The following is a 72,089-nucleotide window of genomic DNA, read 5'->3' as shown; positions in this document are numbered from 1 at the left end:
GGCTATACCAATCCTTAACCTTAGGGCTAAATGTAAACCTAACCCTAAACATAACCCTAAACCTAAACCTAACCCTAACCCACAGCATAACCATATCCCTAACCCTAAACCTAATTCTAACCGTAACCATAATCCAAACTCAAACCCTAACCCTAAGCCTAGGTCTAATATTAACCATAACCCTAACGAAAACCCAAACCCTAATATAAGTTAACCTTAACCTAGGTCTAACCCTAACCCTAAACCTCATCTTAGGTCTAAATTTACACCTAACCCTAACCCTAACCGTTTCCCTAATCCTAAACCTAAACCCAGGTCTAACCCTTACCTTAAGCCTACCTCTAAAACTAGGTCTAACCCAAACACTAAACCTAGGTCTAAAACTAAACCTAAAACTAACCCTAACCCTAAACCTAACCGTAACCCTAACCCTAATCCTAACCCTAGGTCTAAACCTAACACTAACCCTAAACCTAAATCTAGGTCTAACCCTAAACCTAACAGTAACCCTAAATCTCACCTTAACCCTAATCCTAACCCTAACCCTAGGTCTAACCCTAACCCTAGCTCTACCACTAACCATAGACCTAACCATAACCCTAACTCTAACCCTGACCTTCACCCTGACTGTGACCCTGGCTGTTACCCTGACCCTAGATCTAAACCTGAACCTAAACTAAACTTAATCCTAACCCTAACCCTCAACTGAGTTCTAACCCTAACGGTAAACCTAGATCTAAACCGAACCCTAACCCTAAACCTAATCCTAACCATAACCCTTGCTCTAACTCTAACCCTAATCCTAAACGTAACCCTAATCCTAACCCTTGGTCTAACCCTAACCCTAAAACTAACCCTAAAGCTAGCCCTAACCTTAAATCTAACACTAACCCTAACCCTAGGTATAACCCTACACCCAACCCTAACCCTAACCAAAAGTCTAAACCTATCCCTACTGCTACCCCTACTCTTAACCTAATCCTAATCATAACTCTAACCCTAATCCTAACCCTAAACCTACTCCTAGGTCTAACACTAACCCTAAAACTAACCTTAACCTAATCCTAAATCTAACCCTAACCCTAATCCTATACCTAACCCTAGGTCTACGGCTAACACTAACCCTAACACTAATCATAACCCTGATCCTATACCTAAATCTAACCCTAACACTAACGCTAGGTTTAACAGTAACCCTAAAACTAACCCTAACCCTAACCCTAGGTATAACCGTAAACCTACACTTAACCCTAACCCAACCCTAGGGCTAACACTAACCCTAACCTAAACCAAGGTCTAAACCTAACCCTAACCCTAACCTTAACCCTAACCCTAATGCTAACCCTAACCCTAGGTCTAACACTAACCCTAACACTAACCCTAGGTATAACCTTAACAATAACCCTAAACCTAACCCTAACCTAGGTCTAACACTAACCCTAAACCTAAGCCTAGGTCTAACCCTAATCCTAAACCTAACTCTAATCCAAACCCTGACCCAAACCTTATCCCTAACCTAGGTCTAACGCTATCCATAACTCTAACCCTAAACCTAACCCTAGGTCTAAACCTAATCCTAACCATAAATCAAACCGTAACCTTAACTCTAGGTCTAACCCTGACTCTAACCCTAGGTCTAAAACAAACCGTAAACCAAAAACTAACCCTAACACTTAACCTAAACCTAACTCTGGCCCTCACCTTACTCTAACGCTGAACCAGACCCTGACTCTAACTCTAAACCTAACGCTAAGTCTAACCCAAAACCTAACTCTAAACCTAAACCTGAACCTGACCCTAAACCTAATTCTAGATCTCACCCAAACCCTAACCCTAATACTAACCTTAAACCTACACCGAGGTCTAAGCCTAACCCTAAACCTAAATGTAACCTTAACCTAACCCTAACCCTAAACCTAGGTCTTACTCTAAACCTAACCCTAATCCTAACCTTAACTGTAAACCTAGGTGTAAACCTAAACCAAACACTAACCCTAACCATAACAATAAGCCTTGGTCTAACCCTAATCCTAAACCTAGGTCTAACCCTGACCTTAAAGCTAACCCTAAATCTAGGTCTAACCCTAAACATCACCTTAAACCTAAACCTAACCCTAGGTCTAACCCTAAACCTACCCATAACACCAACATTAACCATAAATCTAACCCTAGGTCTCAACCTAACAATATCCCTAAATCTAACCCTAGGTCTAACCCTAACCCTAACACTAAACTTAACCCTAACGCTAACCCTAACCATGACCCTAAACCAAAACCTAACGCTTGGTCAAACACTAACCCTAACCCTCTAAACCTAAAACCAACCCCAAACCTAAAACTGACCATAACCCTGACCCTGACCCGGACCCTAACCCTGGCCATGAACCTGACACTTACCCTGTTCCTATCCCTACCCCTAATCCTACACTTAACTCTAGGTCTTACCCAAACCATAACTCTGACGCTGAGTTCGACCCTAATCCTAACCCTAACTCTATGTCTAACCCTAAACCTAACCTTACCCTAACCCAAACCCTAACCATAAACCTCACCCTAATCCTAAATCTAATCCCAACGCTAAACCCAACCCTAACCCTAACCTAGGTCTAACCATAATGCTAACACTAACCCTAATGCTACACCTAACCCTATGTCTAACCCTAACACTAACCCTAATCCTAACCTTGACCCTAACCTTCACCATAACCCTACCCCTAAACCTAGGTCTTACCCTAAGCCTGAACCTAAACCTAAACCTAGGTCTAACCATAACCTAATTCTATCCCTAACCCTAGGTCTAACCCACACTCTAAACTTAACCCTAGGTCTAAAGCTAACCCTAACCCTAAACCTAACCCTAAACTTAATCCTTACCCTAACTCTAACCTTAACACTAACCCTAAACCTAACCCTAACACTAACCCTAGGTCTAACTTGAACCCTAACCCTAAACCTAACCCTAACACTAACCCTAGGTCTAACTTGAACCCTAACCCTAAACCTAACCCTAACCCCAACTCTAAGTCTAACCCTAACCCTAACCTAGGTCTAAACCCTAACACTAACACTAACCCTAACCCTACGTGTAAACCTAGGTCTAACCCTAACCTTAAACCTAATCCTAATCCAGACCCTAACCTTAATCCTAACCCCACCCCTAAACCTAACCTGAACCCTAACACTAAAACTAAACAACCCTAAACTTAACCCTAAAACAAATGCTAACCCTAATCCTAACCCTAGGTCTAACCCAAACTCTAGGTCTAACCCTAGGTCTAAACCTCACCCTAACACTATACATAAACCTAAACCTACCCTAACTGTAAACCTAACTCTAACCCTAAACCTATTCCTAAACTTAACCCTTACTCTAACATTAAACCTAACTCCAAACTTAACCCTGAACATAAACATCAATCTAACCCTAACCCTAACTCTAACCCTAACCCTAGTTCTAACCATAACCGTAATGCTAACCCTAACCCTAACCTTGATTCTGAGCCTGACCACGACTCTGAACCTGATCCTGGTCATGACCCTGACCCTAACCTTAAACCTAACCCTAGATCTAATGCTAACCCTAACCCTAACACAAACCCTAATCTGAAACCTAACCCTAGGTCTAACCCAAACCCTAACTCTAACCTGAACGTAACCCTATCCCTAACCCTAAACTAAACCTAAACCTAATGCCAACCCTAACCCTAACCTAGGTCTAACCCTAACACTAACCCTAACTCTTGGTCGAAACCTAAACCTAACAACCCTCACCGTAATCCTCACCATGACCCTAAACCTAACCTTAATCTAACCCTAACCGTAAGCCTAAACCTAACCCCAACCCTAACCTTAACCTAGGTCTAACCCTAACCCTAAGTCTAACTCTAGGTCTAACCCTAAACCTAACCCTAACAATAATCATAACCCTTAATGGTAAGGTTAGGGTTAGACCTAGGGTTAGGTTTAGGGTTAGGGTAGGGTTAATTTTAGACCTAGGGTTAGGATTAGGGTTAGACCTAGGTTTAGGGGTAGGGTTATGGTGAAGGTTAGGGTCAAGGTTAGGATTAGGGTTAGTGTTAGGGTTAGACATAGGGTTAGGTGTAGCGTTAGGGTTAGTGTTAGCATTATGGTTAGACCTAGGTTAGGGTTAGGGTTAGGTTTAGCATTGGGGTTAGATTTAGGATTGGGTTAGGGTTAGAGTTAAGTTTAGTGTTAGTATGTGTGTCAGACTTGATTTTAGGATTATTTTAAGATTAGGGATGGGGTTATGGAAAGGGTTAGAGTTAGGTTTAGATTTAGGATTTGTGTTAAACTTAATTTTTGGGTTATGATTAGGATTAGGTTTGGGGTAAAGGTTAAGGTTAGACTTAAGTTTAGTGTTAGAGTTATGGTTATGGTTATGATGTGTGTTGGATTTAATTTTAGTCTTAGGTTAAGGATAGGTTTAGGGTTAGGCTTAGAGTTAGGGTTCGGGTTAGAGGGTTTGTTAGACTTAATTTTAGGGTTAGGCTTGGGTTCATGGTTAGTGTTAAGGATTAGGGATAGGGTTACAGTTAGGGTTAGGTTTAGGATGTGTGTTACACTTAATTTTAAGATTAGGTTTAGTTTTAGGGCTAGGATTAGAGTTAGGATATGTGCTAGACTTAATTTTAGGGTTAGGGTTAGGAATTGGTTTAGGGTTAGATTTAGGGTTAGTTAGCGTTGTAATGTGCGTTGGACCTAATGTTAGGATTAGGGTGATGTTTAGGGTTAAGGTAAAAGTTAGGGTTAGAAAGGGTGTTAGACTTAATTTTTGTGTTAGGGTTAGTGTAGGGTTGGGTGTAGTTTTAGGATTAGGGTGTGTGTTAGACTTAATTTTAAGATTATTGTTAAGGTTAGGGTTCGAGTTGAGGAAAGGCTTAGAGTGAGGTTTAGAGTTTGGAGATAAACTTAGATTTAGGAAGTGTCTTAGATTAATGTTAGGTTTAGTATTAGGGTTAGGGGGAGAGTTAGGGTTAGGATTAGTATTTGTTAGTCTTAATTTTAGTGTTACGGTTAGAATTAAAGTTAGGGTTAGAGTTAATGTCAGGGTTTGGTTATGGGTGTGCGTTGTAGTTAGGGTTAGCGTTAGGTTTACGGTTAGGATTAGGTTTAGGGCTAGGTTTACGGTTCTAATTAGGGTTAGGGTTATTGTGTGTGTTAGACTTAATGTTAGTGTTAGGTTTAGGGTTCAGATAATGTTAGGATTGGAGTTGGACTTAATTTTGGATTTAGGTTTAAGGTTAAGTTCAGTGTTAGGATGTGTGTCAGACTTGATTTTAGGATTATTTTAAGATTAGGGATGGGGTTAGGGAAAGGGTTAGAGTTAGGTTTAGATTTAGGATTTGTGTTAGACTTAATTTTGGGGTTATGATTAGGATTAGGTTTGGGGTAAAGGTTAGGGTTAGACTTAAGTTTAGTGTTAGAGTTATGGTTAGGGTTATGATGTGTGTTGGATTTAATTTTAGTCTTAGGTTAAGGATAGGTTTAGGGTTAGGCTTAGAGTTAGGGTTCGAGTTAAAGTGTTTGTTAGACTTAATTTTAGGGTTTGGCTTGGGTTTATGGTTAGTGTTAAGGATTAGGGATAAGATTAGAGTTAGGTTAAGTTTAAGATGTGTGTTAGACTTAATTTCAGGGTTAGGTTTAGTTTTAGAGCTAGGGTTAGAGTTCAGATAGATCCTAGACTTAATTTTAGAGTTAGGGCTAGGAATAGGTTTAGGGTTAAATTTAGGGTTACAATGTCGTTGGACCTAATGTTAGGATTAGGGTTACGGTTGGGGTTAGAGTTAAGGTTAGGGTTAGAAAGGGTGTTAGACTTAATTTTTGAGTTAATGTTAGGTTGAGGATTTGGGGTAGTTTTAGGATTAGGATGTGTGTTAGACTTAATTTTAGTTTTAGCGTTAGGGTTAGGTGTATAGTTGGGGTTAGATTTATTATGTATGTTACGCTGAATTTTAGATTTAGTATTAGGGTTAGGATTAGAGTTAGGGTTATGATTAGGATGTGTGTTAGACTCAATTTTAGCATTACGGTTAGGATTAGAGTTATGGTTACAGTTAAAGTTAGAGTTAGGTATAAGGTGGATGTTAGGGTTAGGATTAGTTTTAGGCTTAGTTTAGGGTTAGGTTTAGGGCTAGGGATAGGTTTTGGGTTCAAATTAGGGTTAGAGTTATGGTGTGTGTTAGACATAATGTTAGGGTTAGGTTTAGGCTTAAGTTAGAGTTAGGGTTCTTCTAGGATTGGAGTTGAACTTTATTTGGGGAAATAAGATAGGATTAGGTTTAGTGTTAAGATGTGTGTTGGACTTAATTTTAGCATTATTGTTAAGGTTAGGGTTGGAGTTAGGGAAAGGGTTAGAGTTAAGTTTAGATTTAGGGTGTGTGCTAGATTAATTTTAGGGTTCTGATTAGGGTTAGTTTTAGGGTAACCATTAGGGTTAGCATTAAGTTTAGTGTTACAGTTAGGGATAGGATTATGATGGGTACTGGACTTAATTGTAGTCTTAGATTAAGGTTGAGTTCAGGATTCGGCTTAAGAGTTATGGTTAGGCTTAGGGTCAGGATGTGTGTTGGACTTAATTTTAGGGTTAGGTTTAGGGTTAATGTGAGGGTTAGGGTTAGGTTCAGGTTAAGGGTTATGGTTAGGTTTAGCCTTAGGTTTAGGGTTAGGATGTGTGTTTGACTTAATTTTAGGTATAGGATTAGGGCTAGGGTTAGAGTTAGGGTTAGGATTAGGATGTGTGTTAGAATTAATTTTAGCGTTACAGTTAGGGTTACAGTTAATGTTAGGGCTTGGTTTAGGGTAAGCGTTGCAGTTAGGATTAGCCTTAGGTTTAGGTTAGGTTTAGGATTAGGACTAGTGCTAGCTTTATGGTGTGCTAACTGAATGTTAGCGTTAGGTTTAGGGGTAAATTAGGGTTAGTTTTACTGTTCAGAGGTCTGTTACAGTTAATTTAAGATTATTCTCAAGGTTAGGTTTGGGGTAGGGAAAGGGTTAGAGTTAGGTTTAGAGTTAGGATGTCTGTTAGACTTAATATTAGGGTTATGCTTAGGGTCAGGTTTAGGGTAACCATTAGGGTTACAGTTTAGTGTTAGAGTTGCGTTTAGGGTTATGATGTGTGTTGGATTTAATTTTAGTCTTAGGTTAAGGTTAGGCTTAGGGTTAGGCTTCGAGATAGGATTTGAGTTAGGATGTGTGTAAGACTTAATTTTAGGGTTAGGTTTATGGTGAAAGTTAGAATTAGTATGTATGTCACACTGAATTTCAGGTTTACTATATGGTTAGGGTTAGAATTAGGATGTGTGTTAGACTCAATTTTAACGGTATGGTTAGGGTTACAGTTACGGTTACAGTTAATGTTAGTGTTTGGTATAGGGTGGATGTTAGGGTCAGGATTAGCCTTAGGCTTAGTTTAGGGTTAGGTTTAGGGCTAGGGTTGGGGTTTGGGTTCAAATTAGGTTTAGAGTTATGTTGTGTGTTAGATTTAATGTTAGGGTTAGGTTTAGGCTTAGGTTAGAGTAAGGGTTATGCTAGGATTGGAGTTGGACTTTATTTGGGGGATAGAGATAAGGTTAGGTTTAGTGTTAGGATGTGTGATAGACTTAATTTTAGGGATTATTGTTAAGGTTAGGGTTGGAGTTAGGGAAAGGGTTAGAGCTAAGTTTAGATTTGGGATGTGTGTTAGACTTAATTTTAGGGTTATGCTTAGGGTTAGGTTTAGGGTAACCGTTAGGGTTAGCGTTAAGTTTAGTGTTACAGTTAGGGAGGAGTTTATGATGGGTGCTAGACTTAATTGAAGTCTTAGATTAAGGTTGAGTTTAGGATTAGGCTTAGAGTTAGGGTTAGGTTTAGGATCAGGGTGTCAGTTGGACTTAATTTTAGGGTTAGGTTTAGGTTAAGGTAAGCGTTAGGGTTAATATGAGTGTTAGGATTAGGTTGAGTGTTAGACTTAATTGAAGGTTTAGGGTTACAGTTAGATTTAAGGTTAATATGAGTGTTAGGGTTAGGTTCAAGTTAAGGGTTGTGGTTAGGTTTAGCATTAGGGCTGGGGTTAGGATGTGTGTCTGACTTAAATTTAGGTATAGGATTAGGGTTACAATTAATGTTAGGGTTTGGTTTAGGGTGAGCATTACAGTTCGGATTAACCCTAGGTTTAGGTTAGGTTTAGGGCTAGGGTTCGGGTTATGGTTTGTGTTAGGCTTAATGTTTGGGTTAGGTTTAGGGGTAAGTTAGGGTTAGGTTTAGTGTTCGGAGGTGTGTTAGAGTTAATTTAAGATTATTCTTAAGGTTGGTTTTGGGGTTAGGGAAAGGTTTAGAGTTAGGTTTAGAGTTAGGATGTGTGTTAGACTTAATATTAGGGTTATGCTTAGGGTAATCATTAGGATTAGAGTTAAGTTTAGTGTTAGAGCTACGTTTAGGGTTATGATGTGCGTTGGGTTTAATTTTAGTCTTAGGTTAAGGTTAGGTTTAGGATTAGGCTTAGAGTTAGGATTCAGGTTAGGATGTGTGTTAGACTTAATTTTAGGGTTAGGCTTAGGGTTAGGGTTAGAGTTAGGATTAGATTTAGGATGTGTGCTAGACTTAATGTTAGGGTTAGGTTTAGTTTTAGAGGTAGGGTTAGAGTTAGGATATGTGATAGACATAATTTTAGGATTAGTGTTACCGTTAGATTTAGGGTTACGGATAGGGTTATAATGTGCATTGGACCTAATGTTATGATTAGAGTTACAGGTAGGGTTAGAGTTAAGGTTAGCATTAATTAGCAAGGGTGTTAGACTTAATTTTTGAGTTAGGGTTAGGTTTAGGGTTGGGGGTAGTTTTAGGATTAGGATGTGCATTAGACTTAATTATAGGGTTAGCGTTAGGGTTAGATTTATAGTTAGGGTTAGATTTAGTATGTATGTTACACTGAATTTTAGGTTTAGTATTAGGGTTATGGTTAGAGTTAGGGTTAGGATTAGGATGTGTGTTAGACTTAATTTTAGCATTATGGTTAAGCTTAGAGTTAGGGTTACAGTTAATGTTAGAGTTTGGTATAGGGTGGATGTTAGGGTCAGGATTAACCTTAGGCTTAGCTTAGGGCTACGGTTAGGTTTTGGGTTCTAATTAAGGTTAGAGTTATGGTGTATGTTAGACTTAACATCAGGGTTAGGTTTAGGGTTAAGTTTAGGTTTAGGATGTGTGTTAGACTTAATTTTGGGATTAGGTTTAGTTTTAGGGCTAGGGTTAGCATTAGGATATGTGATAAACTAAATTTTATGGTTAGTGTTACGAATAGGTTTAGGTTTAGATTTAGGGTTACCGTTAGGGTTATAATGTACATTGAACCTAATGTTAGGATTAGGGTTACGGTTAGGGTTAGAGTTAGCATTAGGGGTAGAAAGGGTTATTAAGGATTAAGGATTATTGTTAGGGTTAGGATTGGGGTTAGGGAAAGGATTAGAGTTAGGATGTGTGTTAGACCTAATTTTAGGGTTATGGTTAGGGTTAGGTATAGTGTAACCATTAGGGTTATAGTTTAGTGTTACAGTTAGGGTTAGAGTCATCATGTTTTGCACTTAATTTAGTCTTAGGTTAATATTGGCTTAGAGTTAGGGTTAGGGTCAGGATGTGTGTTTGACTTAATTTTAGGATTATTGTTAAGGTTAGGGCTGTAGTTAGGGAAAGCGCTAGTTAGGTATAGATTTAGCATGTGTGTTAAACTTAATTTAAGGGTTATGATTCGGGTTTGGTTTAGGGTAACCATTAGGGTTAGAGTTAAGTTTAGTGTTACAGTTAGGGTTATGATGTGTGTTGGACTTAATGTTAGTCTTAGGTTAAGGTTGAGTTTAGCATTAGGCTTAGAGTTAGGGTTAGGTTTAGGGTCAGGATGTGTGTTAGATTTAATTTTAGGGTTAGGTTTAGGATTAGGTTAGGGTTAAGGTTAGCATTAGGGTTAGGATTAGCATGTGTTTTAGACTTAATTTTAGTGTTACAGTTAGGGTTAGGTTTATGGTACAGTTTGAGTTAGGGTTAGCATTAGGATGTGTGTTCGACTTAATTTTAGGGCTAGGTTTCATTTTAGGGTTAGTGTTACAGCTAGGATATGTGCTAGACTTATTTTAGGGATAGATTTAGGATTAGGTTTAGGGTTAGTTTGAGGGTTACAGTTATGGTTATGATTTGCATTAGACCTAATGTTAGGGTTAGGGTTACTGTTAGGTGTAGAGTTAGGTTTAGGTTTAGAAAGGATGTTAGACTTCATTTGGGGGTTATGGTTAGGTTTAGCGTTGGAGTTAGGTTTAAGGTGAGCGTGTGTGTTAGTCTTAATTTCAGGTTAAGGGTTAGAGTTAGGTTTGGAATTAAGCTTAGATTTAGGAAGTGTTTTAGATTAATTTTAGGTTTAGGTTTAGGGTTAGGAGTAGTTAGGGTTAGGATTAGGATGTGTTAGACTTAATTTTAGCATTACAGTTAGGGTTAGAGTTAGGATTACAGTTCATGCTAGTGTTTGGTTTGGGGTGAGCGTTACAGTTAGGATTAGGTTTAGGCTTACGGTTAGGGTTAGGGCTAGAGTTAAGGTTAGGGTTCTAATTAGGGTTAGGGTTATTGTGTGTGTGACTTAATGTTAAGGTTAGGGTTAGGTTTCAGGTAATATTAGGGTTGGAGTTGGACTTAATTTGGGGGTTAGGTTTATGGTTACTGTTAGGATGTGTGTCAGACTTAAGTTTAGGATTATTGTTAAGATTAGGGTTGGGGTTAGGGAGAGGGTAAGAGTTAGGTTTAGAGTTAGTTTGTGTGTTGGACTTAATTTTAGGGTTATGGTGAGAGTTAGGTTTAAGGTAACGGTTAGGGTTAGAGTTAAGTTTGTGGTTAGATTTTGGGTTAGGTTTATGTGTGTTGGACTTAATTTCCATCTTAGTTGAAGGTTGGGTTTAGGGTTAGTTTTTAGACTTTTGGTTAGGGTAAAGGTGTTTGTAACACTTAATTGTAGAGTTAGGGTTAGGCTTAGAGTTAGGGTTTGGACCTGTGTTAGACTAAATTTTAGGTTTAGGATTAGGGTTATGATTAGGATTAGAATGCGTATTCAACTTAATTGAAGGTTTAGGGTTAAGTTTAGGGTTAACATGAGGGTTAGTTAGGCTTAGGTTCAGGTTAAGGGTTACGGTTAGGTTCAGCATTAGGGCTGGGGTTAGGATGTGTGTTTGACTTAATACATGTATAGGATTAGCGTTAGGGTCAGAGTTAGGGTTAGGATTAGGATGTGTGTTCAATGTAATATTAGCGTTACATTTAGGGTTAGAATTAGTGTTACAGTTAATGTTAGGGTTTGGTTTAGGGTAAGCATTATAGTTAACATTAGCCTTAGGCTTAGGTTAGGGTTAGGGTTCGGTTTAGGGCTAGGGTTTGGGTTATGGTTTCTGTAAGACTTAATATTTGTGTTAGGTTTAGGTGTAAGTTAGGGTTAGGGTTAGTGTTCGGAGGTGTGTTAGACTTAATTTAAGATTATTCTTAAGGTTAGGTTTGGGGTTAGGGAAAGGGTTAGAGTTAGGTTTAGAGTTAGGATGTGTGTTAGACTTAATATTAGGGTTATGCTTAGGGTTAGGTTTAGGGTAACTGTTCGGGTTTGAGTTAAGTTTAGTGTAAGAGTTACTTTTAGGGCTATGATGTGTGTTGGATTTAATTTTAGTCTTAGGTTAAGATTAGGTTTAGGGTTAGGCTAAGGGTAAAGGTTTGGGTTAGGATGTGTGGTACACTTAATTTTAGGGTTATTTTAGGATTAGTGTTAGGGTTAGAATTAAGGTTAGGTTTAGAATGTGTGTAACACTTGATTTTAGGGTTAGTTTTCGTTTTAGGGCTAGGGTTTGAGTTCGGATATGTGCTAGGCTTAATTTTAGGGTTAGGAATAGGTTTAGGGTTAGATTTAGGATTACAGATAGGGTTATGGTGTGTGTTGGACCTAATATTAGGATTGGGATTATGGTTAGGGTTAGAGTTAGGGTTGGAATTAGGTTTGGGGTGTTTGTTAGACTTAAATTTAGGGTTAGGTTTGGAATTAGGTTTAGGGTTAGGATAAAGGTTATGATGTGTGTTAGACCTAATATTAGGTTTAGGTTTAGTAAGGATGTTAGATTTAATTTTTAGGTTAGCATTAGGTTTGGTTTACGATTAGGTTTTGGGTTAGCATGTGTGTTTGACTTAATTTTAGGATAAGGGTTAGGTTTAGAGTTAGGATGTGTGTTAGACTTAATTTTAGGGTTATGGTTATGGTTATGAATAGGGTTGGGATTAAGATCAGGGTTAGGGTTATAGTTAGGTTTAGGGTTACCATTAGGATTACCCTTAGTCTTTGGGTTAGACTTAGGTTTAGGGTTAGGGTTGGAATTAGGGTAAGGGTTATGGTGTGTGTTATATTTAGTGTTAGGGTTAGATTTAGAATGGGAGTTGGACTTAACTTTTGGTTTAAGTTGGGCATTAGGGTTAATGTCAGTATTAGGATGTGTTTTAGATTAATTTTAGGTTTACAGTTAGGGTTATGGTTGGAATTTGGATGTGAATTTAGAATTTTAGGGTTAGGATTCGTGTTAGGCTTAGTGTTAGGGGTAGGTTGTGTTTTAGACTTAATTTTAGGGTTAGGGTTAGAGTTAGGGATGGGGTTAGACTTAATTTGGGGGTTAGGGTTTGGATGTGTGTTAGAGTTAATGTTATGTTTAGGGTGAGGGTTAAGTTAGAGTTAGGGTTAAGATGTTAGACTGAATTAAAGTTAGGGTTAGAGTTATGGTTAGTGTTAGGATGTGTGCTTGACGTAGTTTTACTGTTAGGGTTAGTGTTCGGTTTGGAGTTAGGATTAGGTTTAGGATGTATTAGACTTAATTTTAGGGCTAGTGTTAGAGTTAATTTTAGAGTTATGTCTGTGAGACTTAATTTTATGGTTAGGGTTAAGGTTAGGCTTAGAGTTGGTGTTAGGTTTAGGATGTTTGTTAGGTTTAATTTTAAGATTAAGGTTACAGGTTAGGGTTAGGCTTAGGATTGTTAGACTTAATTTTTGGGTTAGGGTTAGGTTTAGAGTTAGGGTTACAGTTAGGTTTACTGTTGAGGTTAGGCTTAGTGTTGGAATTAGGGTTTGGGTTATGATGTGTGTTAGGGTTAGAATTTGGGTTAGCATAGGAGTTAGACTTAATTTTTGGTTAGGTTTAGAGTTAAGGATAGGTTTAGGATATGTCTTAGACTTAATTTTAGGTTTATTGTTTGGCTTAGAGTTAGAATTAGGATATGTATTACACTTAAATTTCGGATTAGGGTTAGAATTATGGTTAGGTTTAAGTTAGGTTTAGAGTTAGGGTTATGATGTGCCTTGTGTTCTTTTAAAAATTTTTAATATCATTTTATTAGGAGCTCATACAACTCTTATCACAATCCATACATACATCGAAGTATAAAGCACATTTGTACATTCATTGCTGTCATCATTTGCTCTCCACCTAAGCTCCTGCCATCAGTTCATTTTCCCCTCCTTCCCCATTCCCCGCTCCCTCATGAACCCTTGATAATTTATAAATTATTATTTTTTCATATCTTCTCTTGTCTGACATCTCCCTTCACCAACTTTTCTTTTGTCCGTCCCTCAGGGAGGAGGTCATATGTAGATCCTTGTATTCGGTTCCCCCTTTCCAACACACCCTCCCAGTGTTGCTATTCACATCACTGGTCCTGAAGGGAACATCCGCCCTGGATTCCCTGTGTTTCTAGTTCCTCTCTCTACCAGTGTACATCCTCTGATCTAGCCATATTTATAAGGTAAAATTGGGATCTTGATAGTGGGGGTGGTTGTATTTTTTATCATTGCTAAATCACACACTGACTGACTTGTCTCCTCCCCGAGAACCTTCTGTAAGGGGATGTCCAGTGTCCTACAAATGGGCTTTGGGTCTCCACTCTACACTGCCCCCCTCATTCACAATGACATGATTTTTTGTTCTTATGTTACCTGATTCCTGATCCCTTCAATACCTCATGATCACACAGGCTGGTGTGCTTCTCCCATGTGGGCTTTGTTGCTTCTCAGCTAGATGGCCACTTGTTTACCTTCAAGCCTTTAAACCCCCACATGTTATATCTTTTGATAGCCAGGCACCACCAACTTTCTTTGCCACATTTGCTTATGCACCTATTTGTCTTCAGCTATCATATCAGGGAGGTGAGCACACGATATGATTTTTTGTTCTTTGATGCCTTAGAACTGATCCCTTCAGCACCTCGTGATCATGCAGGCTGGAGTGCTTCTTCCATGTGGGCTTTGTTGCTTCTGAGCTAGATGGCCACTTGTTTACCTTCAAGCCTTTAAGACCCCAGATGCTCTATTTTTTTGATAGCTGGGCACGATCAACTTTCTTCACCACATTTGCTTATTCGTGCACTTTGTCTGTAGCAATTGTGTCAGGAATGTGAGCATCGTAGAATGACAATTAAATAGAAGGAAATATTCTTGCATTGAGGGAGTATTTGAATAGAGGCCCAATGTCCTCTGCTACCTAAATACTAAGTATATGCACATTGATCTATTTCCCCATCATCATATATAAATATATTTACATATGTACATGCCTTTATTTAGACCTCTCTAAATGCCCTTTGCCTCCTAACTCTTTTCTCTATTTCCTTTTACTTTTCTCTTTTCCCACTATCATACTCAGTCTTCATTTGGGTTTCAGTAATTCCTCTTGGTTACATTACCCTTGATCATGCCCTACCAAGCCTCCTACACCCTCCTCACCACCGATTTGGACCACTAGTTGTTCTCTTGTCCCTGGGTTTGTTAACACCATTACATTTTCCCCCTCCTCCCCCTCTCCTATGTCCGCCCGGAATTGTCAGTCCCCTTGTTTTTTCCTCCACATTGTTCATCCAGCTTATCTTATTTAGACATACCTGTGGAGATAATAATATGCACAAAAATAAGAGAGCAAAACCAAGCAATAAAATAAAAGAAAATAACAAGAACAACACCAACAAGCCAATGACAAAAACCAAAACACAACAACAAGAAAGACGAGCTTGTAGTTAGGTCAGGGGCTGTTTTTTGGCCTTTAGGAGCGTTTTCCAGTTGATTTTGTTGGGGCACCAAACTCTGGCCCCAAAGTCTATTTTCAGTATTCCCTAGGGACTTCATTGCTCTGTTCCTCTTGCTGTTCTGTTCCATGCCCTCAGTGTTTTGCCTTGGTGTGGTGGGATCAAATCGGGCAAAATTCCCACACTGTGTCTCCTGTAGGACTATGGGTCAGTGAGGGATATCATGTTTCATAGTGGAGCTGGCTATATGGTCTTCTCTGTGGATTGGCTGTTCTGAGTGGGAATATCGTCCCTAAGGCTTGGTGGGCCAGGATGTGCTCCGCTCTCTCTTCCTCCCCCTTCATTTTCTCCCTTGTGCTCTGATCAGATGTGCCCCTCTCCCGGAGCTGAAGCTTCAGTGCTGTCCTCTGAAATAAATTATTCTGGGGGGGGGGACATATTTTACGTTCTTACACTGCTGTGTGGTGGGAAAGAGAATTCATCAGCTTTTACAGGCTGCTCTACTTCCCCAACTATTCTTGCAGCTATTCTTCACTGCAAGGGACACCAACATTCCAATGATCCTATAGCAATAGGAAACAACAAGCAGACACTGAAGCCAAGAAAGCCAACCTACAGACCACATGCAATTTAAAAGTGGTATCCATCCCTCCTATCTGCCCTCAATATTCTTCTGTAGAGAAATAGGCACTCCTTTCTAAAGGGGCTCAATTCAAAGATGAATGGATCATGATGGAAAGCTGATATATTTTATGAGACACATAGGCACTTTCAATACTAACTGATGTGCATAGCACTCTACATGTGGGGTACCGTCTTCTTTTGCAACTAATAAAACCCATCTTTTTTCACTCATGCATATCCACATTGCTCCAGCAGATAACACAAGGATGTACAATTTGTTCCATAATATCATCTCAGGGCGGAACTCATCCCCGCTCATTTCCTGCCCACCAGGCTAGAGGACTTATCCCTGGATAAGATTGGCAATTCAATTTCACACATATGCCTCCTCATAAAAAAATTAAATATCTGCTCACAGCAGTTGACATTTTTTTCTGGATGGATGGAAGCATTTCCTTCTACCTCAGAAGGTCAAAGCAAGTTACCCAGGTGTTCATAGGTGAAATCATTTCTCATTCTGAACTGCCAGACTTCCTACAATCAGACAATGGTCTGGCCTTCATCTCACAAGTAACCCAGCTTGCATACAGTTCAGACTTTCAATATAAAATGAAATCTACACATACCTTACTGTTATCAGGAAAGGTAGAAAAGGCTAACAACATCCTTAAATTTCACTTGTCCAGACTGTCTCTTGAGCTTCACCTGCCCTGGACTCAGTTCTTATCTCTCGCCCCTATGCATATAAGAGCCACACCTCGCAAACCTCTCCTTCTCAGTCTATTTGAGTTAATGTATGGCAGATTCTTCCTTTCAGCACACTTTCCTTCTAAATCACCTCCATTAGGAAAGTATATCCCTACTCTGAACCTCGTCAGACATATTCTCAGGACACAAGCAAACATGAACTTACCTCAACCCTATCTCACTGAAAAGCTTCATTTTTCAGTCTCCTGGGGCAACAAGCATTACTAAAATCAAGACAGCCTGGTCCTCTAGCACCTAAATGGGAAGGGCCATACACAGCCCTTCTAACTACCCTGACTACAGTAAAATTGTCAGAAAAGCCCTCCTGGTATCACCTTTCTATGATAAAACCTTTCCCTCTTAAACTTCTGTCCTCCTTGTCTAATCCATATAATAAGAAAATTAACCATTCTGTGGATTCCTATTCCTGTGGTAGTGTTGATGTAAAGCTCTTGGGCTAGTCAAAGTAACCACCCAGTGCCAGCCAGAACTGGTTGGGGCTAAGCCCCAGCCAGCCTCTGCAGTAGTAAGCCAAAACCCCATAGCTCTTCAAAACTTAGTGGATCTGAGTCTACTTATCTTTACGATGCTCCTCCTGTGACCTGGAAGAGTGGAATTTCCCTTTCAATGACTCTCCTGCATTACTTTCCATGCAGTCCCTCCGGTGTGTATTACTTGGTTGCCAACTTGCCCTCTTCTCCGGATTATATTTTCTAATGGTAAGTCATCTTTGCACACCTGGTATGAATCTCATTTGATCATGAAGAACATTTTGCAGGAATCTATTGGCTAGGATATTGTTGAGAACCTTTGCATCTTCTAGTAATGTATTTGTCTGGTTTTGGTATGGGGACTATGATCACTTTATAAAATCCATTAGAACCCATGTTATGTTGGGTTCTCTAGAGATGCAAAACCAGCGATGTTTGTATGCATATGTGAGTAGAAAGAGATTTATATCAAGAAATGACTTACACAGTTGTAGAAGTAGGTAAATCCAGTCCAGTTCCAGTCTAGTCAGATGTAAGCTGGGGGCTTCTCCTGACTTGTGTAGCTGCAGGAACTGACAAACAGGAAGTATAAAGATGAAGGAAAAGTGCCACAGGTTGGTGGATACTGAGTTGAATGTATCTAAAAATGACCAAACGAATCCAAGGCCTGCAGGAATTTTAGTGGGATAAGAGATTGTGTGGCTAGACAACAGATGAGAAGGAATGCAAAAAATTCAGTTTCCTCATACGAAAATATCTTAAAGGTACCCTGTAACCAGAGATCTTCAATCCACTCCCAGAAGGCTTCAAAGATGTTATAGGAGGATAGAACCAGGCGATATCTTTGAGGGCTCACTCAAGGAAGACCTGAAACCAGCACTGCAGAAGTGTGGGCACCCTGACTTGGGGGATAGGGTTTGGCACCTCATCAGGCCCAATTGGAAAACACTCATAAGGGTCAGCAGATAGACATAGAACTATCTATTGGTTTGTTTGTATGTTTCTTTCTTTCACTTTATGTCTATCTATATAAGATAGGCAGGACAAATAAATCTGAGGAGTAAACAATGGGACCAGTGCTCCCTGGGGTCATGGGAGAGGAGTGTGCGGTGAGGGGGAGCAGAGAGCCAACAAACTCAGGGGGAAGGGAACAACAAGAGACCTAAAATTGATGGTTAGGAGGGTGTATAAAGCATGGTGGAGTTTGATCAAGTACAATGTATCCGAAAGGAATTACTGAGAGCTGTATGGAGGGTGAGCCTGATAGTGGGGGAGGAAGAAGGTGAAAGGAAATAGAGGAAAGAAGTAGGAGGCAAAAGGTATATATAGATGCCCAGCTATAGGCATGTGCATGTAAATATATTAATTTATAATGAAAGGGATAGAGATTAATGTACATAAATTTATATGTTAAGTGTTAAAATAGCAGATGGACTCTGGTCCTCTACTGTAGAAAATTGGACATCCCCCCACAGAAGGTTTACAAGGAAGGGATGATTCAACGAAATACACATCATTCCCCTAGTTCTGAATGCTTCCCCCCGCCACCTCCCACTACCATGACCCAGTTCTACCTTACAAATCCAGCTAGAATGGAGCACACACATTGGTATAGATAAGAGCTCTCAACACGTGGAATTCAGAATAGATAAAACCCTCAGGAACAGTAGTGGGAATAGTGATATCATAAGACTTGGGGGATGGCGAGAGTAGGGGAAGGGGGAGAAAGAGGGAACCCATCACAAAGTTGGGTAGCACCCTCTTGAGGGAGAAGAATAACAGAAATGTGAGTGAAGGGAGACAACAGACAGTATAAGATATGAAATAACAATAATAATGTATAATTGATGAAGGATTCATGGGGGTGGGAGGGAGGGGATAAAGAGGAGCTGATACCAAGAGCTCAAGTATAAAGAAAATGTTTTGGAAATGTTGATGGCAACATATGTGCAAGTGTGCTTACTAGAATTGAATGATTGTTATAAGATTTGTAGGCACCTCCAATAAAATGATTAATAATAAAAATGAAAATATAATCCATTAAATAAATAAAACAAAAAATAGAAATTGCATGAAAATATCAATTGATGTACAAAGTCCATTTGACAAAATCCAATACCTATTCTTGATTCCAAGAAACCTCAATAAAATAGGAATCTAAGGGAAATTCTACAACATAATAAAGGGTATATAAATATATTTTTAAAGCCAATATCTCATTCAATGGGGAGAAATTAAAAGCATTCCCCTTGTGAACTGAAACTAGACAAGGATATCCTTTATCACCATTTCTATTCAATATTATACTAGAAATCTTAGCTAAAACTATTCGACAACAAAAAGAAATCAAAGGCATGCAAATTGGAAAAAAGGTAAAATTCTCTCTTTACAGATATATGCTTCTATACATAGAAAACCCCAAAGAAACTACAAAATCATTGGAAATATTTGAAAACCTAGGCAGTATGGCAGGCTAAAAGATAAACATACAAAAGTAAACTAGATTCCTGTATACTAATTGTGATAGGTAGGTTTATTGTGCCACCCTGGGAAAAAGGAACATGTGGGATTAAGAAGGTCACAGTTAGATTGGAGGGCAAAGAGATAAATGGCTTGGCAAGCGCCGCCCATCTCTCTCTTGCTCTCTGGTGATTGGACCAACATGAGGCTACTTTAGCTAGTTCTCTGCCTCAACTTGTGAGCTACACTACCTGTGGGACAGCCAACCCAAGGATCCTATTGCTAGAGCTTCAGGTTCTTTTGAGCCCTGCTTCGCCATGCTGCTGATATATACATTGCTTGAGCTTGAGGTTGTCGATCCTGTTGCCTTGCATTGCTTAAATTCAACATCCCATCGCTAAGATCCTGAGTTGCTGACTATTGGTGTCCCACTCTGCTGTTTGCTGCCTGTGACCAGATTGCCTGCATGGCCCCGGGGAAGACTCAGCTGTCTGCTTCCTTGACCTTGGACCCAGCAGCCCTCATGAATTGAAGGACTTCCAGTATATTAACTGTTCCACAAAAGTGAGTTGAATTGAGCCCTCTGTACTGCTGTATGGATTAATTAGCTATAATATTCCTTCATGATATATATAATCATAAGTGTCCTGGTTTTGTTTCTCTAGAGAACCCTGTCTAACACACTAATGGAGCACTCTGAAAAGGAAATCAAGATAAATGGTCATCTAAAATAGCCATTTATAATAGTCAGCCAAAAGATTAAATACCTAAGAATAAATCTACCCAGAGAAAAAATATAGTTGTACAGAGAAAATGAAAAAATAAAAAAGACTTACATAGGTAGAATAAGATTCCGTGGTCAATAAGCAGATTTAACATAGTAAAATGGTCAATATTACCAAAAGCAATCTATAAATATAATGTAGTTTCTATTCAGATTCTAATATCATTCTTTGAGAAAATGAAAACACTAATCACTAACTTTATATAGAAAAGAGAGATTCAAGATAAAGCAAAGCACTACTAAAGAAGACCAGGAAGCAGAAGGCCTTTCCCATAACCATGGAATTCAAAACAGCTTGGTACTGGTACAATGGCAAATACATTGACCACAGAGGAGAACAGAAAATCCTGAAATAAATCCATTCATCCACTTCCAAACTACTAATTTATAACCAAAGGGCTGAAACACATTAAATAGGGAAAGAGATAGTCTCTTCAACAAATATTGTTGGCAATATTGGTTTTTCATTTGCAAAAGAATTAAATGGGACCCACATAGAAGACAAAATAAATTACTGTAATCTCCTAAAAATGAGACACTATGTGCATAGAAAAACTAAAAAGAACACACAGACTAGGAAAATTATTTTGGCAATGATGTATCAGAGTAATCTTTAAAATGTATAGAAAACTGCAACACTTAACAAGGAAAAGATTAATAATCCTATTTTAAAATAGGCAGAAGACATAAACAGTCTACCAAAGAAGAAGTCCAAGTGGCCAGCAAACATATGAAGAAATGCTAAAGATTACTAGCCATTTGAGAGATATAGATCAAACAAGTACAAGATACCACCTTAGTCCAGCAAAGAAAGAGTAGAAATCAACAAATGCAAGAAGGGGTGCAGAAAAATTCAAACCTTCATATATTGTTGGTGGATCTGTAAATTCTACAACCACTGGAAAGTGGTATGGCTTTTCTTCAAACAACTAGAAATAGAAATACCACATGACTCAGCAAGCCCTTTACTTGGTACATTCCCTAATTTCAAATGCCATCAGGATCACCCAAACAGGTTTCAGTGGAATTCCCAGAATAAGAACAAACAGCTCCTGAAAATCTTATGAATAGCTTTGAAGCATTTTCAGATACTGAAAACTTAAACAAAGAAACAGAACATTTTGGACATATGACAAGCTGATGGACTCACCTCAAGTCCAAGGGCATTCAAAATGTGACTGAAGAGATGATTTCTTGAAGGGGAGTCAATCGTGGTGACTTGAGTACAATAACCTGTAGGAGTAGAGCTTTCATGGTCTTCATGTGCTGATGGAGCAGGACTTAAGGTAAAGAAAGTAAATGCGGTATTTGAGTAGCCTAACAGTAAAAGTGGAAATGCTGCAGATAAATGGACTTTTGACCTACAAAGTGGTTCTGGACAAATGTATCAAGGCCCTGTAAAAGGCTCTGTGATACAACCATCATAATTTCAGATGAAGACTTCATGCAGGTGGTCCTGGGCAAGTGACATAGTTACTGATGTCACAAGTGGGTGACATCATATGGCTACCATGTGAAAAAATGGGTGACGTCATGTCTAACATGTGACATACTTGGTGACTTCATATATGAGTGATATCATACAGCTAACATGCGACACAACTCTCATATCATGTGGGTGAAGTCATACAGCTAGCATGTGACATAGTGTGTGACATCATGTCTAGCATGTGACATTTTTGATGACATCATACTTGGGTGACATAATGTGGCTAACATGTGACTCAATAGCTGGCATCATGTGGCTAACATGTGATGTAATAGCTGGTGTCACATGTCTAACAGCTGAAATAATTGATGTCATAATTGGGTGATGTCATATGGCTAACATGTGACATGCTTGGTGACTTCATCATGAGTGACATCACACAGCTAACATGCGACGCAACCGTCACATCATATGTGGGTGACGTCATACTCCTAGGGTGTGACATAGTGTGTGACATCATATTTCTAGCATGTGACGTATTTGGTGACATCATAATTGGGGGACACCATGAGGCTAACATATGACACTGGGTGATGTCATATGTCTGACATGTGACAGATGGTGACGTCATAAATGGGTGACAACACACAGCTAACATGTGACATAGTGGCTGACATCATATGGTTAACATGTGAAATAGTGACGTTATCAATGGATGATGTCATCTGGCTAACATGTGACAAAGTGGGAGACATCAGATGTCTAACATGTGCCATACTTTGCGACTTCATACATGAGTAAAATCATATGGCTAGCATGAGAAATAAATTTTACATCATATGTGGGTGACACCCTACAGCTAACATGTAACATAGGGGCTGACGTCATATGGCTGACATGTGACACAGTGACGCTATAAGTGGATAATGCCATACATAAAAGTGATATCACATGTGGATGGGGTTATATGTCTAACATGAAATATTGGGTGAGAAGGGCAGTGATAGAGGTCCGAAGGGAGTGAGCAGAGACAATGGGTGTCATGGGATTCCAAAGGCCAGTGGACAGAGAAAAGGTACATCACGGGATTCCAAAGATGAGTGGGCTAAGATGAGGGTTGTCATGGGGTTCCAAAGAGGAGTGGATGAAGACTAGGTGTACCATGGAGTTCCAAAGTGGAGAGCTTGGAGACTAGAGGTGTAATGGGATTCCAAAGATGAGTGGGCAGAGACAAGGGGCCTCATGGGATCCCAAAGATAAGTTGGCAGACACCTCAGAAGGCTTTCTTTAGTGGACAACTGAAGGCAAAAGGGGACACCATGCTGGCTCAGAAGCTTCAGATGATTCTTGACTATGCCAAGCTTTGAAGAGCACACTAGATTATTAACTAAAATAGAAGAATTAAACTCTCTCTTTACCAAAATATGCTTGATTATTCAGAAAAAGTGATCCAATCTAAGATATATGGGAAGTTGCTTAATATTGTCAGATAACTATAGAATTTCATTTTCTTACTAATTTTTCATGTATCATTTTAAAGGAACTATACACTAGCAAGTAATTATGCTTCTGTTCCCTAGATCTCTATCTTCATAAATAAAGTTTTCCCATAAAAAATATTTAAGAGATTTGAATATGGTACCAATCAAGATATATATTCAGTTAATAAACACATGAAAATTAGGGGAATGAAAATCAAACTTACACTAAGATACCACTGCATACCTATTGGAATAGCTAATGCAAAAATATGACTTATCCTTATTATATATATAATGGTTAAGTTATAAGTCATTATGTATTGCTAGAAGGTAGCAGCTTGAAACACCACCATTCTGAGAAAAAAGATAGGACTCTCTACTTCTGGTAAGTTATAGTCTTAGAAACTCACAGGGGCAGTTTTACCCTGTCTAGATGGTGGTGAGTTTTTATTTTCTTTGAATTAAACAAAAGTATCAAAATATGAAGCATTTTAAAATATATCCTCTATCTAGGTCTATATACTTTTGAAGATGGTGCTTGCATGTAAGCATTTTCCAAAGAATTCTGCTCTCTTCAATTTATACTACGTCAAAAAGCAGTATCAGCATCCTCTAGGTACTTATATCGTGCTCCTTTACAATATTCTTTGAACAAAAAGAAGTCTGAAGGGACAAGATAAGGGCTATCTGAATGGACAGGCTAAAGTTCCCCCAACAAAATTTTCATAAGTCAGCCCTTGCTACCCTTGAAGTGCATTTTCATCATGGGGGGGGGGGGGGATTCCGCAGCACAACTTTCCTGGCCACCAGTTTCCTTAAAATTTCTTCCTAAAGCCCCATGCTCATTCTATGTCAAGAAAATCAATCTAGAATTACCCCTTTGCATTTGTCATAATATCTTGAGCTGATCTTTCTGCTTTGAATTTAACTGGTTCAGTATATCCCTTCAGAAGTCATGTTTTCTTTAAGTATCTGAAAGAGACTAACATGATATAATGTATTACTGAGAAACTTTTCTACAGCCATCCACTGATTATACAAGCATATTTTAAACCTGTGCATGTACTAACTGGAACCCTAGTGATGGTGGTAGTAGTACACTTATCAACCTAAGTGATGGAGAGGATGTGTTACAACTAAAAATTTCATACACTGCTGATGGATATAACAAATGGTAAAGGGACTTTGACATTTACCCTACAGATATGAAAACACAGAAACTTGTATATAATGTTTAAAGCTGCTATACTTATTATCAGTTAAAGCACTTGAAATGCCTCTCAACTGAAGAATGGGTAAACAAACTATAGTACACCCATTCAATGGAGTATGACTCAGTAAAAAAGAACTACTGATAAATACAACATGGGTGAATTTCAAATGCATGTCTCAAAAGGGGACATGTGCATGACTCCATGTATACTATATTCACCAAAAGACAAAGTATAGGGACAGAGAACAAAAATATGGTTGCTAGAGGAACATTGGTGACATAGTCGTTACATGCAAGGACAAGTAGTTTGAAACCACCAAGTGCTCTGTATGAGAGAGGTGTTCTATTCTCATAGAGTTACAGTCTCAGATACCCACAAGAGCAGTTCTACTTTGTCGCGTAGAGTTGCTGTAAATTGGAATCAACATGATGGCTGTGTGTTTGGTTTTGAGTTTTAAGAACTTGAGGACTACAAATTTGGACTACAAATCAGAAGTGAACTTTGGGGCAATTTTGTATCTTGTGTTATTGGTGACACACAATGAATACAACTGTACATCAAATGGCTTGTACTCTACATAAGCTTAAAAATAACTTGTCAAAAACCTAAAGGCATAAAACAAGGCTGCAACTATAATTTTTTTTAAGTTATAAGACATCCATGCAAAAAGAAAATCATAAAAACATAAAAATCAGTGGATGCCATGCTGGGGCATAAGGCATGTTTTTAATGAATTTAAAGGCATGATTTACATGAACTTAAGTACATTGATATCATACAGACCTCTCTCTCTGACCACTGTGCCATAAGGCTGGAAATCAACCAAAGGAAGACAAAGAAAACAAGAGCTAACAATTGGAGGATGAATAACTAACTACTGCAAAAGGAGTGCGTACTGGCACAGCTAGAGAAGAAATTAGGAAATTTCTAGAAACATATGAAAAGGAGCACATGATGTACCAAAAATTATGGGACACAGCAAAGGCAGTTATCTGAGGAAGCTCCATAGTAATACATGCACACCTGAGAAAGGAAGAAATACTCATGATTGATAGGCTGGCACAAAATTTACAACAATTAGAGCAGAGTCAGCAGGACATATCTACTAATAGCAAAAGAAAAGAAATTATAACAATCAGGGCTGAGATACAGAAGAGGGAAAGTAAGAAACCTATGGGGGAAAATGCTACTAAAAGTTGGTCTGAAAGGGTAAACAGAATCAACAGACTGCTGGCAAGCCTAACCAAAGAAAGGAGGGAACAAATTGTAATAGCAAGAATAAGGGATGAAAGAGGGGACATTACAACAAACCCTAGTGAAATCAAAAAGATAATTACACAGTACTATGAAGGATTGTAATCCAATGAATTCAAAAAATTGGAAGACATGGACAAATTCTTAGAAAAACAATGCCTTCCTAGACTGTCCCCGATGGATGTCAAGCATCTCAACAGACCCATAGCAATAGAAGATATAGACAAGGTTATCAAGGGATTACCAACAAAAAAATCCCCTGGACTAGATGACTTCACTGGAGAATTCTACCAAGCATTTAGGGAAGAAATAACACCAATCCTACACAAACTTCCAGAACATAGAAAAAGATGGAAAACTCCCGAACTCATTCTATGAAGCTAGTATAACTCTGATACCAAAACGAAGGCAAGGATCCCACAAGAATTAAGAACTACAGGCCAATATCCCTAATGAACATCAGTGCAAAAATCCTTAACAAAATACTAGCCAACAGAATACAAAATTATATAATACAAATAATTCACCATGACCAAGTGGGATTCATATCAGGGATGCAAGGATGGTTCCACATAGAAAGACAATTAGTATTATTCATCACTTTGACATAAAAACGATAAGAACCACATCATAATATTGATACATGCAGAAAAGGCATTTGACAACATCCAACACCAATTCCTGTTTAAGACACTTGAGAAGATAGGAATGGAAGGAAAAATTCCTCAAGACAATACAAGCTATATAAGAAAAACCAATAGCCAACATGGGAGTCAATGGAGACAAGGCAAACACAATCCCATTGAAAAGGGGGACCAGACAAGGATGCCCCTTGTCCACACTCTTATTTACTATCATGCTGGAGGTTTTAACTAACAGCATAAGGCAAATAAAAGGCATCAAAGGTATTCGTCTGGGGAAGGAAGAGGTGAAACTATCGTTATTTGCAGATGATATGATTTTATATACGGAAAATCCCAAAAGTTGCACAAGGAGAGTACTGGAAGCAATAGAGGAGTTTGGCAGAGTGGCAGGATACAAGATCAGCAAACAGAAGTCCATCAGACTGTTATACACATCAGAGAAGACCACAGAAGAGGAGATCCAAAAGGTGGTACCTTTCACAATAACCAAACACAAACTGAAATATCTAGGGATACACCTGACTAAAAGAACAAAAGGTCTATATAGGGAAAACTACAGAACACTATTGTAAGGAACTAAAAGCGACCTCAACAAATGGAAGAATATTCCATGCTCGTGGATTTGAAGACCCAATATAGTCAAGATGTCAGTTCTGCCAAAGGCACTATGTAAGTTTAATGCAATCCCGATACAATTACCCTCATCTTTCTTCAAAGAAATTGAAACACTGATTACCAACTTCACATGGAGAGGGAAGAAGCCCAGAATTAGCAGAGAACTCCTCAAGAAGGACACAGTGGGAGGGCTTGCTTTACATGACTTTAGCACATACTATACTGCATGGTATTGACATAATGACAGATACTCAGACCAATGGAAAAGAACTGAAAACCCAGAAATAAAATCATCATCATACACACAACTGATCTTTGCTAAGGGCCCCCAAAATATCCAATGGGAAGCAAATGCCCTGTTTAACAAGTGGTGCTGGAAAAATGGATATTTACCTGCAGAAAAATGAAGCAAGACCCTTATCTCACTCCATGCACAAGAATAAACTTAAAGTGGATCACAGACCTTGAAGTTAAACCCCAAACTATTAGGGATATCACTGAAGGAATTGGGCCCAACTTGAGAACTTTGGCACAGGGACTACATAGGCTATCAGAAATAGGGTAGGACACAAACACAGAGGAGGCACAAATTGACAAATGGGATATACTGAAGATAAAACACCTGTGTACATCGAAAGAATTCACCAAGAGAATAATAAGAGTCCCCAGACTGGGAAATCATCTTTGGCAATGACACATCAGACAAAGGCCTTATTACTAAAATCTACAATACTTTGCTAGCTTCCAAAAAGAAAAAACACCTAATTGCGCAATGAGGAGATGGGCAAAGGACCTGAACAGAAGTTTCACAGGGGCAGAAATACGAATGGCCAACAAACATGAGAAAATGTTCCCAATCTTTAGCCATAAGAAAATGCAAATTAAAACAACAATGAGGTATTACCTAACACCCTTAAAGGTAGCCAAATTCAAAAAATCAGAAAGCAACATGTGTTGGAGGGACTGTGGGGAGACAGAAACTCTCATCCACTGCTGGTGGACCTGTAAGTATGTGCAGCCACTATAGAAATCAATCTAGCGATACCTAAAACAGATGGAAATAGAGTTACCATATGACCCAGCAATCCCCCTACTGGGCATATAGAAGAGGCAAGAAACAAACCAAGGCCAGACATCTGTGCTCCAATGTTCATTGTGGCACAGTTCACAATTGCAAAGAGTTGCAAACAACTCAATTTTCCATCAACAGACGATTGGATTAAAAGCTATGGTATATACATACAATGGAGTACTACGCATTGCTTAAAAGCAGTGATGACTGTATAAAGCACATCGCTGCATGGGAAGAACTGGAGGAAATCATGCTAAGCGAAGTAAGTCAAGCACAAAAGGACAAGTACATGAGTTCACTAAGGTAAGCTTTTAAAAAATGCAAAAGGGGCATAGGGAAAAAGCTACTGTATACAAACATTCCTGGGATGAGAACCAGGTAATATGGCAGGGACCAGACCAAATACAGGGATACACATGGTAGACAACTAAAAAGGAGGTGGGCAAAGGAAAAAATAAAAAAAGAAATAGGTAGTGGGGTCACAGGGCCCTAACCCACCCAAGGGGAGGGTATTGTTTATATCTCCACAGGGAAAGAGGGACCAGACTTCAACCCAGTGCTCCAAGATGTGAGTGCAACATGCCGACGTGGAGTAGGGAACGAATGGAGAGGTCTGGGGGGCCAGCCCCAATCCCAGCTCCGTGGGTGGACACCTGCCCCTCCCCCGAGAAGAATTTGTTTTGGAGGACAGCATTGAATCTGCAGCTCCCAGAGAGGGACATATCTGGTCAGAGCACATGGGAGCAATGGGGGGGGGGGAAGGGCGGAGGAGAGTGGAGCACATCCTGGCCCACCAGGCCGTGAGGACGATGTTCCAGATTGGAGCAGCCAGTCCAGAGAGGATCACATGGCCAGCCCCACTATGAGACATGACACCCCGCACTGACCCATAGCCCCACAGGGGACAACACCGGAGACACAGTGTGGGAATTGCGCCCGATCTGATCCCGCCACACCGAGGCAAAACACTGAGTGGGTGCAACAGAACAGCAAGGGAATGGAGCGGCAAGGTCCCCCAGGGAATGTTGAAAGTGGACTTTGGGGCCAGGGCGTGGTGTCCCAACAGACTAGACTGGGAAATACTCCTAAAGGCCAACAAACACTCCTTGAACTAACAACAACAACAAAATCAGTGGTTGCCAGCACCTGAGATTAAGAGTAGAAATAGGGCATTTTGAGAGTTTTACACTACAGTTTATATTTGTATAATCTTATAGAACATATAAAATTTTATTCTGTGTAAATTATACCTTAATTTAAAATCAAGGTTAAGATAATATCCAAGAAATAGATTTCTAAAAACCTTATTAAAATAAGCTGTAGCTGTATAACCCAAAGCTCCAAATTCTTGTCCTAAAATGACTATTTTGCTTCATTTGAGCCCAATTAGATTCCCATGATTGTAATAGTATTGCATAAGAAGTAGTAGAAAAATATTTAAAATGTTAAATTAAATGCTATATGGTTATGAAACAGTAGCTATCCTACTATCCAATTTCCATTGTGACACTATAATCCACCATATTTTGATGAAATAAGAGTGAAATAAATTGGACCTCATTCAAAAGGACTCTGAATTTAGAATCTTATGGCTGTAAAAGAACAAATTAGCTTTCATAACACATTTTCAAGCCAAAGATAAAATATATTTAAAGAACTTGATGAGACAGTACAAGGCAAAGGGCCTGCAAAGGGTATTGATTATACCTGGGTTCCAATCCTAAGTGTTACTACTTAATATGGTGTTTTGAGTTAATTCTTATAAACTTTCTTCATCTGTTTACCTTTCATGTGGGGAAACTAATCACTTATTAGCAGGGTTTGGGGAAGTTTGGGCTTAATCAGTCTATAATTCTACCTGGACTGCCTCTGATTGCAAGCATAGTATGCACTCCTTAGCCAGATCAGCATGCAGTCAGCCAAGGGCTCTCCACTCTATTACACAGGTTTGAGCTTCTGCTCACAGGATTCGCATAGGTTAAGAGTGCTGGTATGAGAAGCAAAGGTGAGGGTAAGACTAAGATGTGGCTGTAGGTCTAAATATAATGTATATAGGTATAGAGTATGGGACAAAGTTTGAAGCAATCCAATGACCACCCCCCTCAAATTTGTCGAATCTTGGAAAATTGCTGGGAACTGAGATTGGAGGTATAATCCAGATAACTAGTAAAGCAAGACTTTCTGCAGCAATCATCTATCTCAGTCCATTTCTGAGGGCCTTGGTACCGTGGGCCCATTGCTCTAGCTGATGAGGTAGGCTCTTCAAAAGTACCGTATATACTCGTGAATAAGCACAAAAAATGTGCTGAAAAACTGGGGTTCGGCTTATACATGGGTCAGTGGTACCCCAGTGAGGTATAACATCTGGCTGCCCCCCCCCCAAGGTAATGGGATGAGCTCCAGTTATCTCGCGGGTGATTGACATTTCTCCACTGTTCATTCAGAGCCCCGCTGACACTGCAGGGCTTTGAATGTTTGTTTACTCATATCTAACCAATCAGAGCCGTCCTATGACGTAAATCTTAGATTACACCTCGAAGGACGTGGCATAAATGGATATCATCTGGTCAAGCCCGACTAACAAAAGGAGGAAATCTCATGAAGTCTGACATAGAGTTAACAGCAAAGTGGGTTCGACATGCATGGAAAGACATTCCAGAAGACATGGTGCGACGTGCCTTCCAGAAATGTAGTATTAGTAATGCTACGGATGGCAGTGAAGACTGCACTCTGTATGAAAATGACAGCAGTGATGGTGATGACGGCGATCTCATTGAGGACAGCGTCTATGATGACCTCACACCAGCTGAAGCTCTGCGTTGGGATACGGATGATGATGAGGAATCCAGTTTTGAAGGGTTTTAACTCTACATTTTAGCTTGGTTGCTGATTGAGCTCAGGGAATAGTACTCTTAAGGTATCATTGTTGATACCTTTTTTTTGTTGTTGAAACTATTTTCCACTTACTGTGCTGGTTTACTAATGTTAAATGACTTGTCCTTTTATTTATGCTTTTTATTTAAAATAAATATTTAAAAACATTACCCCACTGTTAAATAAATATTTAAATACATTACCCCACTGACCCATAGCCCCACAGGGGACAACACCGGAGACACAGTATGGGAATTGCGCCCGATCTGATCCCGCCACACCGAGGCAAAACACTGAGTGGGTGCAACAGAACAGCAAGGGAATGGAGCGGCAAGGTCCCCCAGAGAATGTTGAAAGTGGAAGTGGAATGTTGAAGTAGTAATTTTATTTTAATTTGTTTTGATTATTGAAACTCACCAATAGCTTCTGCATTTTCCACCCTAAGCTTATACTCGAGTCAATCAGTTTTTCTAATTTCCCAGGTAATAATTAGGTACCTTGGCTTATATTCGAGTATATACAATAGGTGGCTCATTGTATTTCAATGAGGTGGCTTTCAGGCACTGATAAAGGAATTGGCTCCTCAGTCCCCCTCACCCGCTTTTGACTTTTCTGTGAAGAGCCCTTATGAATTATGGTATTCAAAACACTGGTTCTAGTTAAGACATGGCCACCTAATGGTGGAGTCCAGCTAGACAGATTCTGGCAACCCAAGCCAGAAGTCTAGACCAACAGGTTGCACCCACATTTCAGCACTACCAAAGTTGTTTTATTCTTTTCTTCCCTCTTTTTTCCCCTACACTTTTCTAGAGACACAAAAGATTCATCACTGCTACTCAACTGCAACCCAGCTACGGATCTGTGAGTTTTAAATGAAGATACCTGCCCTGCACTTCACTACCAGAATGTCTTGCAACTGAGATTTCGTGTGGACTAGTAATAAAATTATCATCCTCCCCAAGACCCCAAGGTTAGCATTCAGATGACAAGATCCCACACTTATTTAGTCTATAGAAAATTCCCCCTTTAAAAATTACTCAGAGCCCCCAACAATGAACAACTTCTGTATTATAGCCCACAATCTAGGCTAAAGTATAAGTATCTAATTTTGCAACCCCTTGGATTATCCCAAGGGATGGTAGCACTCACTTTGGGAAACACCGATCTAGATGCATGTTCATTTTTCCAAGACAATCATGAGGTTTTTTGGGGGATCAGCTCCCAAACAACTCTAACCTAAAAAGTGGGACCCTAGAGCATGTGGGTAGTGATAAATTGTTAGTATCTGGGTACTGCTGACATTTTTCTCTTGTAAAATGGACAAAATATAAATCAAATCCATTGTCATAAATTTGATGGGTTCACAGAGACCCTATATAGGGGTTCAAAGACAGAAAGTCTTTGAGTGTAGTCTTATTTTTCTCCCATAAAGTAGTCATTTGGGGATAAATAAATAAAGAGTACTGGGTTTGCCAACTCTAGCTTCTTGGGATTCTTTTTTACTGAAGATAACAGAGTAGACAGTGGGAGGGCACATAATGAGGTACAGATTCTTTCAATATACAAGTACTTCAGGGAGATAGACACAATTTCCTTTCATTCATATTGCACCATAGCACTGAAACTGGTGATGGGGGTGAAATTTGTCACCACCACTCTCAACAGTGTTGCCACAGAGGTTGAGGGTAGACATCATGGAATCAGACAGCTTGCTGGCGACTTTATCTGCAGATGGAAAGAAATACAGGAAGTCATTTGGTAGTTGGCTTACCAAGAGTAGGCAGAAGCCTGTCAGAGCTGCCCTACATCTACTTGGGGGTCTGAACCAAGCTCCCAAACTCACTTACCTTCTGATAATGAACAAAACAACTAGTAGGCTACTGGCAGAGACCGCCTGTTCAACCTCACAGGTAGGCCCATTTGTCTTATCTGAGATGACTACCGAGCTAGTTACTGTTTGGGGCATCAGACTTACTGGCTCAAAGTATTTTTATCCTTTCTCCCTCTCAAAACAGAATTTTTTCTGTGTTAAACTTAACACTCTGCCATTATACCCAAAACAAATGAGTGGCACCGTAGTGTGGGCTGTATGCCTGAAAATTCACCCTCAATCCTTGGGATTCACCACAACCTTGGGATTCTGCTCAGGCATCCAGAAAACCTTCCCTGATCACACCTATTTAGACTGGGTTAGGTACCCTTACCACTAAGCTTGTTGTGTCTTCACCCTGATCACTGTTATCAATGTCTATTTTGGGGGGGCTGGGGGTGTCTCCTTTTCCACCTCAACAAGAAAGACGGAGTTAAAGGGCAATTAATTCATTTCCAAATTCCTGGGCTCAGGTGTGGAGCTAAGTCAAGTGTGAACATTTAGTTATGGAACACAGACTATTTCAAAGAACAGGGCTCATGGGTTCAATCAACACCACATTTACACTTTGGCTCTACCCATTATCTCACTTTGTGCCATTTAAAGTATCTGGGCCTCAGTTTCCTTATTTATGAAATGAGGATATGACTTCTTTAATGAGTTTCAATGAGGATGAGTATAGCATTTTGACCTCAATGGGCCGTCTACAAAAGGACCACCATTAAAATGAGAAATCTCATTTGGAAATATCCCTAAAATATATTTATTAAGAAAAGACTGGACAATATTGTGGTTAGTAGACTAGTATGGAATGAGAATAAGGACTATACACATTATTTGCTTTTTGATCTCAGAAAAGAAACTAATTAACCAGTTGCCTGTGAGGTCTTGAATGATTGAGACATAGAAGAAAGACATTTTACTATATAGCCTTTTGCATCTCTGGATTTAAATAATCCAGTATAAATTAGAGTCGGTAAACTTCAAAGCACGTAAAACATCTGATAAGTAAATTGTGACTATGTGATACACAGCCTGGTGGCTAATGGTGGCTATAGCAGTTCTCAAAATGTGGTACCTAGAAGAGCAGCATCAGCGTCTCGAGACCTGTTAGAAACACAAATCCTCAGGCCCCACAGTAGGCCTACTGAATAAAAAACTTTGGAGATATGGCTCAAAAATTCATCTTTTAACAAGACCTCTAAGTGATTTTGATATAAGCCAATGTCAGAACTACCACATTAATACGTGAGCCTAGTACCACATCCCTGTCCCTAACCTTTCCCTATAGCTGAACTTATGGATATTTTCATTCAAAAGCCCTAGGACTCAGCTTTCAAATGTCAAAAAGCTGCTACTAACTAAAGTACTATGCGTAAACTAGTCCAGGTGGGCCCTTTTATTAATCAGGAGTATTCAGTTGCCCTATCTTCATTCTACCTGTATGTTTCTGCGTCTTTTTCTTATTCCTCAGAGCAGATGCCAGAGCTTGGCCCTGTTGCAAAGGGTCTGTTTCCATGATCCTCTGCAGCATTGGGCAGCGGTCCACTGGGCAGATGTCTACCATGGTGCAATTCGTGGGGAGGTGGTCAGCATCGCATTTAGCCCAGCCCATCTGATGCAGGTTTGGATCGTCAATCTGGGGAGAGAGAGCGAAGTTGAGTGGTAGGCCCCCAGAATACCTCCAAAGACCTCTGCAGAGGAGGTAGGTATATGTTTGAGTAAGAATAGAGTCTGGAGCCATGCAGAACTAAATTTGAATTCTGGCTGAACCCAATCCACAGATCAGCAGGAACTTGGTTAACCTCTTAGTCTTAGTTTGCTCATCTGGGGGTGATAATGAGTAGCTTGCATAATGTGTAACTTTTACAAGGATGAAATGAAAAAGAGTTTCTTGAGCAATAGCAAATGGTATTAAAATGATTCCTTGCATAAGTGGGCCTTCAAGTTCTTATTCAATTTTACAAATGTTTTCTGAAACCCTGATGAAACTTCAAGGTCAGCAGTTCAAAACTGGCAGCCATTCTATGGGAAAAAGATGGGGTTTTCTATTCCTGTAGTTACCATCTCAGAAACCCATGGGGACAGTTCTGCTCTGCTTATAGGGTCACTGAAGTGGAATCAACTCAATGGCATTGAGTTTGGATTTAATGTTTTTTTTTCTTTCCCTTCTTTTTAAAAAAATAAATCATTTTACTGGGGGCTCTTACAGCTCTTATAACAATCCATACATCAATTGTATCAAGGACATTTGTACATATGTTGCATCATCATTTCCAAACATTTTCTTTCTACTTAGACCCTTGATATCAGCTCCTCTCTTTTCTCCTCCTTCCCTGACCCTCCCACCCTCATGAACCCTTGATAATTTATAAATTTTTATTTCCATATTTTATACCGTCTGCTGTCTCCCTTCACCCATGTTTCTGTTGTTCATTCCCCGGGGGCTGGGGCGTTGTGCATCAATCATTGCGATTGGTTCTCCCTTTCTTCCCCCTGGATTATGTTTTGTACCCAGCTGTGTAAGGTAATGCTGGAGACAGAAAAATGAGTCAAATTCTATTCCACTTTCAGAAAGCAACCAGGCTAAAACGTATACAACTATCCATTAAGTCAGAAAGTGGTAAATGCCCATCAGAATAACAGGATTTGTGAAGCAGAGGTTGGCAAGAAAGGGAAGTAGGGTAATATACTTTTGATGGGGAGAGCACTGAAAGCATTCCTAACTGAACACAGGAAAAACAGAGCATACCAGTGCACTAAAAAGAGTTGCTAGCTGGAGTGGAACTTATATGCTGGTAAGAACACTAACACTGACAGAAAGTCAGGTACCATTATTTTAAGTATTATACAAGGGTGTTTCAAAAAGTTCATGAGATGATTCCATTACCTTTTAATTCATTCTTACATGAACTTTGAGAATTCATATGTACCCATTCATTTAATCCTTAAGGCAATAATTCTATAAAGCAAAAACTACTTTCATTTTTACCAACAAGACACAGAGAGGTTACATAGCTTGCCTAAAGTCTAATGAGTAGTGGAATAAATTGGAACTCGAGTAGTTTGTCTCTAAAGTCCATCTGTAGATACATCTGTAGATAGTGGGGGAAAGGCAAGATGGGGTGGACCTCAGAAAAGCTACACGATACAACTCTGGGGTTAAGGGGCAGCACCATTCACAATGTAGTTTACCTAAATGTTATCCCCTGGAGTTGTACAATGGGGTGGCTTTGCTGAGGGCCCTGAAACTGCGTGGGGAACTGCTGGTTCTTGAAGAAAAAATAGTGAAGCTTGTGGAAAAATTCTGCTATCTTTCAATTCCAATTTTCTATAAACCATTCTGGGGACTTGTGGGCTCAGTGAGAAATAGTATTTGTGTGAGGAGGCAGGAGAGGGAGAAAAAGATAGCCTTGAATACACAACTTTGGACTGATTTATCTGTAAGCAACAGAGGAACCTTGGGCACTTTGTGAAGATGTGAATAAATCGATTTCCTGCCATGAATCATGTGATTCCTTATCATCTCTTTATCAGGCTTCATCTTATTTCATAGACTACAGGCAGCAATTTCCTTCCTAGACGATGTGCCCACACCCATGCCCTTTTATTTCTAACTTTCAAGCAGTCACTAGAGCAATTTTTATAATCACATCACATCTCTGATTAAGCACCACTTCCAGATATTAGGTTGCCAAGAAAGTACTCCTATGGAAAGTGTTCCAAGGTGGAGTCTCACATGAAATAAACAAGGTGCAGAAATAATGTGAATAGTAAGCCATTTTTAAATTAAAATAAGTGTTTGTGTCTGCAATGTATGTATCTCTTATGGACTAAATGTGTCCCTCCCAAATAGTATTGTCCATCTTGATCTCTACCCAGTGGCTGCAACAATGGACTCAAAGGTGGCAATTGTCAGGCAACATTTTTTTTCTGTTGTACATGAACTCATCAAGACCTCAAGACTCCTCTCAAGGGCACATATACAACTGCCTATGATTACAATTCTAATTGGGTTGTCTTTGTCATGTTAATGATACAAGATTAGTATAGAATGTGTCTTGAGTCAAAAACATACAAGATATAAAAGAAGCTAGCTAAGGAAGCAGAGATGAGAGAAGATAGATTCCAAGACACATGGGGAATCTCCAAAGAATCAGAAAATGAGCTAAAGAAACAAGTACCTCCTCCCAGAGTCAACAGAGAAACAATGACTTGCAGAGCAAACAACCTGAAATGGAATGTCTAACCTCATAAACCGTGAGAAAATAGTTTTCTGTTTGTAAAGTCATCCATTTGTGGAATTTCTGTTCTAGAGCAGCAAATAATAAAGGCATTGAGTATGTATAAGAATAACTCTCAACGACACTTAAAACATGCCAACAGTGACTATCTCCAAATGCGGAACAGGGTGACGGAGACACAGAAATAGAAGATACTAGTTTTTCATGTGGTACATCTTTTACTGAGAGTGACCTTGTGTGTGTCAGTAAAACTGTGCTTCATAGGGTTTTCAATGATTGATTTTTCAAAAGCAGATCATAGGCCAGTCTCTTCCAAGGTGCCTTTGGATAAATTTAAATCTCCAATCTTTCAGTGACCAGCTGAGTGCATTACAAATTTTTACAACCCAAGAATTCATACATCATTTAGCATCTTCCAAATTGTGTAATATGTACATATGTTACCGACATGGATAAACCTTTAAAACATTATAGTAAAGAAAAATTTTGAGGAATCAATCTAGAAAATTATACAGACAAATCAAGACTTAAAAATTGTATAGTATACTCCTCTTGTATAAAAAATAAAGTGGAAAAATATTATACTGAGTGAAGTAGGTCATACATAAAAAACAAATATTGTATAATCTTACTTATATGAAATATTTAGGTAAGTCAAATGCATCCAGAAAGAGGAGGGTGTTCTTGGTTATCAGAGGATGAAGCAGGAGGGAATGAGAATTGTGATGGAGAGAAATTTCTTAATATGTTTTGTACATATCTCTGTAATTCCCATCAAATGAGTGGGTAGGACAGACTATGCAAATAGGGTATGTGTAACACTAATAGAGGGATTGGTTATTTTAGATACCAATTCCTGGTTATAAGGATGATACATCTCTGAAGCAGAAGCAAAGAGAGACTCCTAGGACTACTGGAAGAAGAGCACATTTGAAATCTGTGTGTGAAGTGACAGAGGCCAAGACCAGTGGCATCAGAAAGTTTGACTCATAGGAACCCTATAAGACAGAGCAGAGGTGCCCTTGTGGGTTTCTGAGACTATAAAATTCTTTACAGGAATAGAAAACCTCATCTTTCTCCCTCGGCATGGCTGATGCCATAGCAGCCAAATGCTTAACCACAATGCCACCAGGGTTCGTTCTATGTCACCATTATATCAAATTATAAAACCCAGCAAATAGAGATGGCATGGGAGGAGCAGTTGGTGGCAGAATGAGTAAAGAATAGTGTGTGGAGCTATGTCTGATTTTCTGCCAGAGGTCATATTTGGCCCTCCCCGCTGCATGCCATTTATGCAAGAATTATTGCTGAAAAGGTGCTAAATTTCTGCTTGTGGTGATGTAAAATTTTTGGAAATAGATATTAGTGATTGTAGCACAACTTGATATATGTAATTTAACATCACTGAATTTTACACTGAAAATGGTTAAAATCTCAAACATTTAATCCGTATTTTATCATCATAACAGAATTAAAACAAATAAATAAAATGGAAAAAAAACTAAAAAATTATTGACTGAGGAAAAAAAGAAAAGAAACCAACATTCAGTGTTTTTCTATTGTTGTTGTTAGTCCCCATTGAGTCAATTGCGACTTCTGGTGACCAGAGTGCTGACTCATACAGAATGGAACTGCTCTGGAGATTTTAAGGTTGTGCCCTTTAAGGTATGTCTTCTAAGGTATCTCTGGGTAGGTTCAAACCACTAGCCTTTTAGCTAGCAATCAAGAGCTTAACTGTTTGTATCACCAACGGACTCCTATTTTACTATTACCTATGGTTTATGGTCAAATGCAAAGCCTTATGTGATATGACTCCAGACACTTCTTTCCTCACCATGTTCACACATTTTTGAGTGTTGGCATGAGGACAGGCTGAGACCAACTCAACCTCTTTTCTCCCCTTGGCCAAAGACTCAACCTTCAAGATGTGGTTGAAGCAATAAGCTATCCAGAAAGGCTTCTCTGGTGGTTGGAGTTGCTAGTTGGTGTTGAGTTCACAGCACCTGAATAATTGACCCCACATATAACACATCAAAATGCTGCCCCATCAGGAGGAGGGTAAAAGGAAACAGGAAAGATCTAGGAAGCAAAGCTATGGATAGAGGTATAAACATAGGTGTGTACATATGTAATTCATAAAAATAGGGGTATTGGCCTATGTACATATATTTATCTGGCAATACACTGAGGTAATGGATGGATTTGGGTCTCTGCTCAAGTCCTGCCTAAACCCATGAACATTTTTTTCTCACAACCTGGCATTTTGTGATTCTCACTCTCCAAGACAATCAATGAAGACAAAATGGGTACATAAGCAAATGTGGTGAAGAAAACGAATGGTGCCTGGCTATCAAAAGATGTGTCTGGAGTCTTGCCATCTAGCAGAGAAGCAACAAGTTCACATGGAAGAAGCAAACCAGCCTGTGTTGACAGGATCAGGTAACAAGCATCAGAAGACCACATACACACAGTGTTGCGAACAAGGGGGATCGGAACAGAGACCAAAAACCCCTAGGTAGGCAATGGGACATCCCCTCACAGAGGAGTCACAGGGAAGGGATTCATCACCGAGGCCACAGTATAGCACCAATGAAACACACATTATTCCTATGGTTCCTTGAGGCTTCCTCACCCCCACTATCATGACGCCAGCCCTGCCTTTCACTGTGGGCTACACCGGAGCATGTACACAGGCATAAGTAAGAGATAAGAGATCCCAACACATGGAAGCCAGGAATAGAAATGGGAGTAGTAATACTAGGAGAGAAGGGGGAATGTGGGAAGAGGAGGAAAGGAAGGGAGAACGGATCACAATGATGGACACGTAACCACCCCCCAGTGGGGCCACACAACAGAAACCATGAGGGAAGGGTGACAGCAGTCAGTGTAAGATATCAACATAATAATAATTTATAATTCATCAAGAGGTCACAAGGGGGCAGAGGGGAGAGGGAGGGAAAAAGAGGAGCTGATACCAAGGGCTCAAATAGAAAGTGTTTAAAAATAATGAAGGCAACATATGTACAAATATGCTTAATACAATTGATGTATGGATTGTTATAAGAGCTGTAAGGGCCCCCAATAAAGTGATATTTTAATTTAAAAGGGGGGAACAATTCGGTAGATAGTGTAATATATGGAAATAATAACAACTATTTATACTATAGGTATAAGAGTTCATGGAGGTAGGGTGGGGGAGGAGGGGATAAAGAGGAGTTGAGATCCAAGAGTTCAAGAAGAAAGAAAATGTTTTGAAAATGATGGTGCCAGCAACTGTACAATGATGCTGGATCTAAATGAATTATGGATTGTTATAATAGCTCCCAATAAATGCTGCCCCATCCCCATGACTACTTGTGGATAGAATCAAGGAGAAAAGAAAACAAGCAAACAAAAACAGCTGTTCCTAGAGCTCCAAAGGCCACACTAGAGAGAACTGATGTGGAGGCTCCACTGGGTGAACTGGACTCTATCTCAAACACATCTGAAATCTGAGGTCTTAAAACTGAATATTCATGGTATTTGAAGAAGCAAAAGACACCTACCAAGAAAGTTGCACTGTAAGTGGTCAAACAGAAATTGACTTACTACATCAAGGCCTTATATGCTGTATTAAGATATATACTATTCTGGCAAACCTGTGACTGACATTCTCAGTGAATATTATAAATTTTCCCTGACAACCAACTAACTCCCATTGTTTATACAAACAGTGTCCATCCATGAAAGGATTTATTCTGTAAAATGTGAATAATTCAGATATTGAGATAGGAAGTTAGCCTACTTTGGGGCCCATATCCTTCTCTCAACTGTATTTTTAAAATTAGTATCAGGGGCCAATCAATGATAATATCAACAGAAGATCTTTATGTTCCAGGGAGATGATTGATAACACTATTATTTAACAAGGTCTCTAAAGTGAGAAAGAAGCAGATAAAAAACAAAACAGCACATAGATCCCAGAATGGATTTTGGGTTCGCACTAAATCCTAGCTCCAATTAAAGAACAATTAGTTTTTATATCATGGCCCCATGGGTGAACAGAAGACATGGGTGCTATAGCAAAGAACTTAGATGTTGCCCAGGTATCAGATAAAATAATACCTGAGGTCTTAAAAACTTGTTTCCAAACAAGCACCTATCTATGTGAGATGTCAACTAAGTTCATATGGTAGAAGAACACCAACATCAGTCACCAAGGATTGTATATCACATAATACAAAGCCAAAGGAAAGAATAGTACCAGATCCTAAATTGTGAGATCTTGGTTTGCAGAAGGCTGTGAAGGATATAAAAACCCAAGATACAATTGTGAGATCTACACAGGAAATAAGCATCCGGTGATTTCCTTCTATCCATAAAGCATGGATGGGAATAAACTGGTTACAAGAGAGAGCACATTGGACAGATGACTATAGGAGAGCAAAATGATAAACCTGATTTGAATGGTTAAAACCTTGTCAGTTGCCTCCCTCTCCCTCCATACACGTTGGACTTGATCTGGTTTTCAACATTTTCTGTGTTTTCACATTGGGGTTTATATTTGATGTATTTTGTCTTGAATTTTTGTTATATGTTTTTCTGTTTTTTGATATATGAGACCCAGGATAGATGAACCTTTAGAGACAGCAAGAAGAATAAAGTTTTCAGTGGGAGAAGTTGGGGGGGGGGGGGGTAAAAAGGAGCTGATATCAAGGAGTTCAAGAAAAAATAATATTTTAAAACTAACTGTGGTAGTTATTGTACAATACTGCTTGACGTGATTGAACTATGGAATGATGTGGTATCTGTATTAGCTCCCAATAAAATGACTTTGAAAACAAAAAACAAACTGTAGAGTTCATTCTGATTCAACGTGTGTCAGAGTAGAACTATGCACCATAGGAATTTCAATGGATGAGCTTTTGGAAGTAGATTGCCATGCCTTTCTTCTGAGGCATATCAGGGTGATATGCTAGTAGTAGTTTCCGTTAGCAGTTAAGTGTGTTAATAACCATTTGCACTACGCAAGGGCTCCAACTATAAGTTAGGGGCCCTTACAACCACACTTTCCCAACCTCTATCCCTTTACTATTTCCCTATATGTTTCCCATTATAATGTGGATGTCTGTACCTAAAACCCACTAAAATGTAAAATAGAGAGATGGAGCAACTGGCAGAAAAGGTTGAAACTAACTCCAGAAGTTATATGATGCTGTGCTTTCTTTACTTTTATAGTTGCTAAGGAACCATGAAAGGAGTTTAAGCAGACGAGTTGACATGGTCAGAATAGGCCTTTAAAAACCATGGACATGTGTTCAGGGGTAAAAGGATTGACAGCTTAGATTAGGGTTATAGGAATGGGAGGGATAGAAAAAAGTTGATAACTTCTCAAGAAATTTCAGAGGGATAAGTCAAGGGACTTGGTGATGAACTATATATAGGATCTTGACTATTAGTTATGGGGAAGAATCAAGGATCCCCAGCTGAGTAGCTAGATATTACCATCTCTTCTGAGATGAAATCATGGCTGGAAGAGGTACTTAACAGAGAATGACTCTTTCTTAGACCTATCACTGCTTTAATAAAGAATGCTGCAAGGAACACACAGGAAACGAAAAACCCACATCTCTCCACTGTCATAGGCATACCTTATATGAACCAGGTAGAAAGGACTTTCCACTTCCCACAATCTGGGTAGAGAAGGTTACCATGAAGAAAGGAGAAAGGTACCTTATACACGGTGGTTTTATTTTCAATCGCATCTGCAGTTTTCATCACTGGAGAAGTAAACCACTTGACCTCCTTTTTGAGTGGCTTCATATCACCCAACAGCTCATTAGATTCTCCAGTGGCCAAGCCTTTAACACAAACAACACTACTGTCAGGGTCTGAGTAAAATGAACATGTAGACACTGCCCAGAGGACAAGGGGGAGAGAGATTTTATGGAGGTACATGCCACAAAATATTAAAAATATGAGTTTTTCTTACAAGGATCTACATGTGACCTCCTCCCTGGGGGATGAACAAAAGAAAAGTGGGTGAAGGGAGATGTCGGACAGGGCAAAATATGACAAAATAATAATTTATAAATTATCAAGGGCTCATGAGGCAGGGGGGGAGTGGGGAGGGAAGAGAGGAGCTGCTGCCAGGGCCTTAAGTGGAGAGCAAGTGTTTTGAGAATGATGAGGGCAGTGAATGTACAAATGTACTTTACACAATTGATGTATGTATGGATTGTGATAAGAGATGTATGAGCCCCTAATAAAACCATTAAAAATTTTAAAAATATAAAAAGAAAATATCACAATGATATAATAAATAATAAACTACATGTTTCACAAAAAAATAAAAATATGAGTTTTGCACAAGCAAGCCAGGGTTCACATTCTACCTGTCTGCTGGGAGCTGTCCTCTGTGCCTCATGCTTCATCTGGAATATCTGACTGCCATAAGCTCTATCACACAGGGTTGCTCTGAGAGGCACAGCAAAGGAGTCCAGGAAAGTGCTGAACTGACATGGTGCTCTAACAATGGCAGCCAGTGGGATTTCCTCCCCACTACTTCTGGCTTCTGGCCAGGAGCTGTCCTCCACAGTAACCCACAGATATACTCTTGCCCTATGCCCACACTAACCTCATGTTCAACTCTGCCCACTATCTCTTCTCTTGGGTTTCCTAATCCCTACTTGCCCTGCAAGAATCAGCATTAGGGTTAGCTCCTTTTTTAAATCATTTTATTAGGGGCTCATAGAACTCTTATCACAATCCATGCATACATCAATTGTGTAAAGCACATCTGTACATTCATTGCCCTCATCATTCTGTTTGTTTAATTTTTTAATCATTTTATTAGGGGCTCATACGCTTATCACAATCCATACATACATCATACATATAGCAGTTGTGTCGGGAAGGTGAGCATCATAAGAGTGCCAGTTTAATAGAATAAAGTATTCTTGCACTGAGGGAGTACTTGAGTGGAGGCTCAATGTCCTTCTGCTACCTTAATATTAAACCTATAAATATATGCACATAGATCTATTTCCCCATCCTCGTGCATATTTGCATATGTACATGTCTTTATCTAGACCTCTATAAATGCCCTTTGCCTCCAAGCTCTTTCCTCTATTTCCTTTGACTTTCCTCCTGTCCCCCTGGGTTTCATGCTCAGTCCCCACCTGGGTTTCAGCAATTCATCTTGATTAATTACCCTTGATCATGCCCTACCAGGCCTCCCACATAGGGTTAGCTCTTTCAAGAAAACCTCACCACAAAACTCTCTTCAACTTCTTAGGCTTCAATCATTGGTGAAAATGTATTCTACCTATTGGAGCCCCTCTTGCCTTCACAACTACTGAGGATCAAGCATCATCATCAGAACACGAGCTTGAAATCCTATCAAAGGCTTATTTGATAGAAGAGGAAACTAAAATTCAGAAAGGAAACTGACTTGCCCTGAGCCACATGGGTATAAACTAAGAAGCAGGCAAATCCTCTTATCCTCATACCAAGAGAAGTTAAACCACTGGATAGAGAAGGAACCATGGTTAGGGTAGCATCTAGCAAATGTTTCTGAAAAAACATACTTCCTAGAGGAGTTTCTGGAATTCACACCTCTGTATTCCAGAAAACAATCACCTTGTTATTAACAGCTCACATTTACTGAGCATTTATTATGTCAGGTATGCTCTATATTTAAAGGGAATCCTCAAAACAACCTGATCAGGTGGGTGTTACCCTTGCACTAGAAGTCACATCACTCAGACATGGAGAAGTTACCATATACACTTGTGTATAAGTCGAGTTTTCCAGCACATTTTTAATGCCATTTTTGTGGTAAAATTAGGTGCCTGGCTGATATTTGGGTCAGCTTATACTCGTGGATATATGGTAATCAAATTGTTTAGGATCATATAGCTAATAAAAACCAAAGATTGCACTTAGAAGCAAGCAATCCATACTTTCAACCACTTAGCTAGTCTAAGCTGGGAGAATCTCACCCCCTCTCCCCTACTGCCCCCTGATCCAGGGTAGAATTCTCTACCTTACAAGAGAAAATGTTAACCTTAGAGCTGGTTAAAAAATTTTCCCAAAGCCAGAGTAGAGCCATGAAAGCGGGGAATGGGGCTAAAGTAAAATTTGTTATCAGGTCTGACTAAGGCAAGACAAAATTCTGGGTATGACAGTCCACCTATCCTCACTTACATTCCATAGTGTCTTCATTGGCCTGTTCGGTATCCTCAATGTCAAAGATCTCCGTCATCTTCTTAACAATCTCAGCACTGAGATGAGTAGGCAAAGTGTGGGTGGGTGGTGGTAGTGTATAAAAGCTTATCTTCCCACTAGATTGGGAGGTAGGAGAAAATTCGTGGTGATGTCATTAAGAGGACAAATGAACCTCAAACATAAGATGAGTTCCCAAGTCAGGTTGAGATGATAATCATTGGACATAAATACCAAATTATGGCATGGCCTGAGGCTTTGGCCTGCCTTTGCGCTGTAACTTTGGAAGTAAGGCTATCCTATACACTTTGATAAACACACATGAGTCACTTTGTATTACCTAGCATCCAGTGGACCTCACCTTATCCTGAATGCTCTCCTTACCTCACCCAATCAGCCAGGACAGCTTTGGCTGCTTGCTCCTGACTGTATATGCCTCCCTTCTTCTTTTTCCCTAAACGATGGGCCACACCAATCAAAAAGTGCTCGGTGGTCTGGAACCCAGAGATGCCATAATAGTTGGAAAGCTAGTTAAGGGAGGAAAAAGAAAAGTCATGAGGAAGAATTAAAGACTTTTAATGTAGAGTAGGGCACTAGCAAGGAGCCTCGAATACCTCTTCCAGGTTGCAGTGTTGCAGGATAATCTCCACGGGAGTCACAGGGTCTGCTAGCTTCTGTACATGGATGCAGTTTCTCAGGATGGTGCCCACCTCTGAGTTGGGTCCTGGGACAATACCTGGAGCATCTAGCAGCCTAATGAATTTGTCCAGGTAGACTTCCTGCATGAACCTGGAATAGGAGAGAGAAGATAGGAAAGGAATGCAGGACTAGATATGTTTCAGTATCCTGGAGACCCCAGTCTCAGGTTGGGCCTAAGTGAGGAGAGAGAGTATGGATAAAGAATGAGATGAGGGTATGTTATAGATGGTAGGAGAGATATAAAGGACGGAGGACTCTGAAGCCCTATAGATTAGAGGTGGATTCAAATCTACCCACAGAGGACTGAGCTACAGGACACTGGACAATCTCCTGACTTTGCAAACCTGTTAGTTGATCAAGGAAATGGAGCTACTTCTCAGTAGCCCAACCTTACACAGTTCTCAGAAGGCTTCACAGAGCTAATAAAGACAGAACCTTGCTGGGTGTACGGCCCACACCAGGTAAATGAGGGCTGTTACAGGATTTCCATGCCCAGGGGAAGATAATAGCTAAGTCCAAGCTGAAGAAAGGGACAGGGACTGAAGACTTGAGCATTATGGGAATGATAGGACAAGGAGTTAAGGGGAAGGAGATAAGAGCTTACTTGGTGACTCCTGGCACAGCTCCCACACAGCAAGAACGACTGCGCTTCAGGCTATTGATCAGACTGCTTTTCCCGACATTAGGAAGGCCTAATAATAACAGCAGGTGGCGCAAAACAGGAAAGGACCTCAGTAACATTCAGGACAGGTTGTGTGAGTGAGCCCCCGGTTAGGAAAAGAGACCAGACCACTGGGATGCCAGTAACACAATCTGGCCTCATGCCTTCCCACCCAAGCCTCTGACCAAGGCCCCAGATGGTTTCTCTGTATCTCTCCTCTATTTGTGAGTGTATTGGTTGGGCAGATATGTCCCTCTCTCTAGTTGTGACAACCAACCCCTATCCAAATCCACCAAAAACCAGTGTAGGAAAGGTGTTCACTGGCAAAGCTTCTGTGATATGGTCCGACAGTGAGCAGGAAAAAAAAATGTGTTTGTGGAAGAGATTTTCTGTAATGGAGTAAATTTTTGGAGTGTAGGAGTGGGAGTTGAGCATAACTCCAAATGCTGGTCTATGTAGCCTGTGATGTTTTTTTGTTTATCTAGGCATCTGGGAGGACCTAAGGGACTGTATATGTGTTTCTCCAGTTATGTTGTATCACTGGAGGAAGACACATACTAGAATTTATATGTGTACACTGTTTCACATGGATCTGGGCATATCCTGTTTATGAGAGTAGCCTTACAGCTGTCTCTTGGTTTTGCTCATCCTAAATATCACTATTTTCTCCCCCTCCTAATCAGGTTTCATTCTGCCCTATCTTTAGGGCTGTGTGGCTTTCTGTGTATACCTGTATCTAGGAATCATTCTCTGCTGGTTTGTCTTGTCTCTCATTCTGACCGCTGTCTGTGTGTCCCCTACCCCACCAATTATGCCTCTTCACATTAATTATTCTAACTTTCTTTCTAAACATTTTCTTTCTCTCTGTGGGCTTATCTTTCACTATGTGTTCTCTATGTTTGTCCTTGTAGATGTCTCACTATCCTTTTTCCTCATTCTCTCTCTCCCCATTTAGTGCCCTCTATATATCAATCTCTATCTCTTTAGAATTTCATGTCTGTGTATTTGCCTCTGTGACTCTGGGTATGTGATTGAAGCTTGTGGTATACCTAGGCGAATGGTCTGCTGTGCCCAGTCCTGCTGTGCTTTGGAGAAGCAGAGTTGATATAGGTGATGTATGAGGATTTGGTTTGCATACGTTGTACCTCTGGATCTGTCCATGTGTGTCTCCAAATTTGCCTCTTCTGGGTCTACCAAGCTCCACAGGTGTATTTGTACATAAGTATGTTACTGTATGCTTACATCTTTATTTCTCCATGCATATCTCGCTAATTCTGTCCCTGTGGTAGCATCTCTCTGTAGTTTGTAGGGTATGCATGGCTGTCTCTCTACACATGAAGTATTTCTAATTTCCTCCGCATCTCTGCACATGTCTCGGTCCTTTCAGGGCTTTTTTTTTCTCCTTCCCCTCATCCTATCTTCCTCTCTCTGCACACATGCCATTTAAATGTTTCCCTTTCCCACTACCCAACAGCCCTACCATTTGGCTTCCCATTTGGCACTTTCTTTTGCTGTCTTCCTCTGTGTTTGTGCCTTTTTACTTAGTATCTACTTCTCTCTCATCTTTCTTGGCTTCCTGATGATCTGACTCTGTTTATCTCAATTTCTGACCCCCATTCTCACTGCTCTAGGTTCCAGACAGTCCCGCGTTTGAATTTCAGCACTGCTTTGTCTCACATGGGCCTGGGTCTCACGTCTCTTCTTCCTTTTCTGGGCCTCAATGTTCTCATCTGAAAAAGGGAGATGCTTACCTCTCCCTCCCATAGCTTTAATTGGATGAAATAGTGCCAACAATTAAGCCTGGCGCCATGCATTTGGTCTATGATACTAACATTCAATACATGATGGCAATTCTTAGTGGTCACATCTACCACCCCAAATTATGAATCACAAAACCTTTCCTGAACTACTCCCCTCTTTCCCAAAAAGGTAATAAAAGTACCAAGGATTCTTTATCCCAATGAACTCCCTATGTGAGAAATACACCTAGGATCCATGACCATCCACAGGCCTTACCCACAACCCCCACACGGATGTGGGTGCGCACTTTGCCGAGGCGACAATAGTTCCCCAGCATCCTCATGAGATTTTCAGCTCCAAAACAGGCCTTGCTTTTTAGCAGTGACTCCGAAGCCTGCTCCGCTGGCACACTGCATTGGTTCTAGAAAATTAGAGGTATTATAGATGTATCAGGTAAGAGATGTGGTATGAGCCCAGATTTCTGAGTCCTTCCTTTCCTCAGGAATTCTAAGACATCCCCTGCGGCCATCAAGATTTTCGGCCTAAAAAGAGAGCATCTTAACCAAGAGCCTGAATAGCTTGCCATTTTCCTGTTCCCCTTGAAGACCAACCAGGCTTATTTTGTGTCCGTTCATGTTCTTAGTCCTCTGTCTCTGTTTTGAACTGTTACTTGTCTCCCTCAGCAGGGGCAACTATGCCCAGAAAATCCTGCTTTCCTGCCCTGGGCCTCAACACCCTCCTCTGTACAATTGGATGCCCATCCTCTCTGCCTATGGAGGGATGAAATGGTTTCTGGCACACAGTCTACTTTCCCCTGATATTTCATAAAGGTCATTTCAGCCTGCATGGCTTTTAGTCCCAATGTCACCTCCTTGCCTAAAATGTATGTTCTCCTCAACTTCTTCCTTCACTTACTTACCACAACAGTTTAAATATAAAAAAATTGGAATTAACTTAAATATACATCAACAAAAAACAAGTTAAATAGTATATCCCTAAAAGGGACTTCAAAAAGCTCATGGAAAAATAATAGAATTATTCTACAAACTTTTTAAAACCTCATAGCTGTGTGTCACTACCTATGCAAACATATATCACAGAAACAAGTTTAGGAGATATAACCAAAACCAATAGTGGTGGTTATTGCAAGGCTTACCAGATTTTTTATCTGATGCTGGGTACTGGCCTTGAAAGCCACAGTTGGCAGTTCATTCCGAAGGTAATTCAGCCACTTCTCCACAACCTCCTTGGGAACCAAATCTGGGGAAAACAGGCTAATAAGAACATCACCTGGAAGGCTCACTCCAAATATGCTTCCACCTACAACCAAGGTTAGGCACACATCCTACTAACAGGTACTTCTGCTACATCCTTCCATCATTCTCCAATCTCCAGCCTGGAGTTTGAAAGGGAAATCTGATCTAAGGGAGCAGATGGTCCACCTAGAGTGGGCCTATTTCCATTAAGAGAATGGGTAAACTGGCTATTTGGTCCCAGTTGCCTCCTTCTGATCCAGTTTGCTTGGGGTGCCAGAGGCGTCCCACAGATTGTCTTTTCCTATCTTCTCTCTGGATCATTTTAGACTGGGCCAAATGTCATGAACAACACTTATAAGAATAGTTATCACTTATGAAATTCTGACCATGTACAAAGCATGTATTAACAAGGAAGGCTTATTAACAACCTGAGATATGCAGATGACACAACCATGGTTTCTAAAAGTAAAGAGGACTCTAAGAACTTGCTGATGAAGATCGAAGAGAGTAGCCTTCAGTGTGGATTACAACTCAAAGAAAAGAAAACCCAAATCCTCACAACTGAACCAATAGGTAACATCATGATAAATGGGGGAAAGATTGAAGTTGTCCAAGATTTCATCTTGTTTGGATCCACAATAAATGCTCATGGAAGCAGCAGTCAAGAGATCAAAAGATGCATTGCATCATGTAAATCTGCTGCACAAGACCTCTTTAAAGTATTGAAAAGCAAGGATGTTTCTTTGAAGACTAAGTTGCACCTGACCCAAGCCATGGTATTTTCAATTGTTTGTGAAAGTTGCAAGTGAAAATTAAGACAATGAATAAGGAAGACTGAAGAAGAATACATTTGAACTACAGTGCTGGTGAAAAATACCAAAAGAATCATGGATTGCCAAAAGAACAAACAAATAGTTTGGAAGTACAGCCAGGATGCTCCTGAAAGGCAAGCGTGATGAGACTTCATCTCACATACTTTGGATATGTGAGAAGGGGCCAGTCCCTAGAGGACATGATGCTTGGTAAAGTGGAAGGGCAGCAAAAACGAGGAAGGTTCTCTGCAAAAGTAAAGTGATACAGTGGCTTCAACAAGGGGCTGGAACATAGGAACAATGATGATGATGATGCAGGACTGGGCAGTGTTTCATTCTGTTGTACATAGGGTCACTATAACTCACAACAGACTTGGTGGCACCTATCACCACCATCTATAAGTTGGAACAGCCTAGATGGCGCTTAATAACAAGATAATGACGACGACGATGATGACCACGACCACCACCATCACCACCTTTATCACCTTTATCACCACCAATCCTATAAAGTTGGGACAAGCACTACCCATTTTACTGAAGCTCTCAGAGGTGACATGACTTGCCCAAGACACTAGAGAAAATAGGTAGCACTCCTGGGATGAAACCCAAACCTATGAAACTCTTAACCTTGAAGGCTACAGGATTAGTGGTACCTCTTGCTGCCCCCACTTCCACCTCTGTTCTCAATCCTGTGTTTGGGCTTCAGCTTGTGGGAGAGGTGCTTTCAGAGTTATCCAGCCATAGATGAGACTCAAAATGGCAGGAACAGGGGACTAAGAGTCAGAAAGATGTAGAATTCACTCCAATGTTTCTTTGTGTATGTGTATGTGTTTGGATAAGTCATTTCATGAATCTTATTTTTGCCTTTGAAAACTGGAACAAGAATTCCTATATTACTTATTATTCCTATATTACTAGTTATGAATACCACTGAATTGCTGGGTCTTGTTATCTGGTCCCAAGCTAGTCTTTCAATAAGTTGTTGGGTCTTAATAACTGACCTAAGGCTAGTATTTCAATAAAGTCTGGACCATTCCCTGCCTTAATTAATCCTGCCCAACACCCACCAATTTTGTTCAAGATCAAGACCAGCTTCTTGTTGCCTTCTGACTGCAGAACAGCTTGTTCCATTTGGAAACAGCGGCATCCCAATGGGTCTCTGACATCCAAAACTTCCAGAATCACATCCGAGTATTCCACCACCTACAGGGAAGAGAACACAGGTGATGAAAATCAGAGAACTGAGTAAAAGTCATGCAGGCCACGAAAGAAAAAGTCTCCATTTCAGTTGGGAAAAACCAAGAGAGCGAGAAGATGTACCTAAGTTGGTACCCTTCCTAAAGGATTCTAAGAAATGGGCCTCCATACCTTATGGAATTCCTTATAGTAAGCCTTTCTTGTGGCTTCATCATCCAGCTGTGGAAACATATTTAATTCCTGCAAAGCTTCCTCCTAAAGGAGAAAAAAAAAGTGATGTAGGAGGACAAAAGATCTAAAGATCCATGGCTCTGGGAAGCCATGTAAATGCCTATATGTATGTATGTATGTATGTGCTTGGGCAGAGAATAACTGTTAAAAGCCCCTGTGTACACATGGCTGTAAAACGGAGGAATGTGAGAAAAAGGTCTGAGAAAAATGATCAAAAGGGACAAGGGTTAAGGGAAGCAAAATGTATACTACATATCAGAAAACGAAGTATGGATTAGAAAGTAAGTATTCTGTGTGTGAAATGAGAATACATGACAAAGAAATAATAAACTCTCAGTGGAAAATAGCATTCCCTACAAACACATCCCTTTATCAGTCTCTCCATTCTCCCCACTCATATTCTTGTTCCTTATTTTCCCCTACTCCTCTATCTTCCTCTCCTCCCTCTGTCCCCAACATTGTCATCTCTTGCACAGATTCCCACTTCCCCTCCAACAATTTCACATTCACACTTTTCTTTTCACATAGCAATGGCATGAGTTGCTTCTGAGCAAACCCAGGTTAGGCCAGGCCCACCCACAGGCAAAGGCTTCTCTGCCACCTTGCGTTCAAACTCCTCCTGGCGTCTCAGGACATCCTCACAGTAGCTCTCAATGGTCCTATATCTGTGTCTCTCTTGCTCCCGGGCAGCCTGCTGCTTCTCTCTCATCTCTTCCACCTAAAAAGAAAACACACATTGGGACCAAGAGTAACAGTGAAGAGAAGAAAAACAATGTGACACGGCAGAAGTGGGAGGTATACTGGGAGAGAGAAGATAATGACAGGAGGGTTAAGACAGGGTGTTTAAGGATGAAACAAAGACAGAGAAATGAAAGAAGAGAAAGAGTGGCGCTGGGAGAGAAGGCATTCTAGGCAGAGGCATTCATTCACTTAAAACTGGGGGCAATGGAGGAGGGGTGGAGCGGAGCTGGTTCCAAGGTCTCAATAGAAAGTAAATGTCTACAATTGATGTATGTATATGTATGGATTGTGATAAGAGTGGTATGAGTCCCTAATAAAATGTAAAAAAAGAAAAGAGGAGGAAAAAAAAGAAAATGATTAGGGCAAAGAATGTACAGATGTGCTTTATACAATTGATGTATGTATATGTATGGACTGTGATAAGAGTTGTATGAGCCCCTAATAAATTGTTTAAAAAAATAATAATAAATAAAAATTTAAAATAATATTTAATCCTAAAAAAAAAAAAGAAAGTAAATGTCAAGAAACGAATGCTGGCAGCATAGGTACAAATATGCCTGGTACGATTGGTGCATACATTTGTAATAAGAGCTGTAAGAACCCCCAATAAAATTATCTTTTAATAAAAAAAAACATGGGGGTAAGAGACAAGGACATGGACCATTGTGTCATTTAAGGGCCAGGAAGAGGAAAGAGTAGCAAAAGAGAATGAAAATGGTTGGTTCCAAAGGAAGGAATATATCCAGTAGAGTGAGATGCCAGGAACGTCAAAGGGAGAATGGTTCAAGGAAAGCATGATCTCAAATGTAAGAATGTGGGTAAGAAAATCAAAGAAAACTACCAATGAGTATGTCAGGCAATGGAATGGTGATGCTGGCCAAGCACTTTCAGTAGAGTAGTAGGAGCACAAGCCAGGCAGCAATGGACTTGGAAGTGAGAAATGGGGAAACAAATAGATACCAACTCAAGTATCAAGATGACTTCCTTCTCTTTCCCACTTCCACAACCAGCCTCAACAACTGTAACAAGCATACACTTTTCCCTTTGAGTCGACCCTTCTTCTGACCTGACAATCAAGCCAGGTTCTCTTTTTCCTTCAAGGCTTACCCTCCTCTTCTTTAACTCAGCCTTCCAGCTGGCACTCTCCTTAAAATGAATAAGCTGAGGAGCAGAGGATACTTTACAGGCTGCTTTCTTTCCATTCTCCTTTGCAGGCTAGTCATCAAAAAGAAAAAAAAAAGAGTAGAGCTAATGAATCGATGGAAACTACTCCCACCCTCTCAGAGTTAAAGTTGCTCAGAGAAGTATGGTTGTGAGCAAAATCCTAAGTATTTCATCTTTTTGGGTGGCTATTATAAATGCTACCCTAAATGGAGCGATCCAGTGTCCAATTACCCAGACAGCAAGGTGAAGCACAGCCTTACTTGTGTTTACTTACTAATCTGTAGTAAACAGTTTCACATGTTACGTTAAGTACAAGTACTTAAAATACTGTAAAGATTAGGTAATTCGACCCTGGAGAGACCTTCCCTCCTGTAGCAAACTTTTCCACTAGCCAACTTTAGGATAGTGAATTAAGGAAATAAGGGGGCAGTTGGAACGGTTTCCCAAGTAAAGGCTGCGAGCTGTCCAAACAAGCTGCTGTCAAAGTGTGGTTCTTAGACCACCAGCCGCAGCATCACTTAGAAACTGTCAGAAATACAAATTTTTAGTAACCACGACTGAGATCCTGAATCAGAAACTCAGGAATGGAGTACAAAACTGCTTTATTTAACCATCCCTCCAAGTTATTCTGAAGGACTAGTTAAAGCTTGACAACCTCTGCTCTAGTCCAAATTTAATTCGCCCACAACTTTTTCAGCATAACCAAGAGATCCAGGATTGAGGCCAAATGTCATATTTTGGCCTCTCTCTTTCCCATGAGAAATAGAGACTTGGGAACCAGATAGACTTATCAGCTGTTTTACCTGAAACATAGAATTTTTCTCCTTCTGAGACTATCTCTTCAACTAATATATGTTATTGTTATCTGTCGTGAGTGGATTTTGACTCATGGCAACCCCATGTGGGCAGATGAGAATTTTGCTCCATAAGGTTTTCAAGGTTCTATCCCTTGAGAAGCAAATCACTAGGCCTGTCTTCCAAAGTACCTCTAGGCGGGTTTAAATTCCCACTTTCAGCCAGGATAATAATTTGCGCCACCCATGGAATCCAGTCCAAAATATAGGAATGATAATAAACCCACCAAGGTAAATCAAGCACAAAGCAGTATATGACTCATAGTAGGAAATAGATGCTGCTGTAGCCACCCAGACTAAAGGGAAAATTTAGAATCTCTGATTCCAATGTGGCATTCTGTCCAGCCACCCAACATCTACTTGTTTTTGTGGGCCTCTTCCTGGAGAAGCTATCTATTTTGACCTTTTCCCCAACAATGGGCACACCTTACCTAAAGCCAACTTACCTTCTTGCAGCCTTTGCCTGGCTTTTTATTGTCTACAAAAAAAGAGAGAGAAATAAATCAACATCCATTACCCAATATTTCCTGAAACATTAGTCAAGGGCTGGACCACACTGGAAATATAAAGAGGGCTCAGATCCTATATCTGTCTATGTCCACCATAAGACCGAGTTGTACAAACAGCAACAGGAGGGTCAGGGGAAGTATTAGATATAATATTTAGAGCATTATTTCAAAGAAAATAAAACATTTCTTAAGAGAATTCTGTAAAGGGAACTATCTGAGGTATACTTATGATTTTTCTCTCCCCTTTAACTTTCTGCTGGAGTAAGGAAACTGGCAACTTGAAAAGGCGATCTAAGGAGTCACATCTAGATAAGCAGAAGTAGATACCTTCAGCATATGGGGCAAGATCTACCCTCTCCTATTGATTCTGTTCATGTCACTGCCTCCAAAGGAACATGCCTTATTTAAAATACTGCCTCCTTTAGCTACAAAATAACTGTAACTTTCCAATCATGCCCACCATAAGTTCTCAAGAACATAAAGAGACCTTACCCCTTTCAATGAGAACTATTGTCCCCTTCATAGTTAACCTCTTTAAGGAAAACTGCTTCCCTGAATTCTCACCACTGAAAAAGGAGTTAAAGGAATTCTTATGGGGTAGGTCTAAGAACAGCTCTGTGATTATTTCAGATGGCTCACACCGAAGCAGAATATAGGAAAAAGTGAATTTTAAAACTACTATAAATTCTTAAGTAGATTCAAGAAGATACTACAAAAGAATCTCATGAGGAAAAAAATAAATTCCCAAACTTGACTGAGTTATCCAGTGCTATCATCGAATTAGCAAAATAGGGTGGGGCTTTAAAAACAGAACTTTATTTTCTGTCTATGAGGCTCCAAGTCCAAATTCAGAGTGCCACATATACAAAACAAATAGCCAGCACTACTCTCAATGGAAAGAAATAAAAACATTCTCCTTGCAAATGAGAACCACACAAGGATGTCCTTTATCACCATTCCTATTCAAAATTATGCTGGAAATCTTAGCTAGAGCTATCAAGCACAAAGGAAAATCAAAGGTATCCAAATTGGCAAAGGAAAAACAAAACTCTATTTGCAGATAATAGGGTCATATACACAGAAAACCCTGAAGGCTAGGCAAGACAATTTTTGGAGCAAATTGAAAGATTCAGAAAAGTGGCCAGGTACAAGATCAAAATACAAAAATCAGTCAAATTTATTTACGCTAACAAAGAAAGCTCTTAAAAGGAAATTGAGAAAAATATCCCCATTTACAATAGCCACCTAAAAGATTAAATAATTAGGAATAAATCTGACCTGATAAACAAAAGATCTATACAAAAAATGACAAGACACTACTATAAGAAACTAAAAGATATCTACATAAATGGAGCAATAGACCATGTTCCTGGATAAGAGGACTGAGATTGTAAAAATGTCAATAACATCAAAAGATACATGAGATCCTGAGCGTGCTGGAGCAACAGCAATCTAGCTGAGAGTGATTACTAAGAGGTCGAAGAAAGTAGGGTGAGCATGATGGTGGGGCAGGAGGAAGGTAAAAGGAAACAGGAATGATCTAGGAAGCAAAGCTATGGATAGAAGTCTAAGCATAGGTGTGTACATATATAAATACATTAATTCACAAAAAAGAGGTATTGGCATAGGTACATATATTTACATGGCAATCCACTGAGGTAGTGGATCGACTTCGGGCCTCTGCTCATACCTTCCCTCAATGCAAAAACACTTATGTTCTAGCAAACTGGTGTTCTGTGATGCTCACTCTCCCGGCATAATCTCTGAAGACAAAATGTTGAAGACAATAGCAAATGTGGTGAAGAAAGCTGATGGGTGCCCAGCTATCAAAAGGTATAGTGTCTGGGGTCTTAGAGGCTTGAAGTTAAACAAGTGGCCATCTAGCAGAGAAGCAACAAACCCAAAGGGAAGAAGCACACCAGCCTGTGCAATCGTGAGGTGTTCTCAGGACCGCATAACAGGCATCAGAAGACCCCAGTGCTGAGAACAAAGGGGGTCGGAGCAGAGACCCAAAGCCCACCTGTAGACAATGGGACATCCCCTCACAGAGGGCTCACAGGGAAAGGATGAGTCAACCAGGGTGCAGTAAAACACCAATGAAACACATTAATATTCCTCTGGTTCCTTGAGCTTCCTCACCCCCACTATTGCCTTTCACTGTGGGATAGACTGGAGCATGTGCACAGATACAGATAAGAGATATGAGCTCATGATACATGGAATCCAGGAACAGGAGTGGGAGTAGCGATACCAGAAGCACAGGGGGAAGGTGGGGAGAGGTGGGAAGGAAGGGGAAACCTATCGCAATGATTGACATATAACCACACACACCCCCTCCAGGACAAACAACAGAAAATGTGGGGAAAGGAACACAGTGGGTTGGTGTAAGATATGAAAATAATAATTTAGAATTTATCAAAGGGTAACGGGGCATGGGGGAAGGAGCTGATACCAAGGCCTCAATAGAAAGCAAATGTCTAGAAAATGATGGCAACATATGTACAACCATGCTTGATATAATTGATGTATGGATTGTTATAAGAGCCCCCAATAAAATGATCTCTTAATTTAAAAAAAAGATTATGCATCCTTAAAAAACAATGATATTGTGGCAGCAATTGTACAATCATGCTTGATCTAATTGAATTATGGATTGTTATAATATCTGTAAGAGCTCTCAATAATTTAGATTTTAGATTTTAAAAAAAGAGCTCTAAAAACCCCCCAAAAAAGACCTAAAAATTTTTTTTTAAAAAGCTACAGATAATGCCATCCAGATTCCAGCATCACTCTTTAAAGCAGTGTTTCCCATGCTGTGGTGAACCCCCCAGCCATAAAATTGTTTTTGTTGCTATTTCTTAATTGTAATTTTGCTAATGTTATGAATCAGGCAACCCCTGTGAAAGGGTCTTTCGACCCCCAAAGAGGTCACGACACACAGGTTGTGAACCGCTGCTTTAAAGAGATGGAAAAACTTAACCACCAACTTTACAGAGAAAAAAGCAATGAGACACTGGATAAGCAAAGCACTAAAAAATAAGAACCACTGAGTAGGAGTCTTCTCGCCTACTGGTCAAAAACCTACTACATTATTATGGAAGTCAGAGCAGCCTGGTACTGGTATAAGGACAGACACACAGACCATTGGAACAGAATTCAGAACATAGAGGTAAATCGATCCACGTACAGGCAGTTTATCTTTGACAAAGGACTAAAACATTACATAGAGAAAAGATAGTCTAACAAATGACGTTGCAAAACTGGCTATCCATTTGTAGAAGAATGACACAAAACATATATATATACATATATATATGTATATATACATATATATATATATGTATATATATATATATATATATCCAAGATGGATCAAAGACCTAAATGTAAAATATAGAATGATAAACTCATCCGTAAAAAAATAGGGACAAATTTACCTGATGGCGCAGAGATTACAAGAGTTGGGCTGCTAACCACAAGATGAACAGTTTTAAACTGCCAACCATTCAGCAGGAGAAAGTCAAGGTTTTCTATTTTCATAAAGAGTTAGCCTCTTGGGACTTAAGACTGAATTTTCATGGTGTTTAACGAAGCAGACGACAGCTACACCAAGAGTATGCAACTGTCAATAGGTGGACAAACATTGACTTCGTACAACAATGCCCTATATGCTGTATTAAGATATATATTATGCCTGCAAACCTGCGATTGACATTGTGAGTGAAGATTATGTAAAATTTCCCTGACAACCAACTCCCATTTTTTGTGTAAAAAGTGTCCAGTAATGTAAGGATTTATACTGTTCAAGTGAATAATTCAGGTATTGTGATACGTTGTTAGCCTACTCTGGTCCAATATCCCTCTTTACAGTGTTTTAAAAATGAGTACCAGGAGCTAATCAATGACAATATTAACAGCATATCTTTATGCTCAATAAGACTCTCTACCATAAATTAACAAGATCTCTATGGGGAACCAAAGGCAGATAAAAAACATAGATCCAGGAATGGATTTGGGGCTCACACTAAGACCTAGTTTCAATGTAAAAACAATTAGTTCTTATATCATGGCCTCAGGAAGGGAACACAGAACATGTAGGTGCTCTAACAAAATGTGACACAGCAATTAGATGGTGCCCAGCTATTAGATAAAATAGTGTCTAGGGTCTTAAAGGCTTGTTTCCAAAAAAGCAATCATCTAAGTCCACATGGAAGAAGCACACCAACATCAGTCACTGAAGGATTGTAAATCTCATAATCCAAAGTCAAAGGAGCCTAAATTGTGAGATTCTGGTTTGCAGAAGGCTATGGAGGTCAGTGGAAGCCCCAGAAACATCTGTGAGACCTACACAGAAAATAAGCCTCAGGTGATTTCCTTCCATCTATAATGGAGGGATGGGAATAAACTGGTTATCAGAGTATTGGAAAGATGTCCAGAAGAAATCTAAATGATAAACCTGACCTGAACAGTTAAAACCTTGTCCCTTGATTCCCCCACTGATACACATTGGACCTGATCTGATTTTCAACATTTTCTGTGTTTTTGTTTATATATTGGGGTTTATCTCTGATGTATTTTTTCTTTTTTTCATATCATTTTATTGGGGCTCATACAACTCTTATCACAATTCATACATACATCAATTGTGTAAAACACATTTATACATTCATTGCGCTCATCATTCTCAAAACATTTGCTCTCCACCTAAGCCCTTGGCATCAGCTCCTCGTTTTTCCCCTCCCTCTCCACTCCCCCTCCGTTATGAACCATTGATAATTCATAAATTATTATTTTGTCATATCTTGCCCTATCCGAAATCTCCCTTCGCCCACTTTTCTGTTGTCCGCCCCCCAGGGAGGAGGTTATATGTAGATCCTTTTAACTGATTCCCCCTTTCCAAGCCACCCTCCCTTCTGATGTATTTTTTCATTGTGGGTAGCTCTCATGAATTTTTGTTATGTTTTTCTTATTTTTGGTATATGAAACCCAGAATTGATGAACCTATAGAGACAAGTAGAATAAAGGTTCGGGGGGGGGGGGTACAGTGAGAGAGGCTGAGGGCTAAAGGGGAGTTGATGTTGTGAAACTGATTATAGTAGCAATTGTACAATACTGCTTGATGTGACAGAATTATGGAATGATATGATATATGTATCAACTCCCAATAGAATGGTTTTGACTAAGAAGAGTTATAGTCACAGAAACCCACAGGGAAGTTCTACCCTGTCCTATAGGATAGCTATGAGTCACAATCAACTCAATAGCAGTGAATTCTTAAATAATATATAACATACACATATCAAATATGAGAAAGAGAAAGCAAAATAGATGTCTGGGACATCCTAAAAGTTAGACATATATGTGTACCAAGAGTCAAAAGAGAACCCTCAGATTGTTTGGTCATGACATAATGCACAAGGGACTAATCTCAAACTTTTACAGAAAACTTCAATACCTCAACAAAGTAAAGACAAATAATCCAGTTAAAAAAGGGTCACCAAAGGTGACATTAAAGTTGTCCACAAACATGCAAAAGTGCCCACAATCGTTAGCCACTAGAGAGATACAAATAAAAACGAGCTATCTTCTCATTCCAGCATGTTTTTAGGTGCTGTTGAGTCAGTTCCAACACATAATGACCCCATGTACAACAGAATGAAACACCGCCTGGTCCTAAGCCATCCTTACAATTGTTATGTTTGAACCATTGTTGAAGCCACTGTGTCAAGCCATTTTATCCAGGTGCTTCCTCTTTTTCATTGCCCCTCTACCAAGTACGATGCCCCTTTTCAAGGACTGGTCTCTCCTGATAACATGTCCAAAGTATATGAGATAACATGTCCAAAGTACATGAATAGCAAAGTTTAAAAAAAATGCTTTCAAGGGTGTATAAGACTAGAAAACTCATACACTGCTGGTGGAACTATAAACTGTTGCAACCCCTGTGGAAAGTGGTATGGAGGCAGGGGAAGACAAAAGTTGGAAATAGAAATACCATACAACCCAGCAATTCCTTTACTTGGTATTTATCCTACAGAAATAAGAACCACAGCACAAAAAGATATATGCACACCTATGTTCACAGAAGCACTAGCCAAAAAATGGAAACAACCTAAATACCCATCAATGGAAGACTAGCTAGGCAAATTTGGCACACACACACTGATGGAATACTACCTAACATTAAACAATAATGCTGAATCTGCAGATTGCTTCATAACGTGGATGAATCTGAAGGACATTAGGCTCAGTGAAACGAATCAATCATAGAAACACACATATTGTGTAAGATCACTATTATAAAAAGTGAAGAGTAGGTATTTAGAGTAAGAGAAATATTCTTTGAGGGTTACCAGGGGTCAGAGAAGGGAAGGCAAGAGAAGGGGGCAGGGGGAGTCTCAAGCTAAAGGGTAGACAAGTGTTAACTGAGGTGAAAAGAAAGGCAAAATACATTAAGAGGAATGTTAAGAAAAAATTATGGAAGCCGGGAAAAACATTGGGAGATTTTCAAGAGTAAAGGCAACAAAGGCAAATTATATACACAATCCTGCAATAGTGGTGATGTTTGGATAGATATACAACCTGGACAGATGTGAGAGTAAAAAGGGAAGTACACTCACAAATATATTATGGAGCATACAAGGAAAAAAGTTATGAAAACTTCTTAGACATAATTAAACCTGTGTTGCTGGGCCTGGGGGGATCCAGAGCATAGTCTTGGGGGACACCAAAATCAATTGGCATAACATACTTCACAGAAACATAACTTTACTGAAAAGATTTTTCCTTAAAAACTTTGATCAATTTACAAAAAAATAGATGCAGAAATAGAGGAAACAAAAAATAAGTATGAAATAAGATTGTACAAGTTAAACTAAACATTAATTATTATAATAAAAGTGAGTAAGTCAAATTTCCCGTGTTTTTTTTTTTCAAACATCCAGCCCAAAGTCATCTTCTCTTCTTCAAGAATTTGTTGTAATGACAGGCCTGGTCATTGCACAGTAATTTCCATCTGCCTAACATTTCTGGAAACTGAAGGCCTACCCTGGATATACAAAGAAAGAAAAAATCATTTAGGGTAAAAGCATCTGCTTCATACGGAGAGAAGAGGAGAACAAACCGTGGAAGAGGTAAAAGGTATAGTCGCTGCAGCACTCAGGAGCCTCTCCACCAATTTGGTTTTCAAAAACTTCAAAGTGAAAATAGCCACCATTTTTAGCCAGCTTAGGTTCGTAGTCTGACCTACTAACCACCTTGCTATATGAGCTTGAAGGGAGTACTGATAGGACTGTGAATTACACGTTGGGCCGCTAACAACAAGGTAGTAGTGTGATCCCATCAGCTGTTTTGCAGGAGGCTTTACAGCCTTGAGAACCATACAGAGGACTAAGAGTTCAAATTGGCTCAATGACAATTTTGTAACTTTATCTGAGCTGCAATCACCAAAAAATCATCAATTATGAAATCAGCTCTCAAAGGAAGATTGAGTGACTTGATACATAGATAACACTTAAAAATACTTGATGTATGGATTGTTTTAAGAACTGTAAGCACCTCCAATAACATTATTAATTTTTTTAAAGTGATTGAGAAAGGATCATGGCTCTTATTTTTTCCTGCTACAATTTCAATAATGCTACATAAAAGCATATAACTATGGTTTAAAAACTAGATTTATAAAGCTAGATTAATGCATCATATCTACTATGTTTAAGGCAATTATTTACACAATTGTGTTCCAACAACATCTATAGAGGACACATGAAAGAGAAGACAACTTTAAATTGTATCAAATAAACTGTCCTTCAATTTGAAAAAAAATGGTTGCTATAAAAGATATGCATTAAAGCTCAAGATTGGATGAGAGTGATACGGAAAACTCACTGTGTCGAAATTTCATCATGATGACCAGCTTGAAAGCAGGTAAGTTTAAATCTGCTAGCTTCCTTCCTTCCTGTCCTGATAGAACAAATTTGAAGACAGCTGAGAACCACAACACTGAAAGTTTTGTGCCTTCTGACCCCCCTAAAGGCAAAGTAAAATGTTAAAAAGCATGCTAATGAATCCTTAACAACCAGGAAAACTAGGAAAAAAAGGCTACACAGGTCTCATCACACTACCCAAAGGGAGGGGTCGGTCTGAACCTCTTTTCCTGTGTAGTTTAAGTACCTCAGTGCATTGGATGGGCTCCTTGGTCCTTAATCCTCCACCCTGTAATGTTATATCCCAGGTAAGGAACGATCTAGCACTAAGACTCTACACTTAGGGGGGACGAGCATGCTTTTACAAAAGGTGATAGCACCTTTTTTTTTCCCCCACAAGTAGAGGTTCTGTGTCTCTTCTAAGAAGCCCTTCTGGCATAGTGGTTACACATTGGACTGCTAACTTCAAGATCAGCAGTTTGAAAACACCAGCATCTCTTTAGAAGAATAATGAGCAGTTTGAAACCATCAGCGGCTCTTTAGAAAATAACGAAGCTTTCAACTTCCAGAAAGAGTTGGTCTCAAAAACCCACAGTGGCAGTTATACTCTGGTCTATAATGCTGCTGAGTAAGAATAAACTCGATGGTAATGAGTCTTTTGAGTGAATCTCTCTTCTGAATAATCCCTGGACGATGAAGATGGTTAAGTGCACAACTACTGGTTAAAAATCTGGTGGCTTGACTCCACTGAGAGGTACCTCAAAAACCAAGCCTGGCAATCTGCCGTTAAAAGATCACAACTTGAAAACTTTATGTTATACTCTGAATATATGGGGTTGCCAGGAATCAGAACCAATTGGATAGAAACCAATAATAACTAACTTAAAAGTGGGTGATTTGCACCCACTCAAAGGCACCACAGAAGGCCTGACAATCTGCTTATGTAAAGATTATAAACAAGAAAAGCCTTTGGAGCAGTTCTATTCTGCAACACTTGGAGGACCATGAGTAGGATTATATTCAACTAAAGAGTTTGTGTGTGTGTGTTTTAGAGGTCTCCCCTACCCTGGGAAAGAAGGAAAAACAGATCCCAACAGTACTTTATGGGAGAGTTGGGGTGTCTTGAAACAGGGTTTATGTCTAAGTGGATTTTGATTAGTGAAAATTCTTGGGGGGGGGTGTTCTGTGCCTGAATATGCGTATGGGGCCATCTGGCATTCTACCTGGAACAAGAGTAATGGCTCTATCTATGCATGGAGGGGGCAGGTCTGTGCACCTCTTAAGTTGTGGTGAGCACTTGGAGACACATGTGGAGAATAATTGATATGCCTGCCTCCATTATGAGGTGACATTAGCGTCACACTAACAAAGGGGGGAAACTGTGTAGCTTTGTATGGGTGAGGGCTACAACTTGCCTGCAGTGAGGTTATTATGGCCCTTTACAAGAGTTAAGCTGGGAAGATTCTGTGTACTTTTTAAGAGTTGAAGTCAAAAAAGAGGACCTGATGCAAAGGGCTTAAGTGGAGAGCAAATGCTTTGAGAATGATTGGGGCAGGGAATGTATGGATGTGCTTTATACAATTGATGTATGTATATGTATGGATTGTGATAAGAGTTGTATGAGTCCCTAATAAAATGTAAAAAAAAAAAAGAGAGAGAAGGAAAAAAAAAGAAGTCAGTAACTCTTAACACTGAAGGGAGGTGGCCCTTTGGTTTCTCTTTGGCGGGCAGTATTAATAGGTCTGCTTATTTTTCGGGGGGTGGGGGGCGGAGGCTAGGAATCTGTGTCTTTACTCTGGATGGAAATAGATCTGAAATCTTCTACCTTGGGTAAGAGGGAGTCCATATGCATGCACAGTGGAATGATCAGATATGTCACAGTCATTCAATATCACAGGAAGCTGCACCTTTCTGCCTGGGTAGTATTTTCCTGGCAATATTTGGTGAATCTAAATCCTTGCAAGGTTTAGGGTGGGTGGAGGATAATCTGTATATCTCAAAGGTTAAAAAAACAAATATGAGACCCTCTATGCTGGGAGACTCTTGAGGGACAGTCCTAGTTGTCTCTTCATGAGTTGAGGTCTGCAGGGAGACCAGTACTTTGGGGATCGTATCTTTACAAATTCACTAACCAATATCCCTTCATAGAAGGGGGATCTGCATGGCTTTCCATGGGTTATAAGATTGTGCTCCAAACCATTTACCAAAACCAAACCAAACACTGCCATCGAGTCAATGTAAAACTGCCCTGTGAGTTTCTGAGACTAATTCTTTCTGGAAGTAGAAGCTTCATCTTTCTCCAGCAGAGCAGCTGGTGTTTCCAAACTGCTGACCTTGAGATTGGGGTGCGCAGTCCAGCTAGCAACCATTATTCCACCAGGGTTCCTCCCAACAACGTGAGGGACAATTGATGGTCACTGCAAGAAAGAGGGTGGGCCTCCATGTATGAGTAACACAGGGGTGAGACAGGGATGTCTCTGGATCTCCACGAGGAGGGGAACATGTTCTTGCTTTCCTCTGTATATTAAATCTCAACTCCTTTATACTGGGGTTGGGGGTGGGAAATGGAGGAGGGAGCAGCCTGTTGAGGGTGCGGGAATACATACATCATTATCTCTGCCAGAGGGAGGGGTGCTTGTAAGCAGATGTGTGTCTTCGGGTCTTTATGCTCAGAGGTCTGCGCAGCTAAGCCTTTATGCGGTGGGTGGATGCCTGTCTGTACCGGACGAATGTGGAATGGGACCGCACAACCGACGGGAACCTACATCTGTTGATGAAATGGGGCCATGCCTCTTGAATTCAGCAGGGCACGTCTCTAGCTGAGGAGAAATATTTGCCCCCTCCTCCGGAGCATACCACCCTACAGGGGAGGGGCTCCGTGGAGGGCGTCTATAGTGTTACCTCACGGGGATGATCCTTCCCACGCAACCAAAACAGGAAAGCGCTAATCATGAGAAAAGAGCAAAGTAGTCTCTTACCTACACTCACCGCGGGAAGCAGGGTGGAAGCAGGGTGGAAATGCTGGCACGAGAACAGGATTGGTCAAAAAGTTCCGTTCAAGCCCATGGCTCCGACGTCCGGATACCAGCCTCGTTTTGAGTGGCGGCTCGGCCGGTAGTGTTTCTCAGTGAAGGCGGGGCTTCCGACCTACAGCCCCCTATGGCCGGTCTCTTTCTCACGAACGTTGGTCCCGCCTTCTTGGCGCTCCTTCTGGTAAGGAAATCGTCAGGGGGAGGGGATAGACCGGGAAGTGGTAGGAGGAACTCTTAAAGCGACCGGTGTGGACATATAGCCTATTTGTAAAGCCAAAATCTTGTCTGCTGGCCTTTGTGTGTGCCGAAGGGTGAGTGCTTCAGAATCTTAGAGGCCAGAAGTTCGCTGTGTCCTTATCGGACAACGGTGGAGGGTTGATCCCTTTCTCTGCATGGAAGATGGCGACTGTGCTTGGTGTGAGAAAATGGCCGCCTGAGTCACATAGCTAGTCAAGGACTCCCCACCTGAAAGTGAATTCGGTTATCTACTCCTAGATTTTTGTACCTAAGTATATACCCACTGCCATCTAGTTGTTTCAGACTCTTAGCGATCCTACAGAACGGGGTTAGATAGTGTTCCCTACGACTAGGAGGTTTGAACCACCGAGCTGCATTTCGCAACCATGCTTAACCGGATGCGCCACCCGGGCTCCTTTTAAAAGTACGAGAAATTCAGTATTCATGCCAGCCCTAACGGGCGCAGCAGACTAAGCAGAACCCGGCATCTGAAAAACTGAAAGCCTCTCCTTTTCCTATCGGTATTCTCTTCCTGTACTGCGCCCTCTTTCCCTCAGGCCCGGGACTGCATCTGCTAATGGGAATTTGAAGTTTGTGTGACTAGGACTGAGGGAGAAAAATGAGGATTTGGAAACCTTCTGGAGCAGTTCTACTCTAACCAATGGGGTCACAATGAGTCAGAATCAATTGATCGTAGTACGTTGAGATATGACTTGAAATTGACTCCAGGTTTCGGCTTGGGTGGACACAGTACCTGGCTTGGCTAAGGAATGAGATATCCCCTTTAAATCAGTAAGCAGTCTGAACCTGCTTTCTGCCTAATTTAATTTCAGTCAGACCCCCCTCATCTTCCTCAAGTCTGTTCAAAATAAAACTCAACCTGAAATGCTTTATTCTGCGCAATTATTCTATTGCACCTAGGGAGACCGTTTTGATCCCAGAAAAAAATGAAATGGCTCAAAGTTTGTTAGTTACAATGAAGCTTATAAGGAGATGAGGAAGGGAAAAAAATAGAATACCAACCTTGGCATACAATTGAACCTTGCCCAATTGAACCCCCTGTCCTGAGGTCAATTGATAACACGTTGCTTCTGACTTAGTAGCTAATTCTTTGCTACATCGCCCACCTGCAGCCATGAGATATGAGATTTAATTGAGGAGAAGCTAGACTTTTTTGAGGAGCCCTAGTGGTGTAGTGGTGAAGCATTGAGCAGTTAACTGCAGGACCAACAGTTTGAAACCAAGAGAAACAAGCTTACCCTCATAAAGAGTTAAACAGTCTCCGAAGCCCACAGGGGCAGTTCTACCATGCCCTATTAGGGCCCCTATTAGTCAGAAGTGACTCCATGTCAGTGAGTGTGAGGGTTTTGTTTGTTACTTTTTAGATTCTTTCCTAGGGAGCCCTGGTGGCACAGTGAATTAGGCGTTGGGCCACAACCAGGATGTCAACAGTTCAAATTCACTAGCCACTAGAGGAAGAAAAACCTCAAAATCCCATTCGCTGCCATTAAGTCAATTCTGACTCATAGCAACTCTGTAGGACAGGGTAGAACTGCCTCTGTGGGTTTTTGAGACTGTAACTCTTTACTGATAGAAAGTCTTGTCTTTCTCCCTGGGATCATCTGGTGGTTTCAAATTGCTGACTTTGCAGTTTACTGTGCCACTGGGGCTCCGAGATGAAGAAAGTTTGCTCTCAAGTCTTGTGGAGCAGTTCTACTCTGTTCTATAGAGTTCCTGTGAGGGTGGAATCTGCTCAATGACAGTGGGTTTAGATTCATTTTCATTTAATCAGGAGGTAATAATTTTGTTGACTATCTTTCTAGAAGAAAAGGTCAAATTTACATTGCTTTAGAGCAGTTCCTAACAGGCTTTTGCTGCTTTAGTCAGGTTTTTTTTTTAATTAGTAGTATTTGATTTCATGGGTTAAATAAAGCCTTTAAAATCAAAGTTATTAATTTTCCTCTTCAATACTCCTCTGCTTATGAGTCAATTCGAATATTTAGTCATTGGTGGCATAATCATGTTGGACTGCTAACAACAGAGTCCGCAGTTTGAAACCATCAGTCACTCTGAGGAAGAAAAATACACAGCCTCAGAAACCCACAGGGGAAGTTCTCCTCTGTTCAATAGGATTACTGTGAGTCAAGATTAACTGAATGGCAGTAAGTTTGGTTTTAGTTTTGGAGGATTTGACTGGGTACCAATCTAGGTTTCTTTGGTTTTCGTAGTATACCGTATGTCATTTTTGTTCATTCCTTAGCTGCTTCTCTTCTTTGTTTCTTCAGACAAAATGAGACCATTTGCTGTACCTCAGATGGCTGCTAAAGAACCCTGGTGATGTAGTGAGTTACAAATTAAGCTGCTAATTGCTAGGTCAGCAGTTCAAAATAATCAACTGCTCCATGGAAGAAAGATGAGGCTTCCTGTTCCTGTAAAGAGTTTTAGCCCCAGAAACCCACGAGAACAGGTCTACCTTGCCCGCTAGGGTCACGATGAGTTGGAATCAACTCGATGGAGTTTGAGATAGCTGCTTACAAGCTTTTTAGACCCCAGATGACAAGTATTGCACTAATCTGCTAGTTAGTTGATTTTTGTCTCACAGGGTTTCCAAGACTGTAAATCATTCATGTAGCAGTCTCATTTTTCTCCCATTAGTGTTTTTGAACCACCAACCTTTCAGTTAGCAGCCCAAGACCGGGCTCACATCACTGGTAACTCACTGCCATTGAGTCAGTTTTGATTTAGTCTTTACATGAGCAGGAAGCCTCATCTTTCTCCCAAAGAGCACTTGGTGGGTTCGAACTACTGACCTCGAGGTTAGCCGCCCAATGTGTAACCAAGATTCTCACAGCACCATTTAAAAAAACAAACAAATTGACTACCATTGAGTCAGTGCCAACTCATAGCGAATCTATAGGACAGGGTAAAACTGCCCCTATGAGTTTCAAGACCAGAGTAAAAGATCAAAATGAGAATATGTAAACCAAGAGCCTGAAAGGCTAATCTGTTCTTCCAAGAACTCAAATTTCCTAACCCTATGCATTTTTTGTTTTGTTTTTTTACCCATGAAGTCAAATAATCACCAAAAGGTACAAGAGGAGTATCCATAGCATAAATTATATCTCTAACATTAGCTGCTAAAACAATATCAATACTTTGATTTAGATTTCATTCTTCATCAGCAAATGTGTCTAATCCTCCTCACTTTCAGCAAACAAGATTGTGTCATCTGTATACCACAGGTTGTTAATAAACCTTTCTCCAATCCTGATGTCACATTCTTCTCATAGAATCTAGCATCTGAGATGATTTTTCAGCGTGCAGATTGAACAAATATAATTTGAAGATACAACTCTGAAATTCTTATTATTCTCAAGGCTATCAATAGGTTGCTATGATCCATAGTGTAAAGAAAAACAAAATTCTCACAACTAAATTAATAGGTTGTGGTGATAATCTCTTTTAAACAAATTAATACCAGACAAGTTTCACGGAGTTGAATATTAATGATGTCCCAAATGTCTAACTCTTACATGATGCTGTTCAGCTCCATTCTGCAAGCCCTCCCACCCCCCAATCCTCCCTTGAGGACATTCCCTTAGCATCCCTGGCTTCTGTGATTCCATGCAATGTCCCATAGAAACTCATGAAACTGAGGAAATGTCTCACATGGTGGCGGATGCTGTTCAGTCCAAAATCTGAAGGTGAAACAGAGACAAGCCAAATACAGCAGGTTTTCTTTTCACCAAAGCTCAGTCAAGAAATGAACGCATTTAATTGTATAACAGCACCATACATTTCAAAGGAAAACAGTGTGCCTGGTTCAAGCCCAGTTCAAGCCAAATTTCTGAGTTTTAAAGGTGTCATTAAGGAAATAAAGAGTGTGGGCTCAGCTCTAAAGTAGGATCTTAAAGATGTCATCAAGGAAATTGAGTTAGTGCCTAAAACCAAAGGCATCCCTAACAGAGCCCTGGTTTCATACTAAGCCTTGAAATGATCCTAATGCTATCTTGAGTACACGACATTCAATTTCTGACCACCAAGGTAAAGGCCCAAGAGGACTGGGAAGGGTAATAGCCCTGAACAGTCTCCTTGGTAATCTGGGAAAGTAGGGAGAAACAGATTACTTATGGGAAAGACAGATGAAATAGGAATATTCACATTGAATAGAAAGTTGAAGAAAGAACATACACAAAAAATAAGGGTAGACTTAAGTAAGTTTCCCTCACGACTACTTACTCATTCACTACTATTGAGTCAGTGCGGATTTATTTTTTCCAATGGAGATTCTTAGCAACCTATAGGACAGGGCAGAACTGCCCTTGTGGGTTTCCAACACTCTTTATGGGAGTAGAAAAACCTTGTCTTTCTCCCTCAGAGTGCCTGGTGCTTTCAAACTACTGCCCTTGTGGTTAGTAGTCCAACACACGCAACCACTGTGCCACCAGGGCTCCTCCTGAAGACCAAAATATGCAAATAAAATAGTGCCATCTCATTTGCCCAATCAATTATGATCTGATGGATCAATAAAAGACCTCTTCAGACTGTCTACCATAAAGCCTTTAACAAAGGTTTTTGCAGAAGTTACTGTTCATGTTTATCTCACTTATTGTGAGCACCAAAAAACCCTCCAAACTCACTGCCATCAAAGCAATGCTGACTCACAGTTACACACCCGCCCCCCATGGGTTTCTGAGACTGGAACTGTTTATGGGAGTAGAAAGCCCAGTCTTTTTTCCTCGGAGATGCTTGTGGTTTAAAACTAGCAGCCTTGCAGATTGCAGTCTATTGCATCACCACGACACCACCAGTAACAATTCTACATAAAGAGCAAATCATGTATGGCTTTTCAGATTCAGTAATACATAACTTTGATGGTGTATCAACCCATTTCCCATCTCTCTTTTCTCTTTGCAGTATATGCTGGGGGGAAAAAAATCTGTTTTTCCTCACTATTATAATCTTTTGATAGTTTTCCCCTAGGACGAAACAACGAGTAGGGCTAAATTCCCATCTGGCTCTAAAGTAGGATCGTAAAGATGTATCAGGGAAACAGAAGAGTGTGGCCTAGTTCACACCCTCTGCTAAGACCAGGTCTTAGTCTCATTATATTCCTGTTCTTGAGGAAAAATAGTAACATAGTGTTTAGGAGTTGGGCTGCTAATCACAAGGTCAGGAGTTCAATACTACCATCTTCTCTCCAGGAGAACGCTGGAGTTTTCTTGTGCCTGATCAATTTAAATTATATTGCTTACAAATTTTGTCATTTTACACAATTTTAAATAAACAGACTTTGAGAAAATATACTGTGAGTGTGAAAACATGATGGTGATATTGATGAGATGTTCAAATGTTTTATATAAGGTACCACTACGACCACCACCACCAGAAATTTGTACACTTCATATAAAAAGCATAAAAATAGTGCATTGGCATTTAATTAGCATTCCTTGTAATCGATGAGCCACAATAAGCCTGAACAATTCCACAGTCTTCACTAGTAGATCTAGCAATCTTAAGTTCTTCAAAATAATAAAACAAAACATAAATCCACACAAAAACCAACCTACAAACAAACAAATAATCTCAAAACAAAAGTTGGCACATTTCAATGGCCCTACATTTTGTGGTTTCTATCATTGGCTCAAGAAATGAAATGTGATAAACTTTTGCAAATGAGATTCAACTCCTTTACTGTAATTACACTCATTTTATAATCCAAAAGATTTCATTGAAGCTATGTTAACCCAGTGAATACCATGATACAAGTATTAAAAAATCTTTAGAAGTTAAGTATACTTTTGAAAAAGGGGCCTTTCTACTTCTGTAAAGTGTTGCCATCTCAGAAACTCACAGGGGCAGTTCTACCCTATGATACAGGGTTGCTATGAGTTCTCATCGATTTGGCAATGAGTTTGGGGTTTTTTTAATTTGTGCTTGTTTTGTTTTGTATTCCT

At 40.0% G+C, this 72,089-nt stretch overlaps 1 protein-coding gene across 4 annotated transcripts; it reads right to left on the bottom strand.

The window, feature by feature from the left end:
- Window positions 1–32,235: 32,235 nt before the first annotated feature.
- On the bottom strand, window positions 32,236–65,989 carry GNL3L (G protein nucleolar 3 like). 4 transcript variants are annotated; one of them, XM_075538838.1, is made up of 16 exons: window positions 65,842–65,989; window positions 62,826–62,900; window positions 54,876–54,907; window positions 53,519–53,626; window positions 52,251–52,388; window positions 51,611–51,694; window positions 51,310–51,445; window positions 49,328–49,431; window positions 48,448–48,592; window positions 46,375–46,462; window positions 45,686–45,860; window positions 45,456–45,598; window positions 45,054–45,190; window positions 42,579–42,706; window positions 34,063–34,261; window positions 32,236–32,477 (listed from the first exon to the last, which is right to left on the bottom strand). In XM_075538838.1, exons 2-16 carry the CDS (start codon window positions 62,842–62,844, stop codon window positions 32,353–32,355), a joined length of 1,761 nt encoding a protein of 586 aa, XP_075394953.1. In that variant the 5' UTR covers window positions 62,845–62,900; window positions 65,842–65,989; the 3' UTR covers window positions 32,236–32,352. The 4 variants fall into 4 exon arrangements, with proteins under 4 accessions (XP_075394953.1, XP_075394956.1, XP_075394954.1 ...); XM_075538841.1 differs by having other exon boundaries at window positions 52,272–52,388; XM_075538839.1 differs by having other exon boundaries at window positions 65,846–65,965.
- Between the last annotated feature and the right edge of the window lie 6,100 nt (window positions 65,990–72,089).

The sequence above is a fragment of the Tenrec ecaudatus genome, chromosome X (genome assembly GCF_050624435.1).
Source record: "Tenrec ecaudatus isolate mTenEca1 chromosome X, mTenEca1.hap1, whole genome shotgun sequence".
In the NCBI taxonomy this organism is placed as follows: Eukaryota; Metazoa; Chordata; class Mammalia; order Afrosoricida; family Tenrecidae; genus Tenrec; species Tenrec ecaudatus.
The sequence above is the reverse complement of the archived record's forward strand: the minus strand, read 5'-3'. Positions and strand labels throughout refer to the sequence as shown.

What these genes read in the sequence shown, in the direction of transcription:
- GNL3L (XM_075538838.1), bottom strand. An exon ending in GCTGTGCCAGGAGTCACCAA is followed by an intron (nt 45,861 to 46,374) that starts GTAAGCTCTTAT and finishes CTCCTATTCCAG; the next exon opens with GTTCATGCAGGAAGTCTACC. An exon ending in ATAAAACCACCGTGTATAAG is followed by an intron (nt 34,262 to 42,578) that starts GTACCTTTCTCC and finishes CTCTCTCCCCAG; the next exon opens with ATTGACGATCCAAACCTGCA.